General features: G+C 42.9%; 1 protein-coding gene across 1 annotated transcript; it reads left to right on the forward strand.

Annotated features, from left to right (window-relative positions):
- Positions 1-28,685: 28,685 nt before the first annotated feature.
- Positions 28,686-55,092, forward strand: DPT (dermatopontin). Its single transcript, XM_086761604.1, has 4 exons — positions 28,686-28,984; positions 38,675-38,800; positions 48,333-48,440; positions 53,691-55,092. Exons 1-4 carry the CDS (start codon positions 28,686-28,688, stop codon positions 53,755-53,757), a joined length of 600 nt encoding a protein of 199 aa, XP_086617730.1. The 3' UTR covers positions 53,758-55,092.
- The last annotated feature ends 16,997 nt before the right edge of the window (positions 55,093-72,089 follow it).

Consider the following 72,089-nt stretch of genomic DNA (forward strand, 5'->3'; position numbering starts at 1 on the left):
TGCTTAGATGCAGGCAAATAGAAAGAAAAAATTGTGCAGAAAAGAGTTAGTCTGAGGTCTAGGAATGAGGCACGTTGGTCCACCCTAGGCTCCCAGTTATAAGAGATTGAGGAGAGACCCCATTCATCACACTGCAATACATCTGACTGCAAAAAAGGTCATAGTTTCAACTTGTACCCATAGCCTACTGAAACCTCTGTGTAACCAGGACATGGAGCACCTGAGCTTCATGTTCTCATGAGACAGACAACTGTAGGGACTGAAGGAGGGAAGAAAGAAGTGGAAACTGCAGTGGAGTGGACTGGGAGGGGGTACCAAAGGGCCAAGGGGCAGAGGGGAAATACAAGGTGTGCTTGCTCTCAGTGCAGCCTGTTCTTGGAGCATCAGCAAACAACAAAGCCTTTGTTTCATCCTTACTGACTCTTTAAATGTCAGTGTCTCTGCTCCTGCCAGGTGGTAGCTATAAATTATTCAGTCACCCAACTACATCATGTGCCCGAAAAGGGGAGACTGAGCTGAGCAGGACCAAAACTCAGAAGGGATTATTTTAATTTAAGAAAGAGCACCTATTGTGTAAAGAATCAGCTACCTTCTCACCATAAGCACCCTCAGAAGAAAGAAAGGGGAAGGTCCCCCAGCAGTACTGTTGCTGTGCCAGCTGTCTGCATGAATTCTCTCTGGGGCAAGAGTGGAGAGCCCAGAGATGTTGCAGTCCAGTTTGTTGCACTTTGCACAGAACCTGGCCTAAGCCAGGCTCAGTTTCAAGACTGCATTGCCAGTGATACTACTCATATCACTTTGAGCAATTCACTTGCTCTGCATCTGTCTCAGTTTCTTCACCTGTGAAACAGAGCCTGATAGTGGATTTGCAATACGAGACTGCTTTTCTGGCCCTGGCTTCTCCGCCTGCTCTACAGCTGCCAGCGCCACGGTCTGCAGGTGAGTCTGCTTTCAAGTCTGTAGCTTTAAGGGAGGCAGCTTTCACCACGGTTGTGTGAACATATGAACAGTGCAGTCAGTGCTACTGTGATTATTACAGACAGCAGTAGTGGCTGATACAACCTCTCAGAAAACGTGATTATGGCCCAGAGAAGGTAGATGGTGCAGACATGCAAGACGTGCACGCCTACCACTTTCAAATCCTATTTGCATTCGTATGTGAGTGAACTCACTGCAAAGTGGTTTATCTCTACTTTTCACTTAGCCAGGTAAAATCCCCCCTCTGAATGTGACACAAAAATATTTGCATAGTCCTTTTGTGACTGTTCCTCAGAGCACCTGCCCTATGTCGAGGCTCTGTGGCCTCTGCACGTGGCAGTGAATGCTCCATCTAACCTGGGAGAACCACCTTTGTCACTCACAGCAGAAAGGATGCTTTCCACAAAGGAACAACCAGAAACTGCACTGAGAACAGGCATTGCACTGCACTGAGAAGTAAGCCTCCCAAATTATTGTTATTATCAGTTTTCTGAGGTCAGCACCTTTCTATTCAGTTGATACAAGAAACATAGCCATGAGTTAAGGGGTTTGTACGGATGAGATTACTTTTTTGTGGTTTGTTTTTTTTTTACACACCTGCTCTTCCAATTGCTGTTCTTAATAAGCATTTAGGGAACAGGAGGAAGGGGATCAAGAGAAGACGGCATGAAACAGCCAAGCTGCTGAAGGAAGGTGCTCATGTTCATCTCATGGAGCAGCTGATCAGACTTTCTTTCTACACAGTAACTTGAATTTTGCAATGCAAAAGCAAGAAGTTAAAAATAAAGCTGTGACCTTATTGTTCCCACCAACAGAGCAAGCTATCTGCAAATGTAAGCCACCAAACACATTAAAAAAAAAAAAAGTTGCAAACCCAAATGTGAATGAAAAGATTTTCAATGCTGCACAAAAGGGAGGTTTGGATTTTACTCCAGATTTCTCTAGTTCCTCACTACACAGCCATACTCCCAATTTCAGAGCCGTGAGTAACAGGCGTTACATAACCACGCAAAATGCCAGAGATATGGGGGCAAGAATCCTGTCGGGGCTCAGGTATTAGACTGGGACGCTGAAAATATTGCCGTGATTTCCATCGCAAATCCACTGAGTCACAGAAATGTTAGGGATTATTCACACTGTGGGAGGAGCTAAGGTAACACAGATCCAAAAGGAGATCCTTTGTACGAGCCAGCTTCTGCTTAAGGCAAGCAGGGAGCAATTTCTGGTCTGTCTGCAAATATCCTAAATATCCTTTCAACTATTGCACACCACAAACAAATGTTTTCACACCCCCCTCCCTAGGCACCTGTGTACAAGGATTCCTTTGGTATCATCCCAAAATATTCAACCAGTTTGGCTCTCCTAGAGCTTTTTTATACTACGCTGATGCAAAGAGTTGGCAGTAGATTTATCCTGACATTGGCCAACCAGACTGGAACTCCTTGACAGCAGGCCCAGAGCTGAGGACACAGAGAGATGAGAGAGGCGGATCTCCATACGTGAAGGGATCTCCACACCAGCTTGAACAAGCAGCCCTTTGCTTTGATTTCAGAGCGATAATAATCATCTCTTCAAAATGACAGCTTAGGGCTCAGCTCCTGCAACACTGTTTTTGGAATCAAATTACTAGAAAGGTCAAAATCATTAACATGCGCTTTAGGAAGAGGGAAAATACCAGGCAAAACCTGTAAGCTTCCACAGCTGAAAGATGCCCCCTGGACTAGCAGATGCTATTACTTGCTTCATTTCACTGTAGGCAGAAGGGTGTTCTCTCACCAAGGGAGCAGAGAAGGAGGTCATTCTGCTTGGAGGTCTTTCAAAAATATGCATAGCAGGAGGACCCTCTTGTGACTTTGTAGAATTGGCACAAAACAGTGTTAGAGGGAGTGAATGAATGGATGATATCCCTTTTACCTGGCTGAGCATTCTGCACTGTTGGGGATGGCTGTCCCTGTGTTAAAAACATATAGACTTATTCTTGCTCCCACATCTAGCAAGAGAGTGAATGTGGAGTTGGTGCTACACCCAAAGGACAAGACCTAAGAAGATAATTTTGCTCGTGCCTCAATTGCATGGGTTAGGGCATAAGCATAATAATGATTACATTGCAGTTCTTCTTCAACAAGAAGTGTTAATAAATAAGAGGGGAAAAAAAAGCAGAAAAAGGCTTCATAATATCTGAGCTACAGCTGGCTTTCTTGTTTACCAGATACCTCTGTGAGGCCACCTGAAGACACCTAGTGCCTCAGCAGTGTATCCACCATTGAGGAAGGTGGCAGATCAGGGCAATATATTTCCATTTTGAGAGCATTCAAATGAAAATTTAAAACATCTATCCAGAAATAGTGTAGAGTTCCTACCAGGAGCTGTATTACAGGTGCTTCATGCACCATTTGCCTCTGAGCTGGGCCTCGCTAAGTAAAAGCCAACCCTACATTCTCCAAAATATGGCTAAGACAACATGGAACACAAGACAGAAACAACCTCTGCCCTAAACTTTTAAAGTTTAACAAGACTTACAGGCCTCTCTCCTACTGATGCGTTTAACCATCTCCTCCCATGTAAGGAAGCTCCCTCTACATTCCATACCCCAGCGGTGCTCTCGTATTTCTCATGTGTACTCCTGGATGGTTAATAGGATTCACCTTGATATGACAGCACCAATGTCTCTAAAGTAATCAGGCCCATGAAAAATCATCTTTCTAATCCTTGAGGGTGTCATGTGTATTAGCTGCAGCCTTTCTGTTATGAATCCTTTAGAGTGGATTCAATTTCACACAAGTCCTAGGCAAGACGGACCATCCTAGGCTAGGAATTCATACCCCCTACAGCCTCTACTCTTCAGAGAGGCAAGCAACCACTGCTTTTCCCATAGGTTCCACCTTTAACCTATGTATAATTTTTCCTTCCCAGAGCAGGGAGGTTATATCTGGGAATTTGAAGGTCAAATGCTTTGGACTGTCTTGCCCTGTATTTCCCTTTCGTATTTGTACACCTTTTTGTGCAGCACTGCATGTTCACTCTCAGTGTTCACCTTCACTGCAGCATTAAGTTAAGCTGTTCCACAGCATTTTTCCTTTTCCATTTCCCCTTGACCCACAAAAAAACCCTATCACTTGAGTTTAATGAGCCATTCAACTTGGCTCAGGCCCAGGTTGTTAGCCACTGTGTTCCAAACTGCTGGTCTTCCAGTGCTTTTCCATAACTTCCCTTGGGCCACGTATTCTTGGTCAGCTACCTACTCCCTGCTTCTGCTCAGAAATGTCACCTCACTAAGAATGTATATACGAGGCTTAAACCCACCTGCAATGCAGTCTAATGGGCAGGCAATATTTCTAGTATTTCCATGGAGACACTCAGACCAGCTTCCAGCTACCCAGAAGAAAATGCATCCCCAGGATACTGCAGGACTGAGGACCTGGGTGGTGATTGCAGAAGTCCTACAGCCTCACGCGAATGAGCACACCTTTTCAAAGGACACGCTCCGGTACAGCTTGGCACACTGGTATTTGCTTGGCCTAGCTTAATCTGAGCCAAGGTCATGCAACAGCAAAAACACACCCTTGATGCAGTGTACTCTTCTGAGCGTTCACCTTCGCTGTATGCTTTGCATGCTCCTTGTTGCAGTCGCCACATGATTATTCTCACATTCATCACAAATCGCTGTGGCACAATCTGACTTTTTTTCGGGGTGTAAATTCATTTGGCTTTTACTACTGCTTTGCATTGCATTGTGTTGGCTACAATATTGTCACTGCAATCAAGTGTTTTGGTTCAAAGCAAAATAAATGTTTGAAGATATAAATAACTTCCCTAATTTACCCTATTAACCCTGTACACAAAACTTAAAGGGTCTTGTAAGCACCTCCACCGGAGAAAAGATGTGAGAAACAGAAAATATTAGGGAAGATGTTGCTCTGTGCTCAGGAAAGGCAATTCAGCAAGGTTGTCTAGAGGTCACATTTAGTTTGCCTAAACTAAACATGTTTTGGGAGGGGAGAGTACTCTAAACTTTCAGAATTGGGTAGCTGCCTCAGGACAGTGCCTCCTTGACTCCACTCTCTCCAGTGGAGACCTCTCACTCTTTAGACCTGGCCAATTGTTTGGGCCACAGTAAAACAGCTGCAGTCACGACCTTCCTCTCAACTTTCCCTGTTACCACAGATTTCTTTGACAGCTAGTACTTTTTGGGGCATGAGGGCAGTGGAAGGATTGTGTTCACCTGACAGTGAGGTTAGGATTCATGTTTGTGTAGGAATACAACATGTAGTGAAAACACCAGTCCTCTGCTCCTCTTTTCTCTCTGGGGACTCTCGCAATGCAGCACCTCCACACAGAATTTCCTGAAGGGATGGGAAGGGCTCAAAAATGAAAGAACTGGCTTCAGGCCAGCACTTGGTCCTTCTCTTGCTCAGGCAAACTCCTGAGATGCCCTATATGTGAAATGAATTGCAGGCCTCTACTTCCAAGGGAATTAGAGTTAATAGCTTAATGTTCTCACAGAAAAAAAAAAAAAAAAAAAAAGCCATGCAGGCATTTTGAGCAGCCTCACTGCTGGGATGTGTATTTCCTTAATGTGGTTTCAGGAGAGATGGTTGTTAGGAGAGGGAGTAGGATCCCATTTTGTATGCAGATTTCAGTGCTGAATTGAAGGTCTCACAGTCTCCTGATACTGGGGTAACAGCAGCAGTATCTGGCTATTCCTTTTGCAGTGACCATCAGATGACCTTGAGACTTACCCAAATGGGGCAGTACAGTTCCTATAAATACCTAATTTTCCAGGATCGTGTTTTCAGCTGTATCAGAGACAATCCCAGTGAAGAATCAATTCAGTTGGGCTCACCCTCCTTTCTCTCTCACTCTTCCCCTCCCCCTCGGCCCTCCCTTACTCAGTTGTAAAAAAAGCCTCCGAGATTTCTCTTTTAGCACTGACCTTCTAAGCTATCTAATGATGAAGATAGGAAGAGGCTGCAACCAGACAGTGAAAAAAGAAAAGCCTTTTGCTAGCAGGCAAATGTGTGAGTAATACACACTGTTGGACAGTGGCCAAATCACTCTAGTAACGGCTGTTAGTTCCTCTTACCGAGAAAATGATCAAATGAGAAAGAGAAGCTGCAGTTGGGTGTCAGAAATGCTGAGTCGCAACGGGAGAGTGCCGCATCCGATGGAAATTTACCCAGGAGCCAGCGACCTTCACACGCTGGGGAGGAAGACTGAGGGCTTGCAGGGATATCCTGCCCTCACTCACATGCTGATGTACTACCTCCATGTCACCGCCCAGGCAAAGCACACGCCGAATAAGGAGGCCAGGAGATGAGCTCAGGAGCTGTGCAAGCTTCAAGACAGAGTGGGCTGCCAGGACAGCCTCCACGGCACAAAACAGGGTACTGCTTACCTGGCATGCAAGGATGGCTGGCCCCACAGCACCGCCTGGTCTACGGTGACTACCTGATTCAGGTGACTACTTGCTGCGCATCTGGCCCTCCCCCTGCTGCTTTGAACATATGGCCTTGAAATCAGACAGTTGGGTCCAGCTCATCCATGCCTTGGACTACCTCACCTGAAGACAGCGAGTAACAAAGGTGACTTCACAGCTCCCTGCTTTTAGGACTGATTGATTGTGCCTTGTGTCAAGCTAGAGCTTCAATGCATGCCTTGTTGCCATTTTCACAATATTTCAGGCACTTACTGTAAGCAGAGCACAGGAATACTCGGCTTCACCGTTGTCAGAGGGTCTGAGGCTTGGGATATCAGCAGAACATCTCCCTTCTTCCTCACTCCCAAGCACTGTGAGATGGTCGATGACTTTGCCTGCAAGGTTGCAGCCTCTCCCTGAAAGATGGTGGGCAGTCGGGGAGGATGTGCAGAGGTTACAAGGCAGTAAATAAGATTTGTAGCTGAAAATAGAGGACAACTACTTGCATTGAGCTAGAAGATGGGAAAAAAGGGAGAAAGAAGTAGCTGGTGATGCAATGATGGGGATGCTGGCTAGATGGTGCTAGCACATACTCCTGTGCTTTTGTCAGGGACTAATACAACATTATTACAGCTTTTCCTTTAAACAAAGGTTTAATTTCCATTGCAAGAGATGGAGAAAATACTGTCTGTTGACAGTACTGCTAATAGAGAACTGGTAGTTCCCAGTGAAGTTCTTGTTCCTTTCAAAGGTGAAAGGCTTCTGGACTATAAGAAAGATAACACTGTCTTTGCAGCGCAAGGGAATGATAAGCAGCTGACTTTCTCAATCCAGCACTCCCATGTTGGCTAAACATGACACAAAATACGGTATCTGCCTCATGTCATCCTTGAAATCACCCCTTCTTCCACTGTGCCACAGGGACTTGTTCTTAATGCTCTGGACTATACTGGATTAGGCTCCTGGTTGTGCTAATAGAGCTGCCTCCAGTCACCAAGGCAACAGCAGGCTCCTCAGCCCCTAAAATGAGTGTATCCATGTGGCGAAATGAAGACTGTGGCTCAAGCCCACCCAGTCCCATGATCTACATGCTTTCCTTTTGTATATTGTGCCTTTAGTTTGGCTGTGTCCTGCTTGTGGCACAGCACCCTTCAGAATATCCAAGTCCAGGTATGAGAGATCCTGCACCTATTGTGAGAAACCAGTGGGCTTCTGGGACACCTGCTGGTGGACTGGTGCTTGACACACCAGGTTGTGTGAAGATCAGGCCTGCAGGACTGTACCCAAACTCCAGAGCTTGGATTAAATGTCTCCTAGCCCTCTTAGTGAATATCTGTGGTCAACAATACAGACTGAGGGCAAATTAGATCTTGAAAGTAGGCTCAGCCCTAAAACAAACTCCCTATGTAGATACGGCTTTCAGAGAGCCCAGCCACCACTAGAGGGAACAGAAGGCCACAATGAATGACAAAATTATAAGATTGCTCTCTAAAATGAATGCAGGCAAACAGAAAATACTAGCAGACATTCTCCACTGAAACGAGAAAAATATACCTGAAATACAGACATCTCCTAATCTGGTAAGAGGAGAAAGTGGAGACTGGAAATGGAGAGCAAGTAGGAATTTCGAACCTCTGCCTGTCTTCCAAGCCCCACCACCAATTATTTCTACAGGCAGTGAAATAAAAGGGGACACCTTACATCTAAGTCTCCCTGAATCAGTGGAGAACTAGGCCAATGAAGGCTAATCAGCATTGTGGAGGGGCAAAACGCTGCAGTGCTAATGGGTTCCCACCAAAGTTTAGGCTCCCAAGAAATTAGGGAAAGCTACAGCCTGAGGCAGTGTCTATTGCACGGAGGAGAAGATACAAGCTTTGCCATCTGTATCAAAAAAAAACCCTACAATCATCCCAAACCTTCTCCTAGCAGTGGGCATGACATGTTGCACATGGAAGCAGAACCAGCTGCCTGCTGTCCCAGGCTTGCTCCCAGTCGCTCTGTGGACACGTAGCTCTGCTCTGGGCTGCGCTGTCTGGCCAGGCTTGCCACGTGCAATAGTGGGAAAAGAAAGAACCAAACTGACCAGCTAGAAACTGGAAGTAAAATTTTGCCCAAGAAGTTACCCAGCACTGAGAGAAACGGGAGCAAATGACAAGACTAAACAGTACAAATCCCTGTGAGTCCTTGCCTCTCCTCAGGGTTAGTGAGGAAAGGGCTTCACCAATTCCTGGTGTTGACGGCTCCTTGGGCTATTCACACTGGCACAGATACCCTGTGGCCCGTGCTGGGACAAGAGCAGGGTGCCTCACTGCGTACCCTGATGCCAGGCTCCTCACACCAGCCGTCCTGCTGGCTGATGGTGTGGAGCAGCCAGGAGCCAGAATGGATACGGGGGCAGAGCAGTCCTCACACAGTAATTCTCCCTAAAGGTCAAGGTTGGCTGAATAGTGCTGTGGGAAGAAACTGCACTCTTACTGCCTCTAGTGCCAGTCATTTCAGCTTATCTTTAAGTCTTCATGGCTGTCCCTTTCCTGGCTGATGGATTTCTGTGTCTTCACCCTCTGTTTCACTATGTCAGGACAACTGCGCGGACTTCAGCAGATTCACTCCTGATTTATACTGCTATAATCAAGAGAAGAGGAGAGGCAGGCCATGTTATTGCTCCTAGGAATGAATGCTGAAGGTCTCTTTTGATCTGTGCTACAGCTACAGGGAAGTTTATAGTAGAAACTGTCCCATTGCTGCCCTTTGCCCATATGACTCATCTTGATCCTGCTGTAATCTGCTACTAATATAATTCTGAAGAAATATACTTTTTTTTTTGGCTTTAGGCTGCTAGTTTTAGTTCTACCTCCTTCTTATGCACAAGTTTTCCTCTAATTCCTGTTAGTGCTACCCTGTGCGTCACGATGTGAACCATTTCCCCTCACTCACACAAGCAAATCCCATGCAGTTCTTTTCTGGTCCCTTTCCTCCCCTGGAAAAAGAGGAAAACCTTGAGTCAAATAGGGCTGCAGTCACTGTGGCTGCACGTCGCAGAAGTCAATGGAATGGCACGGTGTCAATCCAATCCAGTCCCCAGGACGGCACTTTTCAGGTGTGAAGTTGCCTTTACCCTTTGCTCCCACCCTCAGGGCCAGTCCAGCTACCCCAGTTGCCTGCCAAGCTCAGCAGCAGTTCTGCTTTTAGCTTCTTACCCAGAGATTTGCTCACGTACGCACACAAGGGTATTGATACCTGTGCTCGTGGCCTGTCTTTCCTTCTCTCTCTTCATCCTCAAATGTCAGTCTCACAGAGGTACTGAGGCTGACTCAACCCAAGGTCACATGCTTTGGCCTCCTCGTGACCTGCACATCTGAGCAATCCTCCTAGGCCAACTTTATCTCAGAGCTTGGCTGTGGGTGGGAATGATGTGTCGGGGAAGAAAGCAAAACTCCTTTGTTATTGACAGGGAGGCCTCTGGATCTCCTTTGACCTGATGCTGCTGATGAGATGTGCTGATGCCACAAAACACAGTCCTGGGGAGAACTTAGAGATCAGAGAAATGCCAACTTGCAATTTCAGGTCTTCTGTAAGGAGAGAATGACCATTTGCCTCTATTGGGATCTGAGTTCAGGCTTGAAATTTTAAAACTGAAAAAACAGCAGCGTAGCTGAATACAAGATCGGGAATTGGGTTTCTTCTTAGTCTTTTCAGGGTGGTGCTTCAAGATTTTTCCATGAGACTCCACACTGCCCGAAGAAGAACACTATGGCCTCATCCTATATAGCTGTAGAGTCTCTTATCAAGTGTGTGGTTATGAACTCCTCTTGACCTAGTTACCACCAGGCGACCGTTTCTAATGTGAAATGTATTTTCACAGCAAACCAAGCTAAGAAAAAAGATCCTTCTGTATAGCTGCCTACTAGCAGTTTAGAAAAATCCGGCCCATCCAGACTTTAGGCATTTCTAGAAGGCCAAGTTTTGTAATACTTTGGCCCCACAGATGTCACTGAGAGCTTTGCTCTTAATTTCTGTGGGGCCAGGATTTGTTTTAAGAGCATTTCATCACTTCAGAAACTACAAGTAATTCATATAAACTGTGCACATAGGCCTTACCTTCTCATTCAGGGAAACACTATCTCTGTGGGATGGCCATGGGCTGACAAGACATCGACATGCATATAAAATCACCATGTCAAGGCTCTAATTCTTCTGAAAATCTTTGCCTCCAAGAGCTATGCAAATTAAGCAATTCACCTTCCCTTCTCTCTGGTAGAAAATAGGCTGAGTCAAGAGAGGAATTACAAATGGGACTTGACAGTGTGTAATTCTTCAGAACAATTAGGGCCACAGCAAGGGATAGCAGCTGAGCACTTCACTGCTCTTCCATGTGATCACATCTTAACATCCGCTTAAGAAGTTTGCCACTGCCCTACAAACAAGAAATGGCTGCAGGATTTGAAGTATGCAAAGGCTAAAAGGAAAATGAACTATCTCACAAGCCAGTTCTGTAGCTCTTAAGTCAACTCTCTTTCCCCAGACCCAGTCTGATGCCAACATGATATTGCCACACCTTTGGCAGGAAATCAAACACAAAGAAAGGAGGGGAGAAGTTAAACACTGAAGCCACACATTACCTTAGCACAACCATACTTGTGTAGGCAAGCCTTCAGGGACATGGTGAGCCCATGCCTTGTAGTATGGAGAGAAACTTGCCATCTGCCCAAGGGGCTTACATCAAAATGGTCCACTTTAGTATCCACATTGCAGATAATCACTGACAGTGCCTAATTTTGAATGGATATATAAATACATATATATAAGGAGGGGGACATATAAGTAGGGAGGGATGTATAAGTATATATTGTATTTTACTAAATAAATAACTTTTTGCATACCTGTTATCTCATGAGTATATATTTACCTACAATGGGATAAGAGTTGTGGTGGCTGTCTGTTCGAAAGCTCCAGTAAGAAGCTTTCTTCTGTTAGATGACTTTCTTCTCGCTCTGATGTTACAAAACTAAGGCTGCTGTGGGCTGCACGGTGGTATTCAGCGGACCTCAACAAGCCATGAGATAGCTCAAGTACTGCTGACTGGTGATCAAGCATTAACATACACTAGTCAAAAGTAGAGCAGAAGGGGACATCAGAGAGCAATGAACCAAGATCCTGCTGCAAAACTCCAAGTGAGGTAGAGAAAACGTTACACCTATGTGGCAAGCCCCTTTCCCTTCCTACTCTCAGCAAATCCTGCCACCTCTGCAAAAGAGTTCTCTTTGTAAACAAACAACAGGGGCGAGGTTTAGACAAGGGGAAAAACAAATTGCCTTCTTCAGGACGAAATGCAGAATGTGAACGACAACACCAGTCTGAAGAGTCCAGCAGTTCATTAACATAAGCTTACATGAGCCACATTTTCCATGTTTCTAAAACACAACCAAAGTAGCTAACATCTCTTACGTGGCAGGAATCCAGAGAAAAAGGCAAGCCAAAGACCAGGCAGTCCTCCAGCAGAGTGGTTTAGCTTCAAAAGCTGAAGTGCACTTAAAACTTTAAGGGGGAACAAGAGGCTAACTTTAGATGCTGTTTCATCAACCATACATGGATTTCCAATCCGATGAGAAGTTCCTCTCTCCAGATTAATACTCCACCATTAGACTACAGTTTAATACTTATAAATGTCCCCATTTAAGCAGCTGGGACAGGTTTCATCATTCCATCAGTTAGCATAGCTGACATTAGCCATTTCAGGTATACTCTCAGCTCCATATACACGGCAAATTTCCCCCCAACACAGTAACATCTACTTACTTAGCAGCTCTCCGGGGCAGAAAATAGGAAGGACTGCTTTCACAAATGAAGAGTGCTTGGAAAATTCTGAGTAAGGCAGGATGCAACTAGCATCTAGTAAGAAGTGGCACAGACATGTATGGATGAGTAATCGCGTGTTTAGAATAAAGTTGAAGTGGGAATTTACAGGAAAGAGCTGAAAACTACCAGTTCCACCAGGACCAGAGCATCTAACATCTATTTGTTACTCCAGTCACTGATGCTTTTCTTCAGCAGAGCTAACTGGAACATGCTGCAAAGTAGGATCAGCTGGTAGCCAGCTTATCAGCATGGGGCTACTCTTTCTTATGGCTCTTTTGCCTTGTCTTGTTCATATAGATAACTGGTGACGTAATACAAGTGAGAAGAAAAATAGGTCTTTAAAATCAAGAATTTTTCCTCTGAGCACACCCAGACAAAAGACACGGTTTCAGAGAGACAGTGTTTCTTAGGAGAGACAGGGGCTGAAGTAATTTTGGGGAAGATATGTACAGCCAGGTAATCTCAGCCTTAGTGATCTGCAGTGTGCAAATTTCATTGAGCAGGCTAAAGGAGAAAGGGGCTATAAGCCTGTTTATATCAACCCAGCACACAGAGAAGAGTTACCCACAACACAAAACCACTTCATGACACATAACTCTGCTCTGCTGATAGCCTTAGTGAAGGGAGCAAAAATTGATTCTGTTTGGAGACTGAACTCCTACCTCTATCCAGGAGAGAATGGGAAGGAGTGGAAGCATTGGAAATGAGTAGAGGAGTGGAAAGGGGAAAAAAAAATTGTTCTTCTCTCATTGAAACTGGCAGACAGTTTCCCTGGTGTCCTTACATTGGCAAAGAGCCTCGCCTCCTCCTTAGCAGCTGCCCCTTGCTTCAATGTATTAAAAACAAGATAGCAAAGCTATCCAGAAAAGGCATTGACACAGTGCCTAAAATACAGAGTGCCCACATTGATAGAAATCAGACTTTTGAATTGGTTATTCTTACTTCACAGGATACATTGCCCAGAGCTTTTTGAAATAACCACGTGCAGAAGTTATGTTACTTTTTGGGAAGCGTGAAAAAAAAAAAACAAACAAACAACACAAAAGACCCACTCAAACCCTAAACCTTTGCCTCTATCCAGTTGTATCATACATAGATTATTGACTTTTTGGGGTGCATTGCAGGGCAAACACTGAAGATTTCATCCAGAAAGCATTTGGGTTTTGTTTTTTTTTTAATGAGGGAATAACAGAAAGAAAGTTTGTATTAGGAATCTCTGTTGAAATACAGGCTAAGAAAAGATGGTCCTCATCTCCACTTACTACTGCAGATACTCATGCAACAGATACCAAGTCCAGAAGGGCCCAGGGAACACTGTTCTGCAAGTTTACACACACTGCAGGATCCACAACATTTCAGAATGACCTATTTATAAAGCAAAATGCTAATGGCCTCTAACACAAAGTTAAATGCCACAGGAACACAATGGGCCACAGGAACAAAGCAGAAGATGAGAACTACTGACAGCGTCCAAGGTCCCTGAAATAGCTGGGAGTTTGCTATGGAAATTCCTAGCTGTTAGCACATACAAGAGAAGCAGGACTGGCAGTGTGTGAGTGCTGTATGGCATACACATACATGAAAGGAGTGGCTGGGGATCAGATCCAAATCTGGAATATAAACCCCACTTTTAGGGATAAGACCTGCTGAAAGAGAGGATAAAACAGTGGCAAAATGGTAGAAGGAAAAGAAGACAGGAGGGAGATTAGGCACAAAGGAAGGGAATGGCTGAAAACAGGGGAAGAAATGGTGGTGACCTGTTTTTTTTTTATTGTCAGTTTTGCTATAAACTCAGTGCATGACCTTGATGACAAATAAACTTTATTGTGCTTTTCCCTCAGTTTCCCACATCCGTAAAATAGATATAACATTTCTGTCCCTCATAGATATAAATGCCTCAAGATCCTTCAATGGAAAGCGCTAGAAAGCTATAAAATATTACAGTGTTTAAAAGTATCAGATAGGCATAAAAGAGAAAAGCCATCTCAGAAAATAATCACTAGTATCTCTGGCAAAATGTCATTTTGGGTGCCATAAAAAGCTAAGCCATTTATATTCTTGAAAGGAGGGATGGCTGAGAAAAGCAGTGCTCTATCCTTATTACCACTATGGTTCCCAGCAGAGTTTCCTACTGAAAGAGCAGACAGTGTAAACAAATAAAGGCTGATGTGATAGTGATAGTTATTGATGAAGGAAGATCAGGATCCCATTGTTTTCAGCACTGTGAACACCGAATGATCCTTACTCAAGAGTCTCATATTTAGACTGTAAGCAAGACACAACAATGGACAGAGTAAGATGGTAAGAGATGTACATACGGCAATGAAATTGCTTTTGCTAATTAGGTTTCATCTTGGTGAAATAATAAGCGATCCCGTTATCCCAGTCTCATGTTTATGGAAATCTGGATCTGTCCACTGTTTATGAAGGCAGCCAGCAATTCTCTGCCACGGAGGGCAGAGGCTGCACCACGCCATTCACAGAGCAGTAACTCTATGCAAATTATTTTCTCTGCAGTGGATGACAGTGAAGAAGGAATTTCTGACAACACCCTCTCAAGGTTTTTCACTGTTCCCCAGGGAATCTCTGCCTAAGTGAAGGGCATTTACAAGGTACATTATCTACTTATTCCTGCAGCTTGGGTATTATTTTGCCTGCAGTGCTGCAGGGATCTCAGCATGCAGCTTTGGACTTTGCTAGTCAGCTCACAGGGGTACTGAAGCAAAGCCATGAAGCCAATGCAGCAAAAATGCTGATTGTACTACAGTCTGGGAGAAATGCTATTCATATTCAACTCACGGCAAAGCCTGCTACAACGTCATAAATCCTCCGTAGCAGCAAGAGTGGGACAAGGGAGAGAAGCCTGCTGTCTCTGCTTTTCTTACACAGCCTATTCTCGGCGTTGTGCGTCATACTCTCCTTCATCACCCTCCATCACTTCTGCACAGTAGGGGCAGACGTTGAGATCTAGGTTTGCAGGGTTACGAGTCAGCAAAGGCCTTTTCCACCATGACCCAAAGGCCCCAAAAGCCAAGCAGTTTTCTGCTGTCATGTGTGTGTTCTGAGTAAATCTGACATAAGAAATATGGAGTCCCCCATGGTGCTAATATTAAAAACAATTTTCAGAGTACAACAGCACTTTAAGTGAGGAAAAAACATACAAGGCTCTTGGAAGAAATAAAAGCAGCTGTAGATGTCAAATTCATTTAACGTCAGGAAATTATATGTCTAGAGAGATGGGTTCATGGTAGTTACTATAACTGCTGGGTAAGAAGCAATTTTTTGTTTTCTGCTGAATAGCTGGAAGATTTTTTTCCCCATCTTCTTCCACAACAGGACAAGACAGAGACTCTTGTGAGCTCTTCTGTGAAAAGACAGAGAGCAAGAGGCAAGAAACAAATAGTTAATAGCTAGGGAATGTGGGCATTTGCTTGGGGTTGCAAGACACTGATTGTCAAATCCATAGTAAGAAACAGTAACTTAATGACTGAGCTTACAGCATTAGGCGAGAAAGGCCAAAAATGAGCAGAAGGCCAAACAGGAACATGAAGAGGCCAAGTAATTTGCTAAAGGATAGAAAATAGTCTAGTGGCAGAGCCAGCTTGAGCTGTGACACAACTCAGTGTGTTAGGATTTATTAACCCACGACTCCAGGATTTACTAAACCTGTGCCTCCCCCTGAAATGCTGATATGCTGAAAATGTTGTTGAGAAGAAGATATTAAAAGGGTTTCAAGCAATTAGCACAGTTCTTTTATAGGGTGCAAGGTTGCCAGGGCATCTGGAGAGTTGCAGTGCTACTGGGTTAGGGACAATGACAATTCCCCAGGCAACTGATCTAACCCATTGCTGACTGAACATTGATGCACCCTTTTTAGCTGCTAGGTTTTGCATCCTTCATAGAAATAACCCGGTGAGAGCTGGCAAACGTGCCTAATAAAGGCTGAGAAACAGTCTGACTTTCACTGCATGTGTGGCATGCATCTGCCTCTATGCTGGACACTCCTCCTAAACTGAAAAATACACCATTATCAATACATCGTTTTCAATACATTGAAGGGGATAGTGATAAAGACAACTACAGAGCAGAGGAGAGCAGAAGTAGCAGAGAAACAGGAGCTTCAATTCTGCTACCAAGTTCCTTTGGTCACAAAGATATTACATTGCCATGTAACACAACTTAGACTTTCTGTTTGCAAGTAGAAAAATTAGAGTTTGTGTATTCTCCATCCTTGGAGGTCTTCAAGACTGGATACAGCCATGAGCAGCCTACTCTGACCTTCAGCAAACCCTGACTTGAACAACAGCTTGAACCAGAAACCTGCAGAGGTGCCTTCCAACCTGAACTATTCTATGCTTACTGTGACATGAGGAAGACAAGGTGTTGCTGCCTGTGGATAGTAGAATGGCCATTTCTGGCCCTTATTCCCTTTAGTTGGTGCTGCAAATTTGATGGCTACTGAAGACAGACTCTTCCATTTCCCATGCTTCACCAGAAAGTGTCACTGGTTACAGCTACAGAGGCAGCTTAACTTAGTAGTGCAAGACTTATCCACACATATCTCAAGTTAGCTTAAATCATCAGCTCCGGAACCGATGAGTGCTGACACTTTGCAATGTACTGCATGGACACAAAATTTAGCCAAGCATTCAAATAATGAGCACAAATTTCTCTTAAACATGTCATACTCCCTTGAAGGCAGTCACAAAATACAAGCACTAACTATTCCGCTACTGCCTGTCATGCCTGCTCTTCTAACGCCTCACCTTACGAACAACCCAAACATATAACTTTGTTTTCAGAAGGTTTTTAGAGTTCTGCTGATTCTTTTTCATTCTTTCCATGTCTATCTTTATATTTACTGGCAACCATTTTCTCATCATTTGTTCATATAAAGCAAATAATAATACCAAAGTAATGCACTCTCAAGGCTACTCTTCCACAGACAGACCCACAGTGTTCTCTGATCCTAGAATCATAGAATAGTTTGGGTTGGAAGGGACCTTCAAAAGTCATTTAGTCCAACCCCCCTGCAAGGAGCAGGGACATCTCCAACCAGATCAGGTTGCTCAGAGCCCATCCAACCTGGCCTCGAATGTTTCCAGGGATGGGGCATCTACCACCTCTCTGGGCAGCCCGTTGCAGTGTTTTACAACCTCACTGTAAAAAAATTCTTCCTTACATCTAGTCTAAATCTACGCTCTTTTAGTTTAAAATCATTACCCCTTGTCCTATCACAATAGGCCCTGCTAAAAAGTCTTTCCCCATCTTTCTTACAAGCCCCCTTTAGGTACTGGAAAGCTGCTATAAGGTCTCCCTGGAGCCTTCTCTTCTCCAGGCTGAACAGCCCCAACTCTCTCAACCTGTCCTCATAGGAGAGGTACTCCAGCCCTGACATCGTCTTTGTGGCCCTCCTCTGGACTTGCTCCAACAGGTCCATGTCCTTCTTATGTTGGGGTCTCACCAGAGCAGAGTAGAGTGGCAAAATCACCTCCCTCAACCTGCTGGCCACACTCCTCTTGATGCAGCCCAGGATGCGGTTGCTTTTCTGGGCTGCAAGCACACATTGTCAATTGCTGCCCAGCCTTTCATCCACCAGTACCCGCAAGTCCTTCTCCTCAGGGCTGCTCTCAATCCCTTTATCCTCCAGCCTGTATTGATACTGGGGATTGCCTGACACCATAAGTTTCGCATGGGCCCACTTCTTGAGCTTGTCCAGGTCCCTCTGGATGGCATCCCATCCCTCAGGCATGTCAACTGTACTGTTCAGCTTGGTGTCATCTGCAAAATTCCCGAGTGTGCACTCGATCCCACTGTCTATGTCATTGATGAAGATGTTAGTCAGTACTGGTCCCAGAATGGACCCTGAGAGACATCACAGATCTCCATCTGGACATTGAGCCATTGGCCACCTCTCTCTGGATGTGACCATCCAACTAATTCTTAATCCACTGAACAGTCCATCCATCAAATCCATATCCCTCCAATTTAGAGAGAAAGATGTTGTGGAGGATTGTGTCAAAGGCCTTACAGAATTCCAGGTAGATGACATCTGTAGCTCTTCCCTTGTCCACTGATGTAGTCAATCCATCACAGAAGGCCACTAGGTTGGTCAGGCAGGACTTGCCCTTGGTGAAGCCATGCTGGCTGTCTCGAACCACTTCCCTGTCCTCCATGTGCCTCAGTATAGATTTTAAAAGGATCTGTTCCATGAACTTCCCAAGCACAGAGGTGAGCCATGTATGGCTGAGGTTGGTAGTTCTCAGTTTTAAAAAATAGGTGCAATATTTCCCTTTTTCCATTCACTAGGGACTTCACCTGACTGCCATGACTTTTCAAATAACACGGAGAGTGGCTTGACAACTACATCAGCCAATTCCCTCAGGACTCTGGAGGCATCTCACCAGGCCCCATAGATTTACCTATGTTCAGGTTCCTCAAGTAGTCACTAAGCTGATAGTCTACTCTCTGCTGATGATGAGCCACTGCATCAGGGAGCTCTCAGTTATGCTTTTTGTGGTGATGATGAGGAGGAGCTGATCTGCCCCAGTCTCATAGCAAAGCTGAACTAAGAAATATGCAATTTGTACCAATAGTGGTGGTTGTAACTGCATGTAACAACAAGTGGGCGGAGGAAGAAGCACATCTTGGATTAGAAGTAATTATGGCAGCTGGAACTACTGCAAAAAAAAAAAAGGGTATGACCTTATCCTAAAGGATCAGAGGTACCAGCTTTTATGAACTTGTGAGTAAAAAACCTGTACCAGTATAGGAGGGTACAGAATAGGTCAAGCAAATGTATTTTTGGTTTTGTGCAAACTCTATCAGAATAGTATCTGAGGCAGGGCAGTGCCAAACCTGCCTGTCACATGCACTGAAATAGTTCATCACCCATTTGAACTGGAGGGCTCTCAGGATCTTTGTTACCTGACTGTGCTCTCTTCATTTCAACAGATACAATGGCTACAGAGACTGGGTGTCAGATATTGTTGCACTATCCATGTTCCAATTTTTTTTTGTTTGAAACCCCAGATACTTCCCAGGGGAAGGCACCTTTCCTTTGAGCTGTCACTGTGCTGTCACCTCTGCACAGCAGGTAAGCAGGGGCTGCTCCTAATTATTCTGAGTAGCAGCAAAGATGACCTCCAGCCACCCCCTACTTACAAGATAATGAAGCAAGATTTGTAAATGCCATGTAACAAGGGCACTGACAACAGCAGTTGACAGTGACGCTTGGAGAAAGTCTATAATCTCTTGACAAAGGTGAGGAACTTGTAGCATGAGGAGGCAGATCTGACCTAGCTTTCATCCACCTGGCCAAAGTGTCTGCAGCAGCAAAGATGGCGAGTCTCAGACAGCAGCATGAACCAGCGGCCACATAAATGGGCAGGGACCCAGGCAGTTTTGTACTCTGTGGTGCTCGCATGGTGGGAAGAGGAGTCCCAGGCAGAGAGGAAGGAGGAGAGAGATGTGTGCAGCGCAGGAGGGCATTTTCTGAGGCTGGGCAGATGGACCTCATCTGGTACAGCCACAGAAAGCCATGTTTGTCATCCACCCCCATGGACTCTGGGACTATCGATTTGAGTGCTCTCATTAGCAGCTTCACTTCTCATAGCCAGCAAAGAGGGGTGGCATGTGGGGAAGATGGAGGGTAAAGCAGCCCTGGGAGCTGGAAAAACACAAGGAGAACAGAGGAGGGTGAGATAAGGGAGTTGGATTACAATGGCAGGAGCATGGGATTGTCTCCGTGCAACTGCCAAGGAGCTACTTCTGGAGCAGGGCAACCTGTCCTGCAGCGACAGGGTTAATTTTAAATCAACAGAGAGCTTCTGGGACTTTTTCACTTCCACTGTCAAATCGCTGGGGCTGGCAGTTGCTAATTACAATAACATGAGGTGACAGTCACATGAGGAGCCGTGTATGGCTGAGTCGGGCTGAAAATCCAGAAGGTCAGATCACAATGAATTACAGTGACAGGATGCAGAAGCCCCTTCCCTAAATTTTCTCTTCCTCTCTCCCTACTTCTTCCCCTCACCATCTGCAGCACCACAAAAGCAAAAAAAGTAAAGAAAAGAGAAATCATTCTCATTAATAGAATGCAAATAGATGGAGGGCAGCAGAAGCTGGGTTTCAATGGCTACGCTGTCACTCCAGCTATCCAAATTCACAAACCATATGGCTGAAAGGGACCAACTAAGCATCTCTTTTAATTTCCCACATAACATGGGCTGGTAGATAGCACCCAGCTTTAGTGAGTGCTAAAGCAAGACCATTCTGAACTCTTAAGATTTTATTTCGACACAAAGAAGCCTGCACAAAGGAAGTATAAAACCAGTATAAAACATCAGCATTCACTTTGCACTGGATTGGCCTGGATTGTCATACAGAGATAGGGTCCTTTGCATATAAAACTGAGACACTCCTAAGTCACATTCTTGCCTGCTCTCCTCCTTATCCAGCTCAGAGAAAACTGGGTTTGTCTCAGTCCCGTTCCCATGACCAGCAAGTGAATTACAGCTACTGCCTTTCTCACATCAAAGATCAATCCAGACCTGACCTCAGACTTACCCTGTGGGTCTGTGCAGAGTTATTACGAGTGATTAGTTCAGATTTTTCCCTCCAGCCTTTCACAGCAATATGTTATGATCTGTAGGTCACAATATATGCTAGAGAAAGCCATGTGAGAACTTTCTAATCACACCAAAATTCTGTGAAGGGGAAACCTGCTCACCATCCCCAATAGCTGGTTTCCACGACAAGGATCGCAGCTGACTGACCTCTTAATGTTGTTCAGTCAGACGGCTACAGCCACACCCCTGGAAAAGGGTGGCCCATATTAAGCCCCAGGTCAGTAGTCCACAAATTTTGAAAATGCTACACTTGGCTGCGGTGGCCTTCTCTAAAAGGTTTTCCATGGATTAAAGTGAAAGACAAGGTAACTGAGCCATACATAGAAACAAGCTTTGTGTGAGACTTACAAAATAAACAAAATAGGATTTGCGCCTCTTTGGTATCTCTTCTCAGATTATGAAGAACACCTCAAAAACACTTTGATTGCCTTTTCTAACTTCTTCTGCATTAGTATTTAACATTTTTCCTACCTGTTTTATCACAACAGACTTCCTCTGTGCTTCAAGAATCAGCTGAAGCTACACATTTTGAGGCCAAACTTAAAAGAAGTTGAGAGAGGGAGAAGGTAATTTTTCATAGATCTATTGAAAACTATTTATGCATTAGGTTTAGTACCAATTTCACTCAAATGTTCGATGAGTCCACTGGAGAAGAAATCTCTTTCTGAAGGAGTCACATAAAGTTTTAGAACATTTCTGCCTCTGACGATCTGGTGGTAACTGCTCTTCCAAGAACGATCTCCAGCTATATCAAGCAGGAACCACAAACTTAGAGACAGCACAGAGATAGTCAAACTTGAATTTAGCCCAAAGACTAAATATGAAGCTATTATATTAAAAAAAAAGATGAGGAGATTTTTGATAAAAAGGGGGATTCAGTTACTCAGCTCGTGTATAAAAAGATCATGGTAAAATGGTGCCTGCTAAATCTGTGAGGAGGTTCAGCACTGACTCAGCCTGAAGCATCTGGCTGTCTCTTGAATCAATGTCACCCGAATTTCCCGTAGCCTTGAGGCTTTTTTCTTTTCTTTTGGCAGCCTCACCTTCAAACACTGCACCCTGCCTGATCAAGCTTAATATGGGACTGTAGCTAAAGACCTGTTATGGATTTGAAGCATACATGCAAGGAGTGATAACAACAACAGCTGAGGCAATAAGAAAAGACCTTTTTAGTAAAGAGTACTGGGAAAAAACACCTAGCTTTTAACGGTGACATGTAATTGGAAAAATACCATGCCCTGTCCTGACATTTGAAACTGTAATTGCAAACACTCATCAAATTGGCTTTTCCTCATTGTAATGATCCTGGGAGAGTCCCTGTAATTGCAACAGCTCTGCAATTTGCAACAACTTTAGGGAATGAATTTATTAGCACAAATGGTAAGAATTACTAGAACAGGGCAACTTTTACAGCCTGATGCGCAGAGCGGGGAGGAGCAATCATATCATTGCTCTGACAAAAGCCTGTATTACTATGATTAAACCATGCAGGAGGTGAAAGAGCAGGAATCATCGAACTGCCTCACTACTAGTGGACCTGAAGAAAAAAATGCATCATTTTCTGTTCATAAGCTGCACATTACTTCTTACTATATGTACGTAATAGTCGAGTTACACAGTTCCTCATGCCATTTGAAGAACGACTGTATCAGAGCTGGTTAAACATCCCTTAATAGATCTATTAGAAATTATTTCTGGGGAGAGATCTGTGGAAGTCAGTAATGATGGCAATAGGCTCCTGGGTTATTTAGTGGCAGAATATTCTGTGTAGACATTCTAGGATGTCTGCACAAACCCTGCAGTGGATAAGGATGTCTCCACTTGCACAATTTAGCATCTCTGGAGAGAAGAGGCAGGAAGAAGGGCCTGGGAAAAGGTGTACTTTCCCAGGGCTGGAGTCTGATGCTGATAGCCTAGGTGCTGGAGTTTAAAATCTGTTTCTAGCCCTGAGGTACTGGTCAACATTGGGCAGATCACTGTACCTTCCATGTAAAATAAGAGGTGTTTTAACCTTTTCTACTTTTCATATTTGAGAAGTCATGGCTGTCTGGTCAGGTTCACAATGACTGGAAAAGGGGTAACATAACCCCATTTTTAAAAAGGGAAACAAGAAAGACCTAGGGAACTACAGGCCGGTCAGTCTCACCTCTGTGCCTGGCAAGGTCATGGAGCCAACTCTCCTGGAAACCATGCTAAGGAACATGGAAAATAAGGATGTGACTGGTGGCAGCCAACACAGCTTCACTAAGAGCAGATTGCGCCTGAACGATGTGGTGGCCTTCTATGATGGAGTTACAGCATTGGTGAATAAGGGATGACCAATTGATGTCATCTACCTGGACTTGTGCAAAGTATTTGACACTGTTCTACATGACATCCTTGTCTCTAAACTGGAGAGACATGGATTTGATGGACAGACCATTCAGTGGATAAGGAATTGGCTGGATGGCCACACTCAAACAATTGTGGTCAATAGTTCAATATCACAGGTGGAGACCAGTGATGAGTGTCATTCCCCAGGGGTCGGTATTGGGACCAGTGCTGTTTAACATCTTTGGCAGTGACATGGACAGCAGGATAGAGTGCACCTTCAGCAATTTCACGGATGACACTAAGCTGTGTGGTGCGGTCGACACGCTGGAGGGAAGGGATGCCATCCAGAGGGACCTTGACAGGCTGGAGAGGTGAGCCCATGCAAACCTCACAAAGTTCAATCAGGCCAACTGCAAGGTTCTGCACATGATTCAGGGCAATCCCCATTATCAATTCAGGCGGGGGGATAAAGGGGAGAGCAGCCCTGAGGAGGACTTGGAGGTACTGGTGGATGAGAAGCTCAACATGAGCTGGCAGTGCATGCTTGCAGCCCAGAAAGCCAACCACATCCTGGGCTGCATCAAAAAGAGCATGGCCAGCAGGTCGAGGGAGGTGATTCTGCCCCTCTACTCTGCTCTTGTGAGACCCCACCTGGAGTACTGCATCCAGCTCTGGAACACCCAACATAAGAAGAACGTGGACCTGTTATAGCGAGTCCAGAGCAGGGCCACAAAGATGATAAGAGGGCTGGAGTGCCTCTCCTATGAGGACAAGTTGAGAGAGTTGGGGTTGTTCAACCCCAAGAGAGAAGAGAAGCCTCTGGGCAGACTTTATTGGAGCCTTTCAATACTTAAAGGGAGCTTATAAGAAAGATGGGGATAAACTTTTTAGCAGGGCCTGTTGTGATAGGACAAGGGGTAACGGTTTTAAAATAGAGGGAGGTAGATTCAGATTAGATATTAGGAAACATTTTTTTACAATGAGGCTTGTCAAACACTGGAGCAGGTTGCCCAGAGAGGTGGTGGAGGCCCCATCCCTGGAAACTTTCAAGGCCAGGTTGGACAGGGCTCTGAGCAACCTGATCTGGTTGGAGATGTCCCTGCTCCTTGCAGGGGAGGTGGACTAGATGACCTTTAAAGGTGCCTTCCAACCCAAACTGTTCTATGATTCAAGAAGGTGACTGAACTTAATCAAAGTACTTTGAGAACATCAAGTGAAAGGTGCTAGAAAAAACATCAATAACAGTAGGAAACCTTGACAAATGAACTCTAGCATTCACCATATACATTACTCTGAAAGCAGGAAATAACTTTGAGCTAAAAGTTGACAGGGATATATCTTTCTCCCTTGTGAAGCACAGCTTTCTAGCAGCTTCATCCTTTTGCAAGGCTTCTGGAACCTCACTTCAAAAACATAATAAGGCACCCCAAAGCCTCAAGCTTTTATAAAAACTGACAATGCAGGAAGTTTATTTTTTAAAAAATGTCATGCTGTAGAGATGGCACGGAAAAGTAATCAGTAATTGAATTCAATTTACAGCTCCCAGATCATGCAGCCTCCCTGACTCATCCAAACCACTTTGCTATATCAGAACTGCCAGCATCACTCTGAGACAGTGTGTAATAAAATATGGAAAATGTGTTCAAAATGTGCAGCCTCACTGATGCAATGAGCTGACATGAAAAACACTTTCTTCTCACCGTGAAATGCCATGATGCAGTTTATTAGCTTGGAAGCAGATGTATATTGCTGCTGCTACTGTCAGTGCTTCTGCCATACCTGTTTTGTGTACAGAGGACTTCAGGGCTCAGGGGATACACACTCAGCCTCCTTCACCAGCAAAAAAAAATGCAAAGCTTCACTTCTGGCTATAGTCCTAAGTAATATGGGATGAAATCACTCTTGTGCATCTAAAGGATGAAGTGCTGTGAGATAACACCCTTATATGCCCCCTCTGCCCTCATGGAAGGGTAAAAAATTGGTTCACATGAGTCAGACCTTTGCAGACGCAGGAACTTCAGCAGCACAGCTACTCCAATAAAACCAGATGACACTACTTTCATGAAACTCAGTTTTGTAGACACGGGCCTAGTTGTACCTGTCACTGACCAAGTCTGAACCCTTGCTGTTTTCATTGTAGCTCTAGCATCTCTGTGTTTGCCAAATAATAAATAAAGCTTTTCTGTTCTTTCCTCTATTTTAGTATAGAGCTTTGGTGCTAAAATAAAACCCATCAAGCTGGCTACTGTTATTCATTTGAATAGTAGTACCGCAGCTGTGATTTTAGTTCAAAGCACTGCAATCCCTCTGCATTGCATGGCTGTGACATGGCATGGTAAGAGAGTACTGCAGCATTTCTCCCAATAGCTCTAAAGAACTAATAATGCCTGCAGTGCTAAGTAATGCTGCATCTAGTATCTGCAGCAGGAGAAAAACCCAGAATAATTCAGGTTGTAAAGGATATCCCTCTTAAGACCTGTAGGCCAAACCATGCTCAAAGCAGAGCTAACTTTGCAGTTAGGCCAGGGAGGTGGGATATCAAGAATAACCACTTTCATCCACCATCATCAGTCAAGAGAGAAATTAAATACTTGTTTGTGTGGATTAAATGCAGCATTTCTAAAAACAGATAGGGAATAAAATTACCAGCCAACATAGATTCCACAGCAAGGAACTGATAATGAAAGGTTTATCTTAGCACCTATTTACCATTTCATTGACGCTTTCTGTTTTCCAAAGATTGGATGTGCAAGGCATGCAGTTGATGTTTTTAAAGTCAAGTTAAAGGGTAAGTAAATTCAGAAAGGGACTGATTTTTAAATATTGTTGAGTTTTCTCCTAGCACAAACTCTAGCTGAAGCCAAAGGCACCAAGCTGCAGATCAGTTTGCAGCTCTTCTAGCCACTGGCTTTTGAACTGCTATGTTTGAGTCATTGGCCAGAGCAGAATAGTGGTTAACATGCCAGTGAGTCAATGGAAACACAGCTAAAATTGCAACTCTCAGCACTGGCGACATCAGTGGAATTATTTGAGTTGGAGCAATATGTGAAATGTTCGCGAAACAAGTCGCATGTAGCCTCAGCTTCGCTCCATGAATCAAGCAGCTGTGAACTGCAGAGCTGAATGAGCATTACTCAGAAACAAAATTCATGTAAGTACGCTATTCTCTTTTTTAACCTCTACAGGAATTTTCAAATCACAGTTCCTCCCACTCACAAATACCAGCCTTCTCCAAGGTGACTAAAAACCATCATGTCCCTCCCGTAAGAAATTCTGCTCTCTTCTGTTTTCATTCAGTATCAGAATGAAGCATGAAAATTAGTATTAAAAGTTCCCAGAGAGCACAAGGTCCAAAAACACAGAAGTGCGGAGTTTCAGGCAGTCCCTGGTCAGGACATGTCTGCACTGCCACAACTGCTACAGGGACTTGTAGTTCCACATCTCTTGTGTTCACTATCTTCCCTGCATAGCTTTTTCCCCCCGTCAAACCACTTCTTGATCACAGTGCAGCATGGAAGTGCCAGCCTACCCACTAACTGGGATCAGGCAGGGTAAACTGTAAGAAGTGGCAACAGACACCTCAAGGCTTCACACACAAGTCAAAGGTAGGCAAAGGAAGACTGTGACCTACTCTGCATAGAGCCCTCCTCTCTCTTCTCATCCCCTCTTGCCTCTGATTTTGTGTGGATTATGTGAGGACTTCCTTCCAAGGAATGGTGCTTATAAACGGTTATGTGAGGTGAGGATCATATATGGATGATAACGTGGTGCTTCCTGCTACATCTTCCAGAATGCCTCTCAGGCATATACAGCAGTGTGCAGTGCTCCCAGATGTTGGCTACATGTCTAAGGAAGAGAGAAAAAACATAAACTATTGAGTTGAGTTAGCTGAAAAACTCATGTGAGATTGTGCATTTCAAATCTGAACTTTGGTGCCCATCGGATAACTATGGGGTTTTTAATCTTAAATTTCCTCTCTCTTTAGACCTTGGCTACCTGTTTCCCCTACTGTTACCTAAGATCTAGAGAAGGGCAGCTACAAGGAAAAGGCTGTTCTGGGGCTGGTTAGTAAAGGCATTCGCCTCCTGGGATGCTTATGCTCCTGCAAAGTAATGACCAGACATGATGGGTTTGGAGATCCCTAGAGAAGAGCAAGTCCACTGTTACCTATCACAGATCTGCTTTCAGATAATATTAGCAACAGAATAAAAGCGCTTTTTTTTTTTTTTTTTTTTTTTTTTTTTGTGCATGGGCTAAATGGGGAAGAGGTGTAGTGAAAAGAGTGGAGGAGAAACTTACAGCAATAAACAGTCTCCAGATCCTTTGTGGTGATTTCACTGGAAGAGACTGGATCTGTGTCTGGAGCCATTCTGAGGGTCACATATCTCACTAGTAACACAGTGTAGGCAAAATACACACATGTAGACTATGTTAGATTGACTTTGGACTGTCTTACCTATCAAAACATGTGAAACACCCACAGTTTTCTATGGGTCAAGTACACAGTTAAGCAAAGCACACCGTTCCACGCTCTCCTGAATAAGCTGGTTTCCTTACAAATAAATTACCTGAGGATGTGGCATATAAACACAATTCCCAGTGGCAAGCCAGGTTTGGAATATGCAGCACAGCAGTTCCTCAGCGGTAATAGTAGCCTCATGTTTTTAGCCTATGATAAATACAAGGTAGCTTTAAGGGCCTTGCTCAAAGATTTCAATAGGCTATGGTGACACATGAAGCTTATCTCATCGAAACTTGCTTATGTGCTTTTTGCTCACATTAAAACATCTGCTGAGTCCACAGTTTTACAGTGCTCACACATAGTTGTAGCAAAACCAGTTCTGCATGGAAGAAGCCGATCAATACCCTGCTTCTCAGGGTGGGCTGTTTCCACGCCAAGCCAGAGTGTTAGTCATCCGGGCTCCACCTCCCCTCCAACCAAACCAAAATATCTAAAGGATTTTTTATAACAGCAGCAGTGAATCCCTCCACATTGCTAAATTCCCTTCTTTCTAGGGACTGGCAGACTCATGTCATATGTATTTAGGGAAAAGAGGGTGGTGAGACACACACATGATCACATTTTGTTGCATGTTAATAATGATGGAAAATGGCAACTTCAAACAGAGCTTTACTTTCAAATAAAGTAGTTTTCAAACTTCTCTGCTGTCTTGAGGATTAAAGTGGGATGTCTGTGGCAGTTGTATGACAATGTATATCTTGCTCTATACAGTAGCTCTGCAGGAAGGGATCACAGCTGGTTTGTGGTAGTGGGAAGACCCTGCTCTTAGGGCCTGCAGACAAACTGTACTTGCAGAATTCCACCTTAAAAGCAATTGGATGTGTCTGTAACTCAGAGAAGGTTTGCTAAGCAATGACACATTGCACTTGGATCTGGAAGCATAACATCTGGAAGCCAAATGTTAGAAGCGATATAAAAGGGCCAGCCCAACAAACCAGTGGGGCATTTGTAAGCCAGGAACATCCTCAGAATGGACCTCATCCTCCTCTGTGTGTTCCTGCCTCTGGTAACAGTGGCATGGGGCCAGTACGGCGACTATTACTACGGTCCCTATAACTATGGAGATAATGATGAATGGGTCAACGTGTACCGGCAGGGTTTCAACTTCCAGTGCCCACACGGGCAGGTGATTGTGGCCGTCAGGAGTGTTTTCAGCAAGAAGGAAGGCTCCGACAGACTGTGGAACTATGCCTGCATGCCGGCAGCCCAGAGCCTCGGTGAGCCGACAGAGTGCTGGTGGGAAGAGATCAACAGGGCGGGAACCGAATGGTAGGACACCCCCAACCATCCCTGGAGGGCACAGCCCTGATATCCCCTGTGGAATGCGGGTGCTAATACTGCCGTCAGAGCAATGCAAATCTGTATTAATGCCATCATAACAGTGGCTTCACTGCCCTGAATGACTGCCTCAGACTCATTAATCATGATGCATGGGTGTGAGGTGATTGGCATCACATTTGCCTTCTCTGTAGCCATTTCTTGCTGGAGGGTTCCAGTGTGCTTTAGAAATGCTGTGTCATTTGGTCAGTCACAACCTCAGCTGCAAAGTGGTTCGGTCTTCATAATGTTGTTTCACAGATGAGGAAAATGAGGCATGAACCTTCAGTGAGGAGAAAATAAAGTCCCTCTTGAAAGGCCACACATGGTGACTAAACTGGGGAACAAACAGTAAAACTCCTCACTCCGTCCTCCTGTTCTTATCACTAGAAAAAAAAATATTCTCTATATAGCGCTGGCTTTTCTCTTTGTGTTTTTGTTACTAAGCTTTTTGGCTTAGGCCCAGTCAAAGGCTGTCTTCTAGTCAAGCTGGTATTACAGGAGCCAACAATCCACACTAACAAGTGATGATGGTGGCATATACATGCATGACAATGATAGCAGAAGATCGTATCAACTCCCTAATACAGTCAGTTTTGGTTAACTAAACATTATATTTTCCATCAACCTTAGAGGCAAAGGTGATCACATTTTATGGCCACAATAATTTCTAGAAATATGTATGGTGTTTCATGTTTAGGCAGCACATATCCAATATTTAATTATCTTTTGATTTTTTCATGAAACATGAAACAGTTTTGGAAAACTCAGAGTTTGAAATATTCTTTGGACAGAATGTAATGAATGTAAGAATATTTTCAAATACTTGAAATGGTTTTGCTCCAGAAATTGCAATGTGCTTTTTGTAGATTTCACGTTACATGGGAACAGATTAACAATGAAATGTGAAGCTTCTGCTTTTTAAATGATTCAAAATTTTGTTCTGAATTATTCATACTCTTTCATTTATCACGTGATACATTCCTATGGCTGATGCAATTGCTAAGGAAAAAAAGACTGACCCTAGACTTAACTTTGGAATAAGAACTGGAAAGAGGGAGCGCTGCAAAACAGGCAGAAAGAAGACACTGTGATAATACTGGATGACTTCTTAATTTTTCATACATTGATGTAATTTCTACTTACTGCATAGTAATTTTGAATTAGACCTTTCTATCATTCCAAATAAAATGATTACTCTCTTTCTAAAAATCCCTGGGAGCAATTGCTCAAGTTCACTTCTCACAAACAGGATACTGTGTAAGTATATACAGAACATTTTCTTCTGCTATCTGACCATGGGGCCACATTCATCACCATGCTCCATATGCTTAGCATGACTACATCCACAGTGTATTATCTGACTCTCATTTCCTTCACCTCTTAAAAAAAAATCTTTTCACTTTGTCTTCTTTCTTGTCTACATTTTTTTCCTATGGCCATCCTATCTTTTCTCCGAACATGTTTCTTTCCCAACCTCTCTTTAATATGTTTAACTCTGTTTCACTCTCTCTCCTAGCTTTTGGAGTTATTTTAGTTATTTCTTCCCTAGCTCACCTTTCCAGTTCCACATCCTTACATCTACCTGTCCTCTCTGCATAGATCTCCTTCTTTCTTTCCATTGTATTCTACCTATTTTTTGGGGAAGGGGAAGTACCCCAAAGTGATTATGGAACACATGCCCCTTTGCAAGGGTGAACTCGCGCTTCTAATTACTTGGGCTATTTCCATACATCTTAGCTAGCTGCACCTGGTTGTGTTCTACAGTTTTTTTTTGCAGCCAGGGCTGAGCTGGTTGCATCTAGAGTGCTTCATGGAGAGTGGCTTGCTGTAAGCCAGCACGTTCCTCGCTGTGCCCAGACACTGCTGCTCAAGAACTCAGCAGACTCATCCCAGACTGGAGTGAAAGCGTGGGCCAGCAGGCAGCCAGCCTGAAGTGTCTGAGTGCAAACTCAAACCTCAAATTAATGTGACAGCACGGATATAGCCTGTGGAGCCTTTGACAATCCCACACCTTCTCCCTTGGCAGACTTATTTCTCACAGCTGCCTCTCTTTTCTCTCTTTCTTCCACACCCAGCTCAGTGCTATTTGGAGCCATCGCCAATTCTAATGAGATTCACTCAGTAATCAAGTGGGACCACAGATATGAGCCACAGTCTGTACCATTAGTTCCTGCTTGGCCACCTCTGTTTCCTCACTGATCTCCTGAGAAACCAGTCTGTTGGTGAGCAATACATCACCCTCATGTCAGCTGACACAGCAGTCTGCTGGACTCACTATTCCATTTCCCATCCTGGTAGGATGGACTAAATTTTCCTTCTTCAACACTGCCTCACAGGTATTTTGTCTCACCTTGCAGATCACATCCAGGGAGATTCAATGTCTTGTATCACCAATACCTACAAAGCTGCCAAATTTTTCCTAAAATTTAAGCTACATTTCTCCCATTGTAACTGAGGCTTTTTGTACATTGCCCTACCTCCACTGAGTGATGAGAACAAGCACACTGCATCCTTTGTAAAATCTCTTTAACTTACCAAAGGTAACAGCTATGCCTTTCCCTCACCCATGCACCATCACCCATACTTTTGCTTTCAGGCTGAACATGTCTCTGTTCTTCTAGTTCTTCTTTGGAAGTTTTATATTTCTATGCTCTTAAGCAAGCACTGATCATATGTACAGCACTCCTCTGAATTCCCTACAGTTTCTGAGCCATGTCCCAGAAACTCTAGTCTGGCAGAAACACCAAAAAAATGACCTCTGACAAATGATGTTTATGGCGTTTCACAAATCACCACTCCTGACTGCTCTGCAGCTGCACAACAGAGACAAACCCAAGAGAGGTTTCTTTAGAAAAGACAACAAACCAAGAAAAGCTTTAGAGAGAAAATGAAGTAGGAATATAAAGCAGAGAGAAGAGTCTCCAACTCATTATTTTCTTTGGCTTTTAGCACTGTGGGGGGAAGTGGCAGAAGTGGATGTGGGGAGCATAGGGATGGGAGAACTGGGGGGACTGGGCAGCAGCAGGAAACCACTGGCAGAGCTGGTTTAGGTAAGTTTGCTTCCTACACTAATTCTATGGACTTCTAGGATTAAATCTGTAAGACTTTGCATCTTACAGATATGAAAAAAATTTTCAACAGAAAGAGGCCAACGACACAGATCCACATTAGGCATCTAAGCACGATGCCTAATTTATGACCTCTGTCCCCTTCCAGAGTCAATGGAGAGAAACAGGTACTCTAAAAACTGCCTTCTGGTGCACCCCATCTCTCTCCAGAAGCAGATTCATGAAGAGCAATCACCTCTGACAGTTTCCTAGCATTACCTACTGGCATTTCAGAATACATCTAACTAAGTGCTTCACTTAATAAATGCATCCCTGAAGTTAAGCATATGTGTACATGCACTTCTGAAGAGAGCATGTTCTTTTATTTTTTGCTGAATGGACATGAGAAACCTGCAAAAGTGTTATAAGACTCATGGAAAAAAAATTAGCAACAGATTGGATGAGATGATTCGTGATGCCTTCTCAGCTTCATTAATCTGTGTATATACTTAAAGTTACGTACATGTACAAAATCTTTGTTGAAGCTGTCCCAACACCTTACTCCTGTCCCTACTGTATCTGCAGAGGCTGTCTGCTAACCAAGATATTTTTCATTACTGGGAGCAGAATTGGTTCCCAGATAATTTGGAAATACTCATGTCTAGAGTAGGGATAAGTCTTCAGGACATCCTCTGATTCTACATACTCCGAATCATTTATATGCTGTGACATCTCAAGGAATCCTGCTTTTTCAGACAGAAAAAAAGCTTATGTTTTCAGATCCATTTGTACTGGGTGAAGTTTGATCTTGGTTAAATATTAGACCACCTAAGAAGAGGTAAGGTCTGAGAGACTGCAGGTGAGACTGTTCTTCACTGCTTCACTGAATACTACAGAGTTGTCTCTACAGACCAGTCTTTGAAACAAGGTACTTAAGAAAAAGTATATTGCCTGAAAGTGATTGGACCAAAGGACAGGGATGACACAAACAAATGAACAAAAGCTTGCAAGTGAAAGACAAGCAACTTTTCCTTCCAGGAGAAAATGTTAGTTTTGTACCACATAATACAGATGGAACCATGCCATATCCCCAGTATACTCCCAGTTACCCATAAGGCACAAAGCAGAAACATTTTCCGCCAAGTGGTATTTAATGCATGTTTATTGCCTCTTTTCCTTGTTTAGACTTCTGAGAAAGTCTAAACTGAGAAAGTGTTTGGATGGGACTTGGAACAAACAGATCTCTAGATTCTCCCTCCCCACTCCCATTCTCACTCTACTTTGCCTTCTTTTTAAGTGCACAAACACACACACAGAGCCTTCATGTAGGCACACAACCCTATTTCCCACAAACTGGGCGCAAAGGCAGCCTCATGAGCAAAGGAAGTGTCTGCCAGAGCCTCCTGTTCAGCGCTGGCAGCACACCACGGTACATCTGCAAGGAACTGTTTTTGTTCTCAATCTCCAACCAATCCCAAGTCTCAAATCTGAGGTTGTATTACCCAAACCCGAAAATCAAGCTGCCCTTTCAAAATGTTCCCATTTGTGCTGTCTCCACAAACAAGTTAATTTTCTTCAAAGCCCTAGATTTATGTTAAAGGGATAGTGCTACAAGCTCTTAGCACAGCTGCAATGGACTGAGTCCAGTGGGAGCATCTGAGGAGAAGAGGGGTGTTTCTGTATATAGGGAGGCCTCATCAGCAACTGTCAGGAAGAAATCAACAGGGTGAATAGGGCTTTGCCTTCCTTTTTGGCAGGGAGGGGAAAGAAAGTCATCGTTGACCACTAAATGAAAGAAAAATATAGCTGAAGATGATAGTGAGGTAGCCTTTGGTATGTGGAAGTCATGACAACACGTCTCACCACCTCACAACAGACAGTGAAGACTCCTCGTAGAAGTGCCCATTGGAGACTGGCACAGCCTAATCAAACAATGAAAAGTCATTCCCTTCATCTGAGTGCCAGCATTTCAGACATCCCAGGCCTGCCCTCAGCTACTTATCTCTCCCCACTCATCTGTACCAGACTGGCCGTTAAATTAACTTTCATCATGCAACTAACCAAATTACACAGACGGAGGACACTCCACAAAAATAACTCAGGACAGCAGGACAAGGCTTCCCCTCCACAGCTCTACCAAAAGGAAATTAGGTTTTGGATATTTGAAAGTAACAGGCTTGGAGAAATAACACTCCAGGAAAACAGTCTATCTAATGCCTCATTAAAAAATGCCTCCCACACTCTAACCATGGTCTTACTGGCTGCACGAGGTTAGGCCACCTCTCTCTATATGCACTCCAGGGAAGACCGCAGATTAAAGCACACAGCGTTATTTCTGTTGGGCCAGTTTGCTATGTCTGACGTATCTCTGTAATACATAGATTCATTCTACTGTGACAGCCTCTAGAGAGACAGCTTTAAAGTAATTAATGATGCAAGTTTTACAGGAGTCATCTGCCCTACAGCAAAACAGTGGGATTTTTCTGAAGTACATAGAATGACACCCTCAGGTTACCTGTTATAAGGAACAAATCACCCTTAATGCAGCACAACTCTGTCTATAGAGCTGTGTGTCAGACTCTACACATTTCCAGAGAGCTTCAGGGAGGACCATCTGGTCAGCATGGCAGGGGCTCAATGCAGGATCACAGCACCACTTACTGCATCTGGACTTGAGCTTCCCTGAGTGGACCTGTAGCGAACAGGCTTCCTCTTTGGGTTGTCATCCTCAGAACAACATGCTGCTCAGGCTAATTCCTGGTGTATCTGAGGGACAGGTGGCCTTGGAGACAGGTTTACAACACAGGACCAGCACTAGATGGGGCACAACACTCTGGGGCCTTGTCTAGCAAAGAGCAAAAATGAGATGTAGGCAGGATTATGAAGTGTTTCCACAATTGATGCCGTTGCTCAAAACAATTATAACTGTTGCAAGCAGTACTTGTCTTCAGTCTGGCAGGCAACTGTTTAGTCAACGAGGTACACACTTGGTTGCTGAGGCTATATCAAAGTTTGTTAATAATGTGGCACAACTTAGGTGGATCTGTAGGGGGAAACAGTTTGTGCATGGACCCAAAATCCACATATGCATTTTGAGTGGATTTGTCTCAAACCAGCTCTGTCTGGTCTCACAGATAAATGCTCATTTGCGAACAGGGAAAGCAGTTCGGACCAGAACTAAACTGGTAACATAGATGCATGCATTGGCTGCTTGCCATGACAGAACTCTGCAGCATGACGCTCAGTAACCAGTTCAGAAGAAGATTTGGCAAAGGAGAGGCTTTTCACAGCAACTGCAGTAGGCTGGGAAAGTCTCAGCTACCATATTCCTGTTACTACACAGAACTCCTCCCAAAATGAGGCTATAGAGTTTACTTACTTTCTATGAAACACTGCAGTCATTTCCAGCAGATGTAAACGAGGGAAGAGAAGGACAACTTCCCATTCAACAAGACCTGACCCTCACTATCACCAATCTTCCTACTCTTCCACCTACCAGCCACCAGCCAGCTCACCTCCTCTTCTCCCAGTACCAGATCCAAAAGGCAACTCTTCACGCATCGCAACTTGAGCTAACTAGAAAAACAAAACAATCTGTCCATTGCCAAGTTTAATCCCACACAGTCCCATCCAGTTTCTCATACTCTTCTGCACTCACCTTTTAAGAGGTATCTTCCTCTCTTCTTAGCAATGTCAGGATTTCATCAGTGAGGAGAACCCAGTGGCATTAACACTGAATACTGAATTATCCTGTATAACAAAAAGGCTACACAGTGGGTTTAGTGAAAAAGGCATTTTTTTTCACTCGGCCATAAATCAAAGTTTTTATTCACCATACTGATTTGCAGGATTTGCTATGACAGGAGCAGTAAATTCAACATAGAAGGAAGAAATCCTCACATATTAAGTGTTGTTTTCAGATTAGTGCATAAAGCATCTGACTAAAAAGGTATGTGGGGAGGAATTGTTTGTTTCCCTAGAAGAACTACTTTCTGCTTGTAGGAAAGAGGCCAACTGGGAAAAGGAAAGAGAAGAAAAGATTTATATGAGTTCACAAATAAGCACTCCGATTTCTGAGAGCATCTCTTCATTTTTGGAGGCATATCTGGATGTGCTTTGAAAATTAGAAAGATCAGGGGGAAAAAAAATTGTCTTATCTCAAAGCTAAATAAAAGCATTTCAATGTCACTATTATCCTTCTTTTGCAGAAACCAATATTGAGCCTGAATAACAGATTACTGGACTTTGTACGAGACAGAAGTTGAGAGAGAGAAGTTAACATGAGCTTAAAAGTGTATTTTAAATTTTACTTTGAATTTTTTTAAAATAAAATGTCAATTTAATTATAAGACATGACTTATGTCCCGTTACACTTTCCATCTAAGAAACTAATTTTTAAGGAAACTCTATTTTTTTTTTAAAACAACCTTTTCATGAGAAGATAGAAACATGATCAAATAACCAAACCTTCCTAAAACTTGGTGCCAAATATGTATGCATGAAAACATAGGCATGTTGTGTTAGTTAGATTTTTTTAATCCACTATAGAGAAAAGGGTCCATCAGCAACATCTCTCTCAAAATGAACCTTTCCATCAAAACTGGAGTGTGTTTAGTAGAGGTGTCAAGAAAATAAAAAACATTGTAGAGAAAAGACAATGGGAAAGAGGGCAGGACTTTCCATACTGAATGTCAGCACATGGGGAGAGAAAAAGAGAAGGAAGAACCTCCTGCAAAGACAAGTGTGGATAGGAATATCAGATGCTGATCAGTGGGGATGGGAAATTGCAGGGCGAAGCTGAGCAAAGGAAAAAGAGGAACAAAGCATTCCTGCTATTGCACCTATGCAAAAGAGCTAGAAAATCGCCCAGGGGCCCAAGAACTTGAACAGAGGAAATACATGTAATTGGGATGAGAGGTAGAAGAAGATGAAGAGACACAAGTTTGGTTCTAATTTACACTTACTCATGCAGAAAGGTGCTCATTTTGCAACAGGTACAACCACTCCCTGTATTTCTGTGTATCAACCTTTCTTCCATCAGGATAACACCAATCATCTGCAGCTATCCAATATGTTTACAGAGAGACTTAGCCATATGTTCCCATGGCCTCTGTGCCAAAAAAACAGAGAAACTTCCTATCAAAGTCCTGCTGAAATCCTCAGAGTGACAGCCAAGCTGCCTTACTTGGTGTGATACCATAGCAACCATAATCTCGTCTGAACAACAGAACACAGTGGAAGGGACATATGGAAGAGACCTCTGGTTCAAAGGAGGAAGCTGAAAGTTAGGCAGAGGAATTCATCCCTATACTGGTCAAAATCAATATGTTTTTCAACTTTTGCATCCAAACTCTTGAGCCTCACACTTTGTGAGCACCAACACTTGTATGTATACACAAGTTGATGACTTTCCAAACACCAAACTCTGTTAGATGATGTGTTTTCCCTTCTGTGAACTCCAGGCTCATCAAAATAAGCTATGAGGTCACTGAATGAAATTAGGGGAAGTTTTTGGTATTTTTTAATCATAAAGTTACTTCTGAAAGTGTCTTCTGGATATATCAATGTATTTGATTTTATGGTATCACAAGGAAGGTTCACTACAGCTCTAGGCTGCCAGTTTTCCTTGATGAAGGAAAAAGAAAGGAAAGGAAATGGAAGAAACTTAATTCCTGTAATTTTCTCCAATAGGGAAATAATGAAGCTAGGAGGGTACTTGAGACAATGAACACTCATGTTCTTCTTGTCCTTAGTCTCCAAGAAGCAAGCTATTCAAACTGATTATCACTTCAATTACTTTGGGTATCAGTGTCCAGATGCTTGTAGGCTGTGCAGAAAGAGAAGCATATATCTGCATGCTTAGAGACCATGTCTACTCTACTTGAAGGCACTGATTTACTTGTATGACAAAATTCCCAAGTACGTAGAAAGCATGAAGCAGCAGATTTATCTTTTGAGAACTCCGTCATAAAATTTATGTGAGTCTTATCATTTCATAACATCTGAGTCTCAGTTTTCCTCATGTGATTGTTACCAAATTATTATTTCATCATAAGCCTATAATGTTTTGTATTGAGTGTCTTCTCCTGGAGACAGGTAATTGAGCAAGAAATAAAATAAAATAAATTGATGAACTTGTCTTATAAAAGAGGTTCTAAGGCTTCTTTTTTTTTAGATAAGCAGTTGAAAAAATTATTGCAGTGAACCCCAAATGTTCAAATATCAAAGATCAAAGATAAAAGTATTAATGGACTGTTCTGAAGTCAGTTTTGTGATTTGTAAACAGTTGGGAATGTCAACATCAGAACAATTTTGGGGCCTGATTAGCATACCAGAATGATTAAATACTTTAAAACAGTTTAAATAGTTTTAAGTGCAACATAAATGTTAAGACATTATTAGTTAACTACAGCTGCTTTCTTATACAAAATGGTTACTTAATACACAGCAAGTTCATACACTGTTTTTCAATACAAAGCCAAACCCTTGGCTTCCACCCTGAATCAAAATTTTTAATGCTGTTTTCCAAAATGCCTGAAACTATGAGGGAATATAATATCATGTTTTCCTTATGTGTTCTCTTCTTTCTCAGGTATCAAACCTGCTCAAACAATGGGCTGGTGGCTGGTTTCCAGAGTCAGTATTTTCCATCTGTGCTTGACCGTGAATGGCAATTTTACTGCTGCCGCTACAGCCGGAGATGCCCATATTCATGCTGGTGAGTTCAAGCAGAAACCAAACCTACTAGCCTCTTTTCCCCAGCAGTCCCTATAAATGCCTTTGGCCACTTGGCCTGTCAAAAACCTTGTCTGAGAAAAAGTTAACTGTGTTTTATGGGGCCAAGCAAGTTATTTCCAGGCTGGTAATAGAACTCTTGAGGATCCATGGCTCAGGGAAGAGAACAAAGGCACAGTTACACCGAACAGGGTGACGCAGTAGTGAGCCCTAAATGAACAGGTCTGAGTACCAGTAGCAGTCTAGCTATGCTGGAAAACATGACAGAAGTCTCCAAAGTGGAATGACATTTCAAAGGTGGAGATACAGCTCCCACTATAAATCCAGCACATTTACAGGAGTAGGAGCATCTCTGCGCTATGCAATTTTGCCACAATGACTTACAGGAGTGAACATTCTGCCAGTTCCCTCAGAAAAAATATCCTCTGGCTGACAATTTGGGAGTTTTATAGTGGATAACAACTTGCTCCCTCTCTCAAGGCTGTTTGAAGAGCAAAGTCAAAAAGGTACTGATCATAGTCTAAACCTAAAAAAAAGGTGGCCTCATCTCAACACAGTACCACAACTGGTGCTGGCAACCTCACAGAGGCTATGGAAAAATGAGTTACCCATCTCAAGCTTCCCTGTGTCCCCAGGTGTGGTTCTCTAAACTGAGACAGAAGCACAGTCTGTCTCTGTGTGTAGAGAAAGCTCATATTGCTCCTGTCCATTCTGACTAACAGAACTCATGATTTTACAGGCCAGGGCTTAATAGCTGTTCTCACAGAAACAAAGAATAACTCACCTGCACTTAAAATAAATAAATAAATAAATGAATAAATAAATAAATAAATAAATAAATAAATAAAATAGGGGGGAAAGTCTGTGCTTGAATCTTTGTTTCCAGAACTCAGCTTTGAAGTAAACTTCCTACTGAGATGCAGATAAACTGTTTACATGTCTATTGGTTTTACATGTCTGGCTGGCTACTGGCCAAACACACCAGCAGTGCCTTGCTTTGCACCCTTCAGTCTCCTTGCAGCCAGGAGGAAAAGAAATGGTTTTTATTATTATTATTTTTAAATATTTTAAATGACAGGAACTCCGTAAGAAAGTTTTTGAACATTCTTCTGCCCCCTTTCCAACGTGCACTGCCTACAGATGTTCCCTGCCTGCGGAACTATTTACATACCTGCCCGGGCCTTTCCCTCTGAGGGAAACTCACTGTAACTTTTAAGCAGTTCTCCAGTCTCTCTTATTCCTCTAAGGTAGCATGCATTTTCAGAGAGACAACAGAAATCTTCTCTGACCTCTTTTGTTGTTGACAGTTCTGCTTCCCTCAGATGTCGTCTTGACAACTGGGAACAGCTTTGTCTCTGCCTTGCAAATTGGCATTCAGTAATGCAAATCCTAATGTAAATGTTTGAGGTTACTATGTCTTGCGTTTCCATGCCAGCTGCTCACGAACTCCTATACTGCCCTTCTATTTCCAACAGTGACAACACTCCATTTTTTATGTTTGGAAAAAAATGTCTTACACAGTTCTGCTGCTACTGTTGTTCCACGCAGAAAAGGCAACATTTCAAAGGCCGGTAAAGCATTTCTCCCTCTAAGCAGGGTCGAAATCCAATGTGCTCACACTCTTCTGCGAGGGGACAGCTGTAAAACCGCTGGGAAGTCCAGTCACCTGGCTTGTGAAAAGCATAGTTTGTGATTATGGGTTCATTATAAAACCATTTTGTACTCTGTATTACCAGACTCAGTCACTCCATCTGGAGCCCAGTGTGTTCTGTTCAAGCTACTGGCCTGTCTTGACACTTCCATATCCACTCTCACCCTGGAGAGTCTCTCACACAGTTTCTCCTACTTGAGAGCCTTGTTTGACCTTATTCTTTGAAGTACCTCCTTACAATTTATTTCTTCCAATGTATTTCAAGCTCTCATCCTGCCTTTGGAGTTAGCAAGGTAGACACAAGCTCTTTCTACATACAGTTATCTACATCAGGATGTTATGGTCCGGATGGACAGACAACTAGATAGGTAAAAACCTGGTGATTTAACAGGCTGAGAGGGTTGTGGTTAAAGGGCAATACTCTGCTCAAGTGCCCATTACGAGCAGAGCACTGTAACTAATGGTCTACCCTGGGACCCATCCTGCTTAATGTCTTTATCAAGGACTTTGAGGACGCAAGAGAGCACACTCTCACCAAGTTTCCATAGGACACCAAACTGGGGGGAACAGCTGATATGCTTGAGGACAGGACTGCTGTTCAGAGGGTTATAAAGAAAACCTTTCCAGCTCTGAGGACAGTGTGGCAGTAGAGCAAGTTGCCTGGTGAGGCTGTGCAGGCTCCATCCTTGGAGGCGCTCAAGACTTGACTGAATAAAGCTCTGAGCAACCTGGTCTGACCTCATGGCTCACTCTGCTTTGAGCACGGGGCTGTACCAGAGACCTCTTGAGGTTCCCTTCCGACAGTTACCTTGTGATTGCAAATAGGAGGACTCTTCTGCTGCAGGGCCCACACGATGCAGCTAAAGTATCTCTCCTCTCCAAACCAGCAGTCTTGTGCATATTATCTGCTGGGAATGGTTTCTTTTCTATTTTATTCACTTTACCCTGCATAGACAGTGTTTGGGAGCGTGCTAGTTGTTATGGTAAGGTATAAACAACATGAATTGCAATGTGATAGCATGAAATCCCATGCCTTGGACCCACTTTTACTACTACAGATGTGACTTCTCTGAATTGTTAAACTTCAGCATACAGCCACTAAACTTCCCATTCTCAGATCTCACTCACAGCTTTATTTCCATCAGCACTTCCAAGTATTGTCACAAAACCTCATTCACACATCACACTTCTGGTCTGTATCCTGCATTCTGTTTAAGTTGCATTTGACAGAGAAACTGTGTTTACCAAACAATCTGCAAAGCAGTTCTGGGCTACCAAGGGTAGGACCTCAAAATGTATATGTGTATAAGACATAACAAAAATGTGTGTGTGTGTATACAGTATCATTATTTATTACAGTTTCTGCCCCAACCCATAATGGTATTTATTCTGTTCCATAAACTAGCTGTCAATAAACTATCTGTGGAGAAATGGCTATTAACATGCTGCTGACTCCTATTTCTTGGTTGAAGCAGCTTAATTTCATGCAAAGGCATCTATTATGTATGACTATGTGGAAAAGTAATACCAAGAAAATAGGTAATGACTATGGTGCCTCATGGATCATGTGTGTCACACGGGAAAATCCATATTCAAAGACCATCCACATTGCAGGATTTCTCAGCAGCTTTGAATTTTAATGTGCAATGAATCCTTCATTATGAAACCAAATATGGGCAGGAAGGCATTTTTAAGAAAACTGACAATACTGAGGCATAACAAAACACTTTGTTTTAAATTAGCTCTCACGTTGGGTATTTGATCCCTTCCTCTTCCAGTTGTCTCTCTACAGGGCTCTCTGGCAAATATAAAAGCAGTAAGACAGCTGATCCTGATGCACGGTTTCTCTTGGTTCTTCTTCTTCAGTACTAGATTCCTCCTGAAACGAGCTGGTCTTTGCTACAATTAATACAGGTTTTCCCCATGTATATGAGCCATGCAAATGGTTTGTTAGAATTTGACCAGGTTTTTACAGTTGGAACATTCCTGTGTTTTTGAGCCCTGCTAATACTTATTGGAATACTAATTTATGACACCATCATGCTGACTGAAACCCACAGTGAAATATTTTGCTTAACTTAAGAACAGTCTTAAGGACTTTGCTTGGTAGCATCTATATCCTTTCTCTTAGAGCCCAGCAGCTCTGTTTCACAGCTCATCTTCTTATCATTAATTCCCAGTTCACTTGTACAGTAAGCCCATACTGCAAATAAATATATTAATCTTTTCCAGTCTCATAGTTTTGCACTTGCTATTTGATTTTTTTTTTTACAAGTACTTTGTTTCCTTCCTCACTATGCCAAGTTTTGTAATGGATTCTGCACATTTTTACCATACTGAAAATAATTAACATTCCTCACAGGAGGCAGAAAAGCTCCTATTATTTTACCTGGCTAGGGAATGCTACCACAGTAAAATAAACTGTGTGCTGATTTGAACCATAAAGGAAGCAAATGCATCACAGATGAACAGACAGTGTTATTAAGTGGTCCCATTAGAGCTCCGATTTTTCCCTTTGCCAGGAAATTGAAAGCTTGACTCCATAGTCTCAAAAGCAAACACATGTCACAGAGCAGCCCCAAGTCTGCACAGACTGTTTACGACTGTTTCCCCTCTCCAAATAACCAGCAGTCCAAGAGCCAGAAGGTCTGTCTGGAGCTCTGGCTGCTCTCTGTCACAGTGACATTGTCCAGGCAACGATTACATTTTCCAAGAGTTATGGGGCTTGTTTGTTTCCTTGACTCAACCTGCCACCTGAAACTGATGAGATCCTATGCAGGTTTCTCAGAGATGACCAACAGCAGAGATATAAATCCAGGAGGTGAACTCAGAATAGATGTGGTGGAAACATGCACTTCTGGGCAACCCAATTCCCCTCTCCTCTTTTTTTTTTTTTTTTTAAAAAAAAAGGGGGTATTTAACTGATTTTTTTTTTTTTACATCCCAGTAAATACAATCTGACGCTTCAATCTCCAGGACCACCTTCCAGAGACATCTTGAGAGAAACACATTTGCTTAACATTGGAAAGCTGGCTAATGTTATTTCAGACATGTGTTTCTTGAGAAACAGGCCTAAGGTGCCCTGAGCTCTCTGCTGCTGCTTGCGTCTGTATTGCACTAGCTCATGTAGGCCTCCAAGAAGAACTGTGGTCCCACTGTGTGGGCCTCATGACTCCTCAGCCCTGCGAGAGTTTGTGGGTTTCACTACAACAGAGTAGGAACAGAAGGGCAGTGAAGTGTCTAGGTGAATCTATCATCTCAGAGCTTGGAGCCTGAACTCAATCCAGAAATGTACAGGACATGGCCATATGAGAAAACTGCTCATCTCTAGAGCAGTTTCAGGACATCTCTAATTCCCTGGCAGCGCAGCAATCTGGAATCTATAGTGGGAGCATTGGTAGGAATTTATGTAGACAGTTTACTAAGACCTTCTTCAGCTTTTCAGCACAGTGTGCTTCTTAAAAAGGGATGCCTGCTGTCTTCCTGCTGGAGGAAGAATTGAAATTAATTGAAGAGGCATATAAATCCCATGTTCACTGAAAGTAACATGCAGGCTCATGGCTCTTGACACAAAATGCTCCTTTAGGAGAGTCATATTCTTGAAGCATTTGTAAATAACATCTGAAACAGTAAGGCCATTCAGGGGACACTCCTTGTCCTCAAATATTAGAAAGTTAATGTCAAAGCTTATGTTTCTCTCTTGAAATGGAACAGCTCCTTCTTTTGGCTGTGGCACCACTAGAGGAAGAGTTCAGCAGCGTAGAAGAAAATGAAGATTAAAGAGGAGCAATTCATCTTGTTAGCAGAGTAGTTGCACAAGAAGCGAAAAGTGCAAGGCACTCTGAAACCTTCTAGCAGGGAATAAGTACATTCAACAGTTGAAGCAGGATACCACAAGCTTTACCACTGACTGTCTTTAGTATTTTAAAAGACTCATTTCTTCTTTCTGCTTGATATCTGAAGGCAAGGCATACCCACAGTTATCATTTACATATCTAAGAGGTGGGCTGCACAATACTAATAAGGCCATTGGTGGGACTTGATCTTCTTATCAGTAAAAAATAGATTTATAACTATTTCTAGAGTCAATCGTTAAAAGAGTGGTAGGGATCAGTGTAGATTAGTACAAACTATTCTTGCAAAATGAGTAACTCTGTGTTTTCTATTAATCTCTAACATAGTAATTCTTCACCATGGAAAATAAACAATATTACTACTTTCAGACTAAAATAATAACAATAGTAATCTTGTTAAAGATTTAATGCCTTTTTTCAATACATTTCTTGCCCTGAGCAAGATTTATAGGATTATAGTAAAGTACATCAGACAAACATGGGGATGGGTGGAGCGATGCAAACCACTCAGAAGATAAACCATCGCACATCAACTCTGTACCAGCTAAAAACCCCATTATGAAAATAGCTTTTCCTGTCAGGTTTTCCTGCTCTCTCCCACACATGCCAAAGTACTTACATCCCTTCTCACAAGCCTTTCTTTCCCAGTCTTCAATATAGAATCACCTGCTTTCTCCTCTCTCGGCAATGAGTTTCAAGTCCCTTGGGCTCAAAAATCATACACCTGATACTAACCTGAAGTGGATTTGCAAAGCCAAAGTAGAATTCCTCAAAGCTGAAGTAGAATTCCTCTGGTTTTTTGTATTAATTCTTGCAAATAGGTCATGGACTCCTTGATGGTCCAGACTGCTGGGGGCAGGAAAAGCCTCACCAACAAGGGCAAAAGATCTCTCTCACTTATTTCATGACACCTCTCGGGTATAAAGCATACCCTGCCACAAGTGGCTCACAAATGCTGCCACAGTTGTAAATAAATTACCTATCTGTAGGACCCTGGTAGGTGATTCACAGTTAATATGCATTAGAGAGAAAAATATTTAGTATTTTCAGTTAAGCACTTCATAATAACATTATGCACCAAGCTACAACAAATGCAGAGGGAACCACTGTCCTGTGCTGGGCAGATCACTTTGAGAAGAGCCTTAACGGCTGAGTTAAATGACCTTTCTCCTCTCTGTGACAAGAAAACCAAGTACTGAATATCCGTAAACACTAGACCATCTCTCAGTGCAGGTACATTTTGTGTGACTTATCCCCAGGATTACAAAATGGGGATAATGAGAAAGGCAGGGTAATACTAGAGAGCCCTGCTATATGGACAACCAACTGCACTTCCTTCTAAAGGATACAGCACAATCCAGATGACATTGAGATGCATGGGCTAAAGGGAACAGTTTCAAAAATGAGTACAGCAAACATCAAAGAGAACTGAGTTAGACAGACAGACCACACAGACCCAAGTGAACTTGAACATTGCTGTTGCAGCACTATTTATAAATTTTTTTCTCCAGAACAAAAGGAGTCAGTAGGCATCTGTCTATGTAACAAGATAAACTTCAGAGCAGCTCAAGTCCTCATATAATTTACTTTCAGTAATTGCATATATTTGCTTTTTGAACATTTGTTAGTGGAGGAGCCTTAAGAGGCTGAATGGTAATGTGAAGAACTTAGTAGAGAAGGAGGTGGAGATGACAGCAGGCAGAAAGAAAAGAGAGGGAAGCTAAGTGAAGGCTCCCTATTGCATGCATTCACTTCAGAATAACACTGTCTGCTTCTGCAAAAGATCTGTGAGACCCTTCACAGTAATTCAGGAGCTTGTCATCAAATTTACTTTTCAACTTAGAGGCTCATGAAACAAGTTCAAAGAACTGACTCTCAGTTCTGACTCTGAGAAGAGCTGAAAGCAGCTTTTTAACCTGGTGTTTTGCGCAGTCTCATCTGCCCAGCACATACTGCTGGTCAAGATTACAGAACATTTTCCTTGCTGAATGCCAAACAGATGCTATGAAACACATTTAGTGGAACATATATAAACACATGCCTTAGTGTTTTCTCATAGTAATAGCCCAAAAAAGCCCCAAAACTTGGAGATGATGGGGGAATGCAAAATTAAATCCTGGTCCATAGCTGGTCTTCATCCCACATGTTTTAAAAACCTGCTATGACCCAGGAATCTTTGAAGATGCGCTATCAGACACTCAGGCTACAAATCAGTAAACTAAATCTGGGTACTCTCCTCTAGCAGAGAAAGCAGCCACACTACTAAACTTTCTTACCTTCCAAAAAGGTGTCCACATTCTGCCTGCTAGGAACGGTACCTACCATGTGCTAACTCACAAACTGTGTCTTGGAGGTATCTGCTGAGTCTGTGCTAATTGGTGTGGGCTAAAACTGTCCCAGGGATTATTCTAGAAATTTACACATGTAGGCAATTAATAGTGCCCAGAAGCTTGTTTGATGATTGCCATGGTCAGAGGACAGGAGACACAAGGACAAGATAAGTTCAAAGAAGTTGACTGTCGGGACTTAGGGATCTTATAAGGCCATGCTTGAGTTTCACACTCAGTCCCATTTTTTATCTGTCAGGGAACAATGATTTGTTAGGAATGATGTTCCAACTGAATTGTGTTTTTCTTTCACTTTCAAAAGCTGAAAATGACCTGGAATTGAGTCACATCTGCTTTACAAAGAAGACGTAAACAGCATAAGAAGAGGGTAAATGAAGTGACCAAAAATAGAATTAAAGTATACAGAGAGTGGTGGCAATTTCATGGGATTTTTGTTATAGTAAGTAGCTCTAGGAGAAAGCAGCCTAATATTCCAGTGTCCCTCACTTTTCAGGTAAACTTTCAATTTCTGAGTATTCCAACAGTTACTGGTTTGGGTTCCAAATAACCTCAAAGCTTCTCATTTTAAAAACTTAAAACTATCCCAACAATTACATTCCTAGTGAATAAAATATTTAAACTTCTGCTCAAATCCCACTGATTTAACAAAATATAAAGAAGCACATGAGTGCTTGGCTGGGATGTGCTAGGATCACCTTCAAGCATCATTCAAGTACTGCTGCTAGGTTGAATTAAGTCAGAAAACTGGTTGTTGTGATTTCTGTAAAGGCATCTTAATCCTGTTAGTCTCAATAGGAGTCGAGCTCTTCATTTCCATGGGAATAGCATGTCCCTTACAGGGAACCCAGTTCTTCCCTGTGCCGCTTCGGAGTGAAGCTGCCACAACTCCACTAGCAATTCTCACGTAAAATGCTGTAATACAGGGAAAGATTGAGTGCCAGGTTTCCATTCCTGACCTCTAACATAATGTTGACATAAAGTACTGGTCAAGGTCCCAGCCGCTTCCTGCATCTGTTCATTATCTGTAAAATGTTTGTAAAACCAAGTACTGTATTACTTGCCTATTTCCCAGGGAAGCAGTAATCATAATTTGATTAATAAGTGCAGAAGCACTTTGAGCTTCTTAGATAAAATACACCGCACAAACATTGTCCAGGCCAATATTTTTACGCTATAAACTAGGCGGAAAGTGGAAAGAACAGAGAGAAACGGATTAATTGCTACATTCATTTAATGTAATTCATAAATGGATAAATGCTTGTAGCTATTTGACTTGGCAACATTTACAGAACTCTACAGCAGCAAACCAAACAGACTGACAAGCAGCCGGAGCAAATCCCTGCAATAAAGACATAAGTAGTAGACAAGCTTTACATTCTTGTTCAGGCTGCTTTTATCCCAGAGCTGTAGAGGTATATACATATAGTACTCCAACTTGCTGTTAACTGTTCTGAACTTACTGAAATTTATTCAAATACCTACATGAATTAGCTATGTAGACGAGAAATGCACTCTTATAGGTCAGACTGTATCTTGTGGTGCTATTAAGAAACAAGAACTTTCAAAGAAAGAGCAAAAATCTATTATCTGAGTTGCATTCAGTCAACAAAACTTTTCTATAAGACAGTAAATTATTTTATCTCCTTTTTCCTTAATCTAAAGGTTAACAACAGAATATCCAGGACACTATGGAGAAGACATGGACATGATGATGTACACTTATGACCATTATATCCGTGGGGCAACCACAACTTTCTCTGCGGTGAACAGGTTTGCTTTTCATCTGTTTCACTAGAATTTTTTTTTTTTTTAAAAAAAAAAGGTTTTCCTTTTCTATTTCTCCCAAACAGTGCATGGCTACACATCATCTGCTGTAGTACTCAGCATCAGGCTAGTACTTCTGAGGACGAAAGTTCACTGTGCATGTGGCTAGTTGTCCAGGGTAGTACATCAGGAAAAGTGCATCTTCATGCATAAGGGGATCATCTGCTGTGTCCATCTGAGTAGTGAAAAATATAGCAATGGTAGGCTAAATCTGAACTCCACAAAGCTTAATAGATCTTCAGTATTGTTTCTCACCTACCTCTGTTAGAGCATTTTATCTAACCCAGTAAAAACTCACCCTGGAACACCCTGTCATTTCAGGGGATGAGAGACTTATTTTGGCCCACTTTTCTTTGCAAAGAAGTGGGGAATCTGCCAGCATGCAAAGATAAGAACACACAGACTGCAATCTGAACGCTGTAAACTGCCCAATCCATTGCAACACAGCTCTAACAGATTTCAGGCCACACCAGGAATTAGGGTAATGCAGTGCACATTGATCCCTTTCCAGAAACTGAGTTCACTACTTTTTCTTGATGAGTCCTGGTTATTACGTGACCAGGCCCTGTGAGGCCCTATGGCTACTGAAGTTGTACTTGGATCTTGATTCTTTCCTCTTGAGCCGACCTCTAATACATCAACTGTGAGCTATTTCTTTGCTGATGTTTTTTATCAGACACCTCAGCCCAGTATATGAAAGCATTTGTTATCAAGCACAGCACAGACAGCAAGGCAAAGTGTGCTCCGCTGGCCTATCGTTGCCAAGACTGGCTACAGGAGAACACAGAGAGAAGGAGTTTAAACACACTAACTTTTCAAGTTGTCTCTAATAAAGTTTGTCATCCTAAATGGTTCTTTGCAGCTGGTTGAGGCAGCATAGGAGCAAAAAAAGCTATTCCCAGTCCCAGTCTGCTAGCAACATGCACACATGCAGCTGGTCTGTGTAAGCATGCTGTAGATTTTGAAACCTCTTTTCATCTTCAAGCACGTTCAACTTGCGTCCAATACTATTTAGCCCAATACAGGGAACATTCTTGAGCTAATGAGAGGCACAAAAAAAAAGCCTTTGAAGGTATTTTAGTTTAAGCTTTCCTAATCACTTCAAATAGTTAGGTATTTTTAGACCTTTTTAATAAACTTGCAGAAACCATATCCTCCCTTCCTACTCCCTAAGACATTGCATCACTGGGGTCACTGCTGATGCACAGATATTTGAAAGAGCAAATGATGCCTCTGGCAAAAGCTGTAGAAAGTTTAGAAAGGTGGTACCCCCACATCCTCTTCTGTAATCATGCTCTGTGAGTTTCCATGCCTGTGTATCAGGAATAAATGAAGGACTTGATGTTCAGCATCAGAGGTTTTAAATGTTCATCTGTGGAGAACAGATTTGAGAAGTGATTAATATTTACATTTTTCCGTTCCATTTTAAATGGGTCAAAAGGGAAAAAAAAAACCAATTCTCTATTAAGCAAGAGAAAAGCAGCTGGGAAGAATTAGCAAAGACTTGAAGTATCTCTGGGAACACATTTGGGAGTGTGGTGACAATGCTGATGCAAACAGGATGACCTATGGACATAAGTAAGGGAACATTTGCAGGGAAAGGCAGTTATCTTTTGGTAGACAGACTGATACAGTCAAGTTTCAGAGATGGACATGGGGTATGTGAAGCAGGTTGTAAACAACAGAAACTGCCCACATAGACATGCTCATTGTAAACACTTGGCAAAATAGTTTCCAAAAACTAAAAAACTAAAAAAAAAAAAAAAAATTCAAAGTAGCTTCAGCCTGAGCTCTAAAACATGCTAAGTGATGATGGCATGGCTCCCTCATGGAGCCTTGTTATGAGGCTGTGGTCTGGTTGGGTCGGTCTCGAGTCCAGAGAGCACCACTGGAGCATTCACAGCCCAACCTGCAGAGAAGAGCTTGGACAGGGAGGTGGAGATTCTCGGACATGCTTGGTAGGTGCCACAGCTAATCCTTCACTGCACAGTATAAAAATACCCCATGTAGACCGTCATAAGCTCATTCCTTTTACAAAACTGTTCTCAGTTCCATTTATTTGGGTGATCTGAGTAGCTGGTAATTTCTTAACTGCTCAGACATCATCACTGAAAGACAGATCGACACCCTGGTATCCCAGCAGTAAGTACATTTGAAGAGCCTGGACAAGCTGGATATCTGCTGAGCTCAGCTAAGCTAAATTATAGGGTATTTTAGGTCCCTAATAAGTTTCATATGACCGAAGAAAGAGGATTTTGTCAAACTCAATATGAAGAGGAATTCATCGAATTTTTTTAAACTGAATTGGAAACAGATTATTTGGCAATATTTGGAGATAAAAGATATTTTCCATATAGTATCAAAAATTCAAATCTGACAGCACAGGACAGCTGGAGAGTAAAAGTGACAATTCAATGTTGGCTCCTCAAGGCAAGGAAAATGCATGAAATTAGCAATTTGCAAGGGGACACCTATAAACTGGTGTTAAGGATCTGCAAAGGCAAGTTCATGTCTATTCTAGAGTACAACACATAGGGCAATTCCTGACGGTATCTGCAACCCCACTGGAAAACTTGTAAGGGATCTACAAATTGAAACAGGATGATAACTATTGAATTAAAGACACAGCACCTATGGTGCAAAGGAATTGCCTGTATCCTGAAAAGCTGGTCATATATGCTTAAGTTCAAACACAAGTAATGCAAAAAAAAAGATATATTAAGACATTAAATGCATAAACCTATTGGCCATCAACCATGTGCATATATGCTAAAGTGTCTGCACATTCAAGCTTAAATTACAATTTCAGAAATAATTCTGTTCTAATATTTTAAAGTATGTTATTAATTCAGGCAACTAAAATACATTTATTTTCAAGAATTTGACTTTTAACTTTACAATATCCCATTTTAGAAAAATGACTTGACCTCTCTGACAACGGGTGCTGGTTTAGCAGACCTTAATTTTGAATTTTGACCCATATAATCCTGTAACCCACATGAGTCACCCTTTTTTTTTTTTTTTTTTTTTGTCCTTCTGGGTAGTTCAGTGACCAAAAGAGTACTGATTGTCTTTGAAGAGCATGCACACAGTCCAAACGAAGACTTCCTCAAATAAACATAGAAATGAATCTTGCATTTCATCAACCTTTGGTAACAGTTTTATGAGGCAGTAACAATTGAAAGCATTCTAGGAAAGGCCTAAAGAAAACCAAAAATAAACACTATATAACTAAATGTAGACTTGCTGATGAGTATGAAACAGACCCAGTTCAAAACAACGCTCAGCATAAACCAGTGAAGTAGCATAGTAAATTTCCAATTAAAAAAAAATCTCAGTTAATGAAAGCTGACATGAGATGCTTTATACCTACAGAGAAGTTAAGAGTTAAATTAATCTTATTCCAGGACAGAGTCATCTAGTCAATGAAACTGTGTAAGAGCAGTTAATACCAAAATTTGGGCTCAGGTATCCCAGCACATCCATAAGAGGCAGCAGGTTCTGCACCAGTTTCCTCACTGTTTGGAGCAGGCCAAAAAAAAACTAGGAGTGTGCAGCGGTCTTGTAAAGCAAGCAACCACTGCAGCAGTATTACCTATCCTATATGTCACGGTTTAACCCCAGCCAGCAACTAAGCACCACACAGCCACTCACTCACTCCCCCCAATGGGATGGCAGAGAGAATCAGAAGAGTAGAAGTGAGAAAACTTGTGGGTTGACATAAACACAGTTTAATAAGTAAAGCAAAAGCCATGCATGCAAGCAAAGCAAAACATGGAATTCCTTCACTACTTCCCAACAGCAGGCAGGTGTTCAGCCATCTCCAGGAAAGCAGGGATCCATCATGCGTAATGGTCACTTGGGAAGACAAACACTGTAACTCTGAACATCTCCCCCTTCCTTCCTCTTCCCCCAGCTTTATATGCTGAGCATGATGTCATATGGTGTGGAATATCCCTGTGGACAGTTGGGGTCAGCTGTCCCAGCTATGTCCCCTCCCAACTTCTTGTGCACCCCCAGTTTCCTCACTGGTGGGCTGATGTGAGAAGCAGAAAAGGCCTTGACTCTGTGTAAGCAATGCACAACAATAATGAAAGTATCTCTGTGTTACCAACACTGTTTTCAGCACAAATCCAAGACACAGCTCCATAATAACTACTTCAAAGAAAATTAAATTTGCCCCAGTCAAAACCATGCCTCAGGTTTAGGAGATAACTATTATCAGAATCCAAACTTTCAGAAACCTCTTGGGAGTACTACCCATCATCAATTTAAATGATAGCTGCCATCTACAAGGACTGTACTTCAGACCTAAACTCCTGTTAGCCAGTACCAAGCAGCCTAAATTGAACATTTGCTCCACAGCAGGATGGTATTTGATCCTCTGAACTCTTGCCTTTTTGTCAAGCGAAAATCTAACACACAATAAGTTAAGGTGGAAATTTGCAGCCTATCGCAGCTATTGGACACTAAATCACTGATCTGCACTGTTGAATCCTGCTGCTCCAGTCATGCTCCCTACGAAAAATTGTTAGTAGGTATCATATCACCGTCCCCAGAGAGAATACAGACATCCAATTACTCACAAAACAGGAAGAGCATAAAGTCTCCTTACACTCATAAACATTACTCTGCCTCACATGTGACTTGTAGACATCAAGGATAAAAAGTGAATTTAATTTCTCTCACTATTGATTCCTTCATATCTTTAATAAAGGACACCAGCAAGAAGACTGAGTAGTGGAATGAAAGTGAATTTTGCTGTGTGGATAACTCCTCACTTAGAAATAGCTTGAAAATCACTCACATATTTTACTTTGTACACATTCCTGAGCAATCTGTCACGATAATAACTTTTGACAGAACCATCCTTTTCTTCTTGGTCACTGATTTAAAGTCAATTTAGGATTGATCACCATCAAGAGCCATTGTCTTCTGAAGGATACTCAGAGACCTAATTACTCAGAGAGCTGATTTTCTTACCTTGTAAGGGAGTGTGAAGGAATTATAACTATCAGATGTATTTAACCTCCTTCCAGCCCATAAAAACACAAAGGACTCAGAGGAAAGTCAGCTAATGGCAGACAGATGCTTTTGCTGCCACAACACCTGGTGCAAAGTTATTCTTACTTGTACAGTCTTATCCTCTGCAGTTCTCACTTACTAATGTCTCTCTCTTGTCTCTCTTCCACGCAGGGATCGTCAGTGGAAATTCATTGTCTGCAGGATGACAGAGTATGACTGCCCATTTCAAAATGTTTAAAAAGATCGAGTGTACCCAACTTGGAAAGCTTGGGGACAGAGAGGGTGGGATGACGCTCAGTGATTACAGGAGAAGGGCAATTAGACTCACAAAAAAAAAGTACCAAGACACATCAGCTGTCTGCTGAAGACACAATTCTTTCCCTCTGGAGCTATTAAATAAATTGCCAGCCCACATGCTTGCAACAGCAATTTTTTGAGGATTCCTTCAAGCTGCACTAGCAGTTGTATCCCTCAACTAAAATTGCTTATGACATACACGTTTATGATGCACAAGTCTATGACATATGCAGTTACCCTTTTTATATACACATATAGCCATTCTGAACACATACAATTTTTTTTTCACATAGCAACATTGTGTAAATTGCTTCCCAGCACAGTGTCTCGGAATGAGGTGGAAACATACTAGAAGCTTTCCAACATCTGCTAGACTTCCCTTGCACTTGGAACCAACCTCGTGATCCCTATCAGCTTTTCAGTGCTTGAATGTGCTTAGCAGCTGAAAGTGGCATCAGGAGGTCTCCGACGTGCCGCATCTGGCGCTACCTGTTACAGCCCTCAGCATAACTGTATGGCAACAAAGGTCTGCCTGCACAGGGGACTTCCAGGTATTTACAACACTGCAAAGATGCTGATACCTGATTAAAATTAGAGTAGGTCCACCAATAAAAACAGAAGCCTAATGCAGCTTTTCTGAGAGTCTCTTTTATATTGTCTTTAAAGTCTCTAATGGCGTAACTAGCCAGGAGCTCTGTCCTGGGCAAACCCAGGAGCAGGTCAGGCCACTCGTGCTCTCAGCAAACATGTATACTGCACTTGTCAGGAGCCTGCTTTTCAGGTGGATTGGGTTTCCACTTTGGGTGCCTGTACAACATCCATTTGCCCTTGGTAATATATTCTTGACTTAGAATAGACAAAGCTAATGACTTAAGTGACCTCAGTTCCTCCAACTTGCAGATCTCACTCTCTGTAAAGAATAAGCTGACCGTGTTTCAAGACTGCACAGCACTTGCGCAGCTGTAATTGAACAAAAAAGACTATTGATCTCTTTCAGGAAGATCTGAGGTAGGATTTTTGCTCTTGAACAAACCAGAAATTAGGGCTCAGTTTCTTAGCTGATGAAGTCAATGGTAAACTTAGCAGTGGCTTCAGCAGTGCCGGCTAACAGCCATGATGACCCTGTATACCAATTCAAGGTTGTAAAGCTTCATAGGAAACAGTGGTGTCAGCCAGTCAGTTTCCGTGTTCCAAGCATTTTTAGCATATTTACTAGCATACTCTCAAGTGTGAGCATTAAAACTACACTTGTTCAATAAAAGAATAATAGGTTTTGTGTTGCTGTAGCCTTGTTCTTTCTTGATTTTACTTACACTAGCTTATTACTATGCACACACACAAAAAAAACCCCCTTTGTCATTCTCAGAAACATTGATGGTAATTACAGACCTTCTGTGAGAGACAGTTGCTGAAACATGTAAATAACAGTGGGAAAGAGAAGAGAGACCTAGAGATGCTGGAGAAGCTTGTTAGCTGACACTAATAGACAGGCAAAGGAAGTCAAGAGAGCTCCAAACAGGAAAGCACCAGAGGAGAAGGCACTCACACTAGAGAGTTGATGGAAAAGGCCATGCACTGTAATTAGGCATAAAGGATCATCTCTGGGAAGGCCTGCTCTAGGTGGACACCCATCTCCCACACAACTTTATCCTGACTACTTAGGCCGCTCTCAATTCTGCATGTACAACGCGGGCTCGTGGAGGGCTCTGAGGGCACAGTGCAAGATCAGCTTAAGCTGACTTAGATCCACAGCACCATGAAAAGGAGTAGTTCTGCTCTCTTGTCCACTGGAGCTGCAGTGTCATATTGTTCCATATGCCACCTTTCTCCCTCTTCCCTGTCCCAGTCACTTCCTTCCACCCATGCTCTATTCCCAGCTCCACCCTAGCAGTGCATCTGTGTAGGATACATTTCACAGGACTCCTCTTCAGAAAGTTAAGTAATTCTCAGATGAGGAAAGGCGTGGGTGGGAAACAGAATGTATCTTGGGAGAAGGCAGAAATGAGATGAGGACCAAAAAAAAATCCAAAAAGCAGAAGTAAGGCAAAGGAAAAGTAGTTCTTGTGAAGTCCTAGGACAGTTACATAGCAAAGCTAGGAACTGAACTTTGTTTTTATCTAAGTTGCAGCATCCACTTTTAATTTTTAGGTAATCTTTGCACATAGGAAGACATTGCTCCAAAGCTGATAAGGTTCCAGCCCAAATTCCTTAGCACAGAGTAAAGTGATATTGAGCCTGCCTTGCAAAAGTTTGCTCGCTTCAAAACCTGATCAAGACTGCTTTGACTTTCCTAAAGCCATTCTGGAAAAGAGAGCCTTTCAACCTGCTTAGGACACCTTACCAAACCTGAACCACCTTTCACTCGTGCTAACACAAACCAGGTGTCATTGCAGGGAAACAGAGTTGTGCCTATCCAGACCAAGCACAACTGAGCGCAGATGCCCAGTACGGGAATCCCGCAGCACTTCTTCGTTCTCATGTGTTCTGTGGCACAGAAGCACCCCACCCACGCTTGTACTATACAGAGTAAAAGTCACCCTTGATCTGAGAGCCAACACAGAGCCTATGCATTACTGAAGTCCCATACAGGCCTAAGATTTTAAATAAACCCCCATTTTTAACAAATAAACCACCAGGAAATAAAGTCTTATTTATTTAATAAATAAGAACAGTATGGATTGAATTCAAACATCGGAGAGAAAAATACTCTTTCAAAAATGCTGAGCATTGCCCCAGTCATGCTTCAAGGGCTGCAGATGACATACTGTTAGCATTGTCAGTGATTTTTTTAGCTAAACTAGGGCAGGGTAATCTTCACATTCACAAAGGGAAATGCAGCAAACTTCAGAAAACAAGGAGAACCTTTTGAGGTTTTCTAATTCCAAATAAAAAAGGGGAAGAAGAAAAAGTGGGGTGGGCTGGCTGGGGAAGAGAAATACCAACACTGAGTCCCTTTGTGGGTCTCCTTTAATCTCAAACTCAGTGAAGGCTGGTGTTTATCCAAACCCAAATCCTCCATTTGATCCTGTTCTCTTGAAGAGAGGTTTGAGTAAGAGAACAGCATAAGTAATTGGGGAAAACACAGAAAATTCTATTCAACTCCAAATAGTCAAAGAGGAGGACTTGACTGTTCTCCCTCCCAAATCTCAATATTAACTTAAAAGCCATGGCACTTGTGTAGCAAAAAAGAGAAGTCTATTTTTTCATATATTTGGATGTCTCCGTTTGCGAGTATATAAGCACTTCCAACACTTTTCATTTTCAGTATTTTTCAAGTGCTTCAAACAGTATTTTTCAATTACCTCTTAACAACACTGAGCCTGGAAATGTGGTTTTTAAATGAAGACCGAGATTCTTGTTTAATCACTTGACAATGAGAGCAGGGGTTAGTTTTACAGGACATCAAATACTATGAGACTAACAATAAATATATCAGACTTAGCCACACAGCACTGATGAAAAAAAAAAAAAGAAACAGTAAACCCATAGCCATGTTGAAATAAGGCATATTTCTTGTAAAATCAAGATGTAAACTTTCAACCTCTTCCAGTCCAGTGCTCAGGATTTTGTAATATGAGATAAACTGGGCAGAGAATCATGGCATCACCTAAGCAGAGAGATGCCAACACAACTGAAGGTAAACCAGTGTGTGGATGAAGCAGAAGACCTGGCAGAAGACCAGTTGGCTCTTAGGAAAACTTACTTAGACTTGACCCTTGACTCATAGACATTGAATCCTTTTCTGGTTTTAAGCTTTATTTCAAGCTTACGTTTATCACACCAGCAACATGCTACTGCACTGGCCTGCATCTTTAAGGCTACAGTACTGTTTGCAAACAGAGAGTTATGAACCTCACTGGTAGTGGCATTTTGTGCCAGAGTTGTTGGCGTGAACCGTAGGCAGGAGGAGTTCTGCTAATAACACATTATCAAACATAAAACATTGCTTGTGCCTAGATTTACTTTTCAAGACACAGCAGTTAGACAGGGGACTGCTACTTTCTTCCTCACTGTTTCAGAGTACTGGTATGTGTGTAGCTGATGCTCTGCATAGTAAGCCAGACCTACACATTGAGAAGTTTAGAAAAGGCAGCAGGGTTGCCCACATGCTGAAAATGAAAGACATACACAAGTGCCTGTGGGTCAGAGCCAGCAGGCTTGGCTCTGTCTTTCTGAGCTCCATACCTGAGCAGCGTTGATGTCAGTCTTATTCAGCTTGTGAACTTAGGCCAACATGAATGGAGTTCAGTTTTAAGCAAGACTCGGGCATCAAATTATACAGGCCTTGCCTGAACCAGAAAAGTCACCACACTGCAGAATCTGGTCCTGAAAAGATCAGCTCAAATTGTGGAGAATATAGAAGACAACACAGGTGCACAAGAGGTGGTTCTGTCTGAGAGAAAACTGAGGGGAATAACAAGAATTGAAGTGAAAAGAGTGAAAGAGAGCCATGAAGCCACCTGAAGAATATGTCATTATGTAAGTTCTTAAAATAAATGCATGCTCCTCTATCTTAGGAGATGAGATTACTATGATAATTTAATACCAGCAAAATTTCAATAATTTGGAGAAAGCTCCCCAAATAACTTTGCAAAGAAAAAAGTCAGCACAGTATATCAAATACCATCCTTGACATGCAGAGGATTTGCCAAGTGAAGCAGAACCAACTGATAATGTTGATATAGTTCTTTTAATCTGTGTTGGGAGTTCTTAACCCTTGACCAAAGAAAACAGAGATATGAGAACAGAAGCAATAAGCTAACAATGAAGTGTGAGTAGGAGGAGGAGGTGTGATCACAGATGAAGAAAGAGGCAAGAAAAAAAAAAAAAAGCAAATAAATTCTCAACAAACTAAAGAAAATGAGCCTTTGGCACAACATGTGTCCCCAGAACTGAACTTCTAGCTTTCCATGGTCGTGTGAGGCTGCATACAAGGTTTTGCTTCTGCTAACATAAACACATTGCTCAAGCTACTTTAAAGTTTGAAGTTGCTTAAGACTCTGGCTTGGGTTCAGACCCATGTTAAAGTGAACAAGCTTTGACTTGGAAATGGATATATTCATCAGCAAAAACACTGCCATAATTACACAAGTCATCCAAAATTAAGTGCTTTTGTCTTCCACTGAAATCTAACAGATGTCATAACTATGTCCAGTGGTGAATGTCATTCCTATCCACTGGTTTCCACTCAGGCAAGCTCATAGTTTTTTTCCTCCTCAACTCTTACTTCTGTTTTCATCTGGGAGGCAGGGAACATGGCCTTGTAGAGCATTTAAGATGGCCTTTTGTGGGTCTCACCTTGGTAGCCCCAAGCCAGGGTACTGTAACCTGGGATGCAAGCAACTAGTTTCTCCTCTGTCATTTTCATGGCCAAGCTTTTCTTCCTCTAGTTTCACGTGATTTTGCACTGAAGCTGTCTGTTCCCATGCTTTCACTATCTCTCCACTGTCTTCATGTTATTATTCTTGCACCTACTGAAAGACTTTGGGGTAGCAATCTTCTCTGCCTGCCTAGCCTGTCAAGTCACTTACAAACTAACTGCATGCAGCACCATAAAAATGATAAAAGACAAGAGCTTAAAGTAGCATATCATAGTGTAATTTCAGACATGCATCCCCACTGCCTAAAGTCCTGGTCCAAAGCCCACTTGGTAACAGTAGAAGCCTCTCCATCAATTTTTATAAGTTTTGCACTTTTCCTTGTGTGAGGAAACAGAGCCATCTCACATGGAGAAAGCTCATATTTCTTTCTCAGTCCTAAGCTAGCAGCAGGCAAGGGACCCTGCTATAATAGATAAATAAGCTCTGATCATAGTCTTACACAGAAAGTTCCTTTCTTCCTTTATTTATCTTCACTTTACTCATTCAGAGTGAGTTTGGCATTGGTGGAAAATTTGAGGTGGCCTTGGAGAAACTCTTGCCCACATAACAACAGAGCACTTTTCTGTCACATATTTCTGGCCTTCCCTGGGTGGACCTCTTTGGGGTCCAGGAGAATAGCTGAGAGTCTGTGGCTTACCCACCAGCAGCCGTTCCGCTGAGGCAAGCAACAAAGGGCGTAAGTAATGCTAGTTGCTGTTGCTTCTCTCCTAGAAAACTGACTTGTGACCATAAACTTAATTCGAGATCAGCAATCAAATAGTTCTTAAATTGTATCAGGCTTACACTTGTTACCGCTCACAGGATGGACTGTAAAGTCAAGAAGAGAATTTTCCAAGGATTTTATTTGCTGAATGTGCTGCACTGGGTTGGAAACAGTCACCTACTCCAGTTTCTTTAACTACAGTCCAGGGAGAGAACTAGACAAGACAAGAGTGATGCAAACATCCTCCTCTACCTCTTAGAAATTCTAAATATGAACATTTTTAGCAGCACAACATGCAGTTTGCTATTTTGCTGGTTCAACATTTTCTGCTTGCTAGATGCCTCTGTCTGACATCTGCCTTCACTGCAGGTGGGAACTACGGCAAACACATCACGGACTCTGCACTTAACACTGCAGCACGGCAAACATTGAATTCACAGGCCAATAACCTGAGCTATCCTTTGCAGTTACTCTCTGCATTATTTAACAAAGCAAACAAGAGAAAAAGGGCTTTGAGTAATTAAGTGCTGTTCAGCAGGTACAGTAAGTACATAGATCACTATGGCACTATTCCGAAATGGTGACTGAGAGCGCATCAGTGCTGTCCACCCACTTCATACAGATACAGCACACTCACAGGATTACTAGCAAGAAATGTATGTCATGACTTCAGGTCATTACTTTCCTCTGTTAAACTGCATTTTTCTCCCGGTCCCCTGGCTAGTACAAACGGGCCGGACTCCTGAGCAATAGTGGAACTTCTCCCACTCCGTGCGAGCTGAGCACATGGCCTCACTGCTCTCTCACTGCCAACATCTCCATCCAGCCTCTGTGCTCCACCCGAACAGCACTGCGCGCCACAAGCCACTCCACAACGTAACTAGTTTGACCTGGCTCCTGTCAAGCCCTCTGAGATGTCCATTTCACCCTCTTTCCCCTCACACCATAGTAACAATCATAATGACTAAACAACAAAAATCATTAACATCAACAGTGAAATCATTGACACCATATGGAATTTCAGATATTTAAACACAATCCAGTGGGACTAGCTGGTGGTGTTGAAAACAAACTAACTGTAACACATTAGGAACCACTATTCTGGTGCCTTTGAACAAACTTCTCTCTAATACCAAGAGTTCTTCTTTAAATTAACATTTGGGTTAACTCTACTTTTATATTAGCAGCTGTATACACCCAGTGCTCAGCTTAATAGGTTAGCAGAGATTTCTCAAACTTAGAATCATAGAATCATAGAATGGTTAGGGTTGGAAGGAACCTTCAAAGGTCATCTAGTCCAACCCCCCTGCAGGAAGCAGGGACATCTCCAACTAGATCAGGTTGCTCAGAGCCTCATCCAACCTGGCCTTGAATGTTTCCAGGGATGGGGCTTCCACCACCTCTCTGGGCAACCTGTGCCAGTGTTCCACCACCCTCACTATAAAAAATTTTTTCCTAATATCCAATCTACATCTACCTCCCTCTATTTTAAAACCATTACCCCTCATTCTATCACAACAGGCCCTGCTGAACAGCCTCTCCCTGCTGACGCGGAAGTCATGGACACTGCTGACGACCAATATGATCAAGCAAATGCCAATTTATTGTTGATACATCCCGGTTAATATAGCCCTTCTAATTCCGTATCATGCGCAAGCTCTCTACTAATTGGTTAACTATATCATGCACGCGCTCCTAGCTAAAATATGATTCGTTAAGTCTCTATGTTCACGTGCACGGCTCTCTCCACCTGCACCCTGCTTCACGTTCAGCCCCCAGTCACGTATGCCAGCTGTTTTCCTTCTTCTCAAGGTTGCTTCATTTACTTTCTCACAGGAAGCTTCATTACTTTCTCACAGGTGGCCTCATTATTTTCTCACAGGTGGCTTCAGTACTTTCTTACAGGCAGCTTCAGTACTTTCTCACAAGCGGCTTCAGTGATGTCCTTGAGGCCTGCTGCTCACAAACATAACAATTCCATTCGGTTTGGATTGTTCACTAAGTGCCCCTGATACTCCAGGTATCCAACATCTCCCCATCTTTCTTATAGGACCCCTTGAGGTACTGGAAGACAGCTATCAGGTCTCCCCAGAGCCTCCTCTTCTCCAGGCTGAACAGCCCCAACTTTCTCAGCCTGTCCTCATAGGAGAGGTGCTCCAGCCCTCTTATCATCTTTGTGGCCCTCCTCTGGACCCTCTCCAGCTGGTCCATGTCCTTATGTTGGGGGCTCCAGAACTGGACACAGTACTCCAGGTGGGGTCTCACCAGGGCAGAGTAGAGGGGGAGAATCACCTCCCTCGACTTGCTGGCCACGCTCCTCTTGATGCAGCACAGGGTGCGGTTGGCCTTCTGGACCGCAAGGGCCCATTGCCAACTCATGTTGAGCTTCTCGTCCACTATCACTCCCAAGTCCTTCTCCTCAGGGCTGCTCTCAATCCATTCTCCGCCCAGCCTGTATTTGTGCCTGGGATTGCCATGACCCAGGTGCAGGACCTTGCACTTGGCCTGGCTGAACTTCATGAGGTTGGCACAGCCCACCTCTCCAGCCTGTCAAGGTCCCTCTGGATGGAATCTATCCCTTCCAGCGTGTTGACGGCACCACACAGCTTGGTGTTGTCGGCAAACTTGCTGAGGGTGCACTCTATCCCACTGTCCATGTCACCGACAAAGATGTTGAACAGGGCCAGGCCCAACACAGGCGCCTGAGGGACGCCACTCGTGACTGCTCTCCACTTGGACATTGAGCCGTTGGCCACCACTCTCTGAGTGTGGCCATCCAGCCAACTCCTTATCCATCAAGTGGTCTGTCCATCAAATCCATGTCTCTCCAGTTTAGAGAGAAGGATGTTGTGCGGGACAGTGTCAAACACCTTGCACAAGTCCAGGTAGATGATATCTGTTGCTCGTCCTTAGTCCACCGATGCTGTCACCAGCTGAATCTATTCTGTTTTAGCTGAATCTATTCAGGAATGGAGCATAGGATAGGATAGGGCAGGATAGAACAGAATATTGTCTGTTGGAAGAGACCTACAAGGATCATCTAGTGCATCTGCCTGACCACTTCAGAGCTGACTGAAAGTTAAAGCATGTTATTAAGGGCATTGCCCAAATGCCTCTTAAAACATTGACAGGCTTGGGGCATTGATCACCTCTCTAGGAAGCCTGTTCCAGTATCTGACCACCCTCTCGCTAAAGAAGTGCTTCCTAATGTCCAGTCTGAACTTCCCTTGGGGCAGCCTTGAACTATTCCCATGCATTCTATCACTGCATACCAGGGAGAAGAGATCAGCACCTCCCTCTCCACTTTGTCTCCTCAGGAAGCCGTAGAGAGCAATGAGGTCACCCCTCAGCCTCCTTTTCTCCAAACTAGACAAGTCCGAAGTCCTTAGCCGCTCCTCACAGGACATTCCTTCTGGCCCTGTCACCAGCTTTGTTACCCTCCTCTGGACTCATTCAAGGGCTTCCACATCTTTCTTAAATCGTGGGGCCCAGAACTGCAAATGGTATTCAAGGTGAGGCTGCATCAACGCTGAACACAGCGGGATCGTCACCTCTTTTGACTCCTGGTTATGCTTTAATGCACCCCAGAATGCCGTTTGCGCCCTTGGCTGCCAGAGCACACTGCTGATTCATACTGAGCCTGCTGTCAACCAGCACCCCCAAATCTCTTTCTGCAGGGCTGCTCTCCAGGCACTCCTCTCCCAGTTTATACTTGTGCCCAGCGTTACTCTGTCCTAGGTGCAGAATCCAGCATTTTGACTTGTTAAAATTTAATTCCATGAATCATAGCCCAAAGCTCCAATCTATCTAGATCCCTCTGCAGCCTCTAGTCCCTCAAGAGAGTCAACAGCACCTCCTAGTTTGGTATCATCAGCAAACTTCCCAATTGGGTATTCAACTCCTGCATCCAGATCATTGATAAATATATTGAACAGAACTGGCCCTAGAATTGAACCCTGAGGAGCACCACTGGTGACCAGTCAACAGCCACATCTAGCCCCATTCACTACAACGCTTTGAGCTCTGCCCTTCAGCCAGATCTTCACCCAGTGCATCATGAACCCACTCATCCCACATTTGGACAACTTGTCCAGGAGGATGCTGTGAGGGACAGTATCAAAAGCCTTACTAAAATCCAGAAAAAAAGACATACACCACCTTCCCTTCATTCACTAGGCAGGTGACCTTACCATAGAAGGATATCAAATTACTTAAACAGTGTATGCGTGCACTTGATCTCCACTTGTTGTGCCTGTTGATATCATTACTTGACTTACATTTAAACAACTCTGTGCAAAATCAGATACATTCACTTGTACCACAACATTCAAATTCTATATAATAGTCAATAAAGCTAATAACATATTTCCATAATGTGCTGTATGAATACCTGGAAAGATAATGAGCTGTTGTTACATCTTTGCAAGCTGAAAGTTTACAGCAACAGTGAATTAATTCTTTTGATCAAGCAAAAAGAAAGAGTGAGCAAGTGACTAATATATATTATTCTCCTGCCTGCTCTACTAAAAAATTGACTCAGCCTTCAGTTTGTTGCTTGGAGGACCATGCCAAAAAAGCAAAGGGGGTAATGATGTAGTGTGGGATGAGTAGGACTAAAGAAAATCAAGATATAAATGCTTTCAGAGCCAAACACCCTGAGAGAAAAGGATGGGCCACGGAAGACGTGCCTCAATCTCCACGCTGGTTCTGCATTTCACCAAGGGTCTTAGCCATAACAGAGAGCAGACTGTAGTGTGGTGCTGACACACTGGAGCATCTTGAAATGAACTTGCTACAGCAGTCTAATTCCAGTTGGCCAGAGCATGGCATTAAGAATTTTATCACGCTTCTTCTACTAAGTTAATTAAAAAGTATTAAAAAAGGTTAGTGCTTCAAAGATAGCTGTCATCAGAAAACAGACTATTTTCTACTATCGGATCTTCCTTTCTGCTGAGATATAGATCTTCCTGATACAAAGCCTAATGCTGTTTGACACTCTTCTAGAGGAGGAAAGTAAATCAGCACTCCATGGCCCTTTCTGTCATGATTAGATACATTTCTGTATCCCAGCTAGTTTGCTTAGCATTTGCCTGAGTGTTGCTAGGTGGTATTCTGTGCAGATTTCAAGGCAGACAAACCCCCAGTGTTCTTCACTCCTCATCTGTAATGAGATACTGTACTTTCCTGATGTCTGCATAGACAATTAAAAAAAAACAACTCTGTTAGAAATTGAGATTGATAGGGGATAGAAGAGGATAAGAAGGTGACATCTGCCTCATTATAAGTATCAGCTTGGTACAATGGGCATGATCCCTCATACCCCATGCCAAGCTCAGCCACAGACTGGAATGCCAGAGTCAGGCATAGGCACATGCCTAAAACAGCATAAGCTCTGACAGAGAAGGACAGAAGAAATACATACCCTAAAATCCTGTGCAGTCACCCTGACAGTAAGAAGAGAGCTAATGTTTTCTTTAAATGTTACACTGATGAAGTGTGAAAACTCAAATTAAAAACAAATTAAGAAGGAATATTCATCATGAGGTTTTGCTAAAGAAGCAGTTAATTGTCTGAAATCTTAAAAACTGAACAGTGTTTGTGTGGGCACAGGATAATAATCCCGAAGATAATTCCAGCAGAAATAATTACAACTGCCTGTTTCTTAGGGGGCTTTCAGGTTGAAAGTGCAGTGCAGAAACACTGTGTCATCTTCTGGGCTTCACCTGGGCAAAGGCCTTTAACTGATTCCTGCTAAGTCTTTTAACTGAGGGAACAAATCCATCATTATGTTTAGAGAGCCATGCTCCAACAAGCCGTTCAAGCTGCGTTTTGTGTCTCAAATGCTGTGCAAGGCAAGAAGATGTCTGAGTCATGCCAGAGACGGTTTCACAGCAAAAAAAAAAAAAAAAAGAAAGAGGAGAAGGAATGGATGTAAGAAAGAAACTTCCACAAAATAAGGGAGTCCTAGGGAATAAGCATCCACAGGAGGACTGAGATTTTATTAGTCCTATGAAAAAAACCTATTGTAAGTCACAAAAGATGTGAATAATCTCCATTGAAAGAGTGCCCAGTGGTTAAAGTGCTAGCCAGGGACTTGAGAGGCTCCTGCTTGGCCATCCACTCGCCATGTGAGTGGAGTAGGTCCCTTGGGTTATGCTCCCATGCCACATTGCCAAACAATGCTAAAGAACATTCTGTAAGCTTTGAGCAGGATGATACTCCTAAAAGCATCACAGAGATGCTAACGCACATTTTCAAAGCGATACCTTCATTGTGCCTAGTCTGCTAATTACTCCAAGCACATACTTTAGCTAACACGGCTCGCTCGATTCCAGGATTGCTCAGTTAACACTAAGACTGTGCTTTATTTCATGTGTAACTCAGAGAGATGAAACATGCCCTGCATCTCTCTGCATCGATCTCTCTTTCCATAAATCAGGGATAGTAATCATCACTGGCATCGTGCACAACTAAATGCAATGACAACAGTGAGGCTTTAAGACACTATGATGAGGAGAAGGCAGGGAGACATAACAGATCAGATGAATCACAGCGCATAGCGCTGGCTCCACGCTCTGGCATTTTGTGCTTGTCTAGACTACTGATGCCAAGAGCGTCGTGTCCAGGGCTCTGCTGCCCCATAGGTCACTCCAGAGATAACACAGCAGCGTGGCAGCTTCCCAGTCAGCACAGTCATCACAATGCACCAAACAGCGCTAAGTTCCCTGTTCAGGTGACCATTTCTAACCCACCAAACACGGCTACTTCTTCTGGGAGTGGCAGCATGTAACAACTCACACGGCCAGCAGCCAACACCCTACCTACTTCACCTTTTGCTAGTAGGCCAGCTACCACATGCAGACGGTGTCAATGAGCCAGTTGTGAATTGGACTTCACTGCTGACACCCTTCGGGAATCACCTGCTGAAGCGATAAGGTGCACCAGTGGTCTAGGCAAATGCCATCTTTTTCAGCCATGGCAGTTACCTATTTTCTGGGCTAGGGTCTCTCAGGATAGAGCTGCGGAGCTACTCTGCTGCCCCTAAATTACTAGGGCTGCACTTCTCATCCATGGGTTACCAACTGTTAAAGTGCTGCAGGCAACACACACAGTACAAAGGACATCTTCCCCAGCCATCATCACACACCTCCACTGCAGCAAGGAGGGAAAAGGTTCTTAAAGGATCAAAGTGAAACTTGGATTAAAATGCTTTAAAGACACTGATCTAAGGAGCTGCCAGGCATATCTCCCCTGACCAGATCTACCAGTTTCATAGTAGAATATAAGACATATACTTTGTATTTAGGAAGAGTGCAAGCTGTGATCCATTTGTATGGCTGTGTTATTACCAATCCAAGTAATTTCATGTACTTTGTTTTACACTCTTCACAGGGTGTAAGAATAGATTTCTCTAACTCAAAAACATCATAACAAATCATTGCTATTTTCCTTTGTTCTTCTATTCTGTCTTACCTGGCACTTCTCATTCCAGGGAGTAAGAGTGGCTGAAGTTGGCACATGCATGCTTTAAACAGTCAACGACGTATCGCTTTAACTCAGGAGAGGAAAACCAAGTTCCTCCATCAGGGGAAGATCCTATGGTGTGCAGTTGCTTAATTACAGTTCCGTACTAGTGCTGATTTGGTGGGTGAAAACTGTTTCTTACACACTCATATACAGTCCCTCAAACTATGTGGCTCTTCCTGTAAAGTGGGGGTGGGAAAAGCTATCAGGAAGTAGCAAACTTCACGTGTGTGTGTGTGTGTGTGTGTGTAGGTGGTTTTGCCCCATTCAGTACAGGGAGTCTTCCATGGTTATGATACTGGGAGAGGTTAACCACCCCTTAACCTCCTCTGAGACCTAGGACTGTTTTGCCTATTGCCTCTACTTATCTCAGAAGAAAATAACTTCTTGTGCAAGCCCACAACAGCGTATGCACTGAGCATCCAAAGAAGGAGAGAGTAACTTGATCAGCTCATATTTTCAAAAGCATTTTGCTTTAACAAATGCTAGGGTTTTCATGCAGAGGAGAAGGGCGTCAGCAAAACAAGCAATGCAGGCCAGAAGACAAGGCAGCCTAACAGTTTGCAGCAAGTGGAAAATCTGAAGGCAAATTCATACTGTAAATCAAGCAGTGGAGGGACCTTAAGCTGGTTCATCTACACCCTAAGTAAGCTTAACCACTGCTATCTTAAACCAGGCTGCTAGCCCAGGGAATGTCTACAAAATTGAGTCCTGCAGGTGAAAGATGCCTGAGAACCCTGTTGGTTTTTAAGATTGGAGCCAACTGAAACAGAGCAGCTGAATTTGTACCCAGCAGCATAAATCAGTTAGGATTTCCCTAGAAGATTTGTACACATAAAGAATTCAGGTATGTCTGACTGAAACAGCTGCTGGGTGGGGTGTGAAAGGAAGCACTGGGGCACCTAACGGGGCACTTAGGCTTCTTTGTGGAGCTGGCTCTTCAAAAACATAGTGTAATTCTATCTACATCTTCTGCAGTAGCCTGTAAAAAAGACCAGACTCTGGGCTCCAAGCTCTTGGTACTGTTCATTTAAAGAACCTCACTCTGGAAAGTCCCAAGCCAGACACTGAAGGTCAAGGCTAGATGTAACTTGAAGATGTTGACATAAAGCTGCTTGATACAGTAGCCAAGAAAATGTGAACCCTTTTTAGCTCCGTGTTCTCGAAACTTGCCTCCATAGATAGCTGGTGACATGTGTGCATAGTCACTGTTGTAGTTCACACAGCTTTTCACAGAGCTTGAGGAAACTTTGAGTGTGGAGTAGCGTGAACTAAGACCCACCTGCTGGAACTGGCATTGGCTAGTGGATTAGGGTAAGTGCTCACAAACCAAGTCAAAATGCTTCACAGCTAATGACTTGACATTAAATCATATTCTTCTATGGAGGAGGTTGCTATGTTTTTGTAACTGAAGGTTTTTCCACTTTTAAACCATGGAGTGGTTAAAAGGAGTAACTCGATAATTGTAATAATAAAGGTATGAGAACATGGTAAAGGTTCCGCATTTATATACAGCCAAATTATACAGATATTTATAGCAGTCAGTACCCTTATAAACTCCAAAACAACCCACAAACAACCATGAAATTAATATGCTTAGGCGACTGCTGGGCTTAATCCAGTGCAAGTTGAAATCAATGGAGGGACGTCAGGGACACTGGACTGCGTCCAGAAGTGAGCAAATGAAAAGTACAGCACAGAGAGTGGTGATCCAGACATCCTTCATGCAGTAGACTAAGCACATCAGACACTGGCATACCTTGCCCAGGAATTCTCAATGGAAAATCTTTGGTAAGGCACAAATTGCTTCATCTTTGAGCTACTATTTTTCAAGACCAAAGCTAAGGTCCCAAAGCCACAACTAAGGCTTTCCACAGGGCTTAGTTCCCTTCTTTGCAAATCCTGTTAAATTGTTTCCACTCTCTCACCGCTGTTTCCCATAAAGACGGGTTAGCACAGACTAAAGGAAGCAAAAAAAAAGAAAATCTCAGTTGCTTAGCAGGAAAACATATGGACAGTTTCTGCAAAGAGCTTGGATGTTTTGACTGCTTGAGTGCTGAAGGCCTGTATTTGGGATGTTTCAAACAGGACCAGACAAGAGAAAACTTTCACAATTCTCTGTTTGTCACTGATTCTCTCCTCCTGAGATGTCTGTACTTTCGTGGACATTTTCAGTAAGTTTTACATAAAGAAGATCCACCTCTGCATCTCCTAAAGAGGTCCAAAAGATTTTTGTCTCTCTCCCTATGCCTTTGTCCTGTGTGACCTCCAGGAGTACTGCCTGCTTGTGACTACCTGGGAAAAACTCCTCCTACACATCTACTTCTTTCTGATACTCTCTTCCTCCTGACTCTCTCCTAGTTAATAAAGACTATCTCAGCTTACAAACCAACTCCCTAGGAATTCAGCTGGCTTTGGAGATCGGTGTCTGCATAGAGACAGAATATGAAGCTCAGTTAATTTAAGAGAGTTGCTATGATTCTGATGTATACATGTACAGACTGTAAGGTGAGTTCTTGATTGACTTAGGGAGGCCATCTGAGGACGCACTTGCAGACACAGACACACAGAGCAAGACCTCCTGCTCACTGTGACTCAGCATCAGAGCACTGCACTGCTGCTTCTTTTGTTCTTTATCTTCACCTAATATAAAAATAACACCCAGGTAGACAAGACACGAGATACTCATTTCACAGGGAAAATCCAAGCAACATGGAGATTCACTAAAGGATGATGATTTAATGGACACATTAATGATAAATACTGCACGCACAGAGGGAAACAGCCCAGCAGAGTGGCCAAGTGTTGTACAAGACAATTTGGTCGCCAGCTAGGAAACGTGGTAAATATATTAGGTATAAGAGTTATATGGTTTCTAAGATCAGCTTACCCTAAGCTATTAATTCTCTATTCTTTCCCTTTAACCTGACTAATAATACTAATAAAATATTTACTATGTACCATAAAATATGTACAATGCTGCCTTTAACTGTGTGCTTGCAAACTTGGCAAAAAAAAATACTCAACTGGCATCAAGCACTGTCTCTCCTTATACACACATATTTCCCCCAAGAAAGTGCAACTAGTTATTACATATTCTTATTGATGATAACAGTAGAGCCCTGGTAAACCTGGAGAAATGTCTTCCTTTATTTTAAGGATGAGGTTGAGTTTTCTAGTTACAACAGTATGCTGTACTTAAATGGAGAGGAAGTTGCAAAAGATGTAAAATCCAGAATCTATGGTGTGTATCAGCTAAGTAAATTGACGGTCGTGAACAATTAAGAGGTGCCCATTATAAATGTTCTTTTTTGATGATGGAAAGTAGATGCAGGAGCTCTTCTTTTACACAAATCCATTGTGGAAGAAAAGCTGTTGATTATCAGTTGCTGTGCACACTCATCAGGGACTAAGTGCAGTCAAGGGCACCTTTCCTCTGTCTGCAGCCAGTGCTTAACTGGCTCCCAGGTAAGGAGAAGTCTGTCGTGGAAACAATGAAGACATCTAGCTCCTCCTTCAGGAAGCACCAAATGAAGACAGCCTCTTCTGTAATGCATCCCTCACATAAAGAAACCAAGACACCGTAACCTGATCAGGGACCAAATAACCATTTGCACGCAGACCACAGCTCCACATGCTGTGGAGTCAAACACCCTCTCTCCTCTCTTTAGAGCACAAGTATCTCCGGTACCCAGCCGAGGTGGCACAGAAGTGAACTAACAAATGAGACAGAGGAGGCAGGGGAAATATTTAAGTCTGCACCCGAAACGCGCTGGAAAGTGTCATCACTGAAGCACTTCCTCTTGAAGCTCTGAGCAGGCTCCAAGCCTTGATTTTCTGGCTTCAGCTTCACATGTTTTCTTCACCAGGATTAGCCTGACAATGCAGGGAAAAATGGCAAAGGGATTTGTTTACACTGTACACTGGCTCCCTGCTCACCTGTTACACGATTAGGTGGTTACATAAGTGGCCCAAGATGTCACATTCCTCACCCAGGCACTGACCCCTGAAATAATCCAGGCAATGTGACTCTGAGTAGCTGGAGGGTCTATTTGTGAGAGGATTTGCTGAGCAGGGCTGCAGCATAGAGTGTTCTTTCCATTTTTATAAGTGTGTTCATCAGTGGATCATCATTTGCAGACAGAGACATTCAGACAGCGTTGATGCAGAGAGTTTCCATGATCCGTTCCAAAACTGGCTGCACATCAATGGGATCTCAATAACATTTCCTTCATCTTCCTTTTTTCTGAGGACCAGTACAAAAGGCAATCAATCACAAGTTCAAAAGCTTGCTTCCTTGTTTAAAAACAAGTAGATGATGACCTTGCGTAAGATTTTCTCTCCCACCCCTCTGTCCACACTGATAATCTGATCTAGAGTCCACAGAAATCTGTGAAAACTTTAACACAAACTTCAAAGGGTTTTATAATCAGCCCTTTTTCACCTATCCCTTTCAAACAGGCCCAGCATTTTATGCAGCACACTGTATTCAATAAATCTGGTGCCATTCGCCTACAGACCTCAAAGCACTTCCCAGGCATTAGCCGCTCATGATAACAGAAGCAAATATTATTCAACGGCTGATTCTATGGCTCCTGAAAATGAGTCTAAGGGAGGAGAAAGGATTTATCTAGGATCACACTGAGTTAGTGGCATGACTGCGAC

This window comes from Chlamydotis macqueenii, chromosome 1 (assembly GCF_036417535.1).
Source record: "Chlamydotis macqueenii isolate bChlMac1 chromosome 1, bChlMac1.mat, whole genome shotgun sequence".
In the NCBI taxonomy this organism is placed as follows: domain Eukaryota; kingdom Metazoa; phylum Chordata; class Aves; order Otidiformes; family Otididae; genus Chlamydotis; species Chlamydotis macqueenii.

Coding starts and splice junctions, on each gene's coding strand:
- DPT (XM_086761604.1), top strand. CDS start 28,686: ATGGACCTCATCCTCCTCTGTGTGTTCCTGCCTCTGGTAACAGTGGCA. Junction 28,985..38,674: donor AACAGGGCGGGAACCGAATG/GTAGGACACCCC, acceptor CTTCTTTCTCAG/GTATCAAACCTGCTCAAACA. Junction 38,801..48,332: donor AGATGCCCATATTCATGCTG/GTGAGTTCAAGC, acceptor CTTAATCTAAAG/GTTAACAACAGAATATCCAG.